This window comes from Vitis riparia, chromosome 15 (assembly GCF_004353265.1).
Source record: "Vitis riparia cultivar Riparia Gloire de Montpellier isolate 1030 chromosome 15, EGFV_Vit.rip_1.0, whole genome shotgun sequence".
In the NCBI taxonomy this organism is placed as follows: Eukaryota; Viridiplantae; Streptophyta; class Magnoliopsida; order Vitales; family Vitaceae; genus Vitis; species Vitis riparia.
In genome coordinates, this window is record NC_048445.1 from 7,556,507 (window position 1) to 7,627,207 (window position 70,701).

General features: G+C 32.3%; 6 protein-coding genes and 1 pseudogene across 14 annotated transcripts in view; 5 read left to right on the plus strand and 2 right to left on the minus strand.

The window, feature by feature from the left end:
* The first annotated feature begins 466 nt into the window (after positions 1–466).
* On the plus strand, positions 467–13,977 carry LOC117932649 (elongation factor G-1, mitochondrial-like). The gene is made up of 20 exons (XM_034853930.1): positions 467–909; positions 2,131–2,352; positions 2,918–3,039; positions 3,143–3,293; positions 3,926–4,006; positions 5,867–5,962; positions 6,070–6,158; positions 6,299–6,365; positions 6,890–6,928; positions 7,184–7,244; positions 7,734–7,843; positions 7,925–7,999; positions 8,089–8,157; positions 8,278–8,399; positions 9,618–9,743; positions 9,918–10,038; positions 10,195–10,295; positions 10,392–10,452; positions 13,485–13,538; positions 13,634–13,977. Exons 1-20 carry the CDS (start codon positions 538–540, stop codon positions 13,742–13,744), a joined length of 2,250 nt encoding a protein of 749 aa, XP_034709821.1. The 5' UTR covers positions 467–537; the 3' UTR covers positions 13,745–13,977.
* A 1,063-nt stretch (positions 13,978–15,040) lies between these two features.
* Positions 15,041–27,176, minus strand: LOC117931921 (annotated as a pseudogene).
* A 32-nt stretch (positions 27,177–27,208) lies between these two features.
* On the plus strand, positions 27,209–28,344 carry LOC117931922 (probable aquaporin TIP2-2). The gene is made up of 3 exons (XM_034852993.1): positions 27,209–27,388; positions 27,650–27,903; positions 27,970–28,344. The coding sequence occupies exons 1-3, from the start codon at positions 27,229–27,231 to the stop codon at positions 28,342–28,344; spliced, it is 789 nt and encodes a 262-aa protein (XP_034708884.1). The 5' UTR covers positions 27,209–27,228.
* A 1,158-nt stretch (positions 28,345–29,502) lies between these two features.
* LOC117931745 (malate dehydrogenase-like) lies at positions 29,503–33,373 on the plus strand. 3 transcript variants are annotated; one of them, XM_034852793.1, is made up of 8 exons: positions 29,616–29,810; positions 29,959–30,337; positions 30,502–30,660; positions 30,759–30,934; positions 31,557–31,834; positions 31,930–32,065; positions 32,180–32,291; positions 32,945–33,373. In XM_034852793.1, the coding sequence occupies exons 2-8, from the start codon at positions 30,199–30,201 to the stop codon at positions 33,037–33,039; spliced, it is 1,095 nt and encodes a 364-aa protein (XP_034708684.1). In that variant the 5' UTR covers positions 29,616–29,810; positions 29,959–30,198; the 3' UTR covers positions 33,040–33,373. The 3 variants fall into 3 exon arrangements, with proteins under 3 accessions (XP_034708686.1, XP_034708684.1, XP_034708685.1); XM_034852795.1 differs by lacking the exons at positions 29,616–29,810; positions 29,959–30,337 and adding an exon at positions 29,503–29,586; XM_034852794.1 differs by lacking the exon at positions 29,959–30,337 and having other exon boundaries at positions 29,618–29,810.
* Positions 33,374–35,761: 2,388 nt separating this feature from the next.
* LOC117932511 lies at positions 35,762–38,246 on the plus strand. 3 transcript variants are annotated; one of them, XR_004654192.1, is made up of 4 exons: positions 35,762–35,800; positions 36,060–36,254; positions 36,522–36,602; positions 36,996–38,246. XR_004654192.1 is itself a non-coding variant. In XM_034853783.1 (4 exons), the coding sequence occupies exons 1-4, from the start codon at positions 36,169–36,171 to the stop codon at positions 37,225–37,227; spliced, it is 303 nt and encodes a 100-aa protein (XP_034709674.1). In that variant the 5' UTR covers positions 35,884–36,168; the 3' UTR covers positions 37,228–38,246. The 3 variants fall into 3 exon arrangements, 2 of the variants coding, with proteins under 2 accessions (XP_034709674.1, XP_034709673.1); XM_034853783.1 differs by lacking the exon at positions 35,762–35,800 and having other exon boundaries at positions 35,884–36,254; positions 36,996–37,128; positions 37,225–38,246; XM_034853782.1 differs by lacking the exon at positions 35,762–35,800 and having other exon boundaries at positions 35,884–36,254.
* A 7,857-nt stretch (positions 38,247–46,103) lies between these two features.
* Positions 46,104–48,035, minus strand: LOC117932513. 2 transcript variants are annotated; one of them, XM_034853785.1, is made up of 5 exons: positions 47,765–48,035; positions 47,007–47,208; positions 46,605–46,661; positions 46,370–46,502; positions 46,104–46,215 (listed from the first exon to the last, which is right to left on the minus strand). In XM_034853785.1, exons 2-5 carry the CDS (start codon positions 47,072–47,074, stop codon positions 46,171–46,173), a joined length of 303 nt encoding a protein of 100 aa, XP_034709676.1. In that variant the 5' UTR covers positions 47,075–47,208; positions 47,765–48,035; the 3' UTR covers positions 46,104–46,170. The 2 variants fall into 2 exon arrangements, with proteins under 2 accessions (XP_034709676.1, XP_034709675.1); XM_034853784.1 differs by having other exon boundaries at positions 47,007–47,229.
* A 13,370-nt stretch (positions 48,036–61,405) lies between these two features.
* The window catches only part of LOC117932199, a 13,841-nt gene continuing 4,545 nt past the window's right edge, over positions 61,406–70,701 (plus strand). Inside the window, exons 1-2 of one of the 4 annotated variants that reach the window (XR_004654121.1) lie at positions 61,406–61,645; positions 70,507–70,615. Coding sequence is in view for 3 of the 4 variants with exons in the window: in XM_034853308.1 (XP_034709199.1) it covers positions 70,532–70,615 (84 nt within the window). In the remaining variant the exon portion in view is untranslated. Of the gene's footprint in view, positions 61,646–62,575; positions 62,919–70,506; positions 70,616–70,701 lie in introns of those variants that run through there. The other 3 variants (XM_034853308.1, XM_034853310.1, XM_034853309.1) reach the window with 3 other exon arrangements.

Consider the following 70,701-nt stretch of genomic DNA (forward strand, 5'->3'; position numbering starts at 1 on the left):
GTTTTAAATTAAATTTTGGTATAACTTGTCAAGTTGAGCTCCAAAACTTTAAAGTTTTTTTTTAAGATTGTATTTTAAAATTTTTATTCAATATTTTATATTCTAAAACATTTATAAATTTTATTAAAATGTTATTTTATAAAATAATATATTAAAATATTATATTTGACCTTATGAAAATAGTGGGGTTAATTCAAAATACGGTTTTTTTATTTTAAAAATAAAAAAATTGTTTGTTAAAAATTTTCGTTTAAACATTATTTTTTAAAATAAAGTGAAATAAAAAATAGGTTTTTTTTTAGAGGATTTTATTTTATTTTAAAAATAAAAAAAGTATAGAATATGTTTTTAAAAATATAAAAAATTTTAAAAAAATTTCATTTGGAAATTTCTTTTTATTTTTATTTTTAATTTTGTACCAAAATTTTCGCTATCTCGTGGGTCCAGAGGGTTTTGGGTTTAGTAGTGTAGCAGCAGTTGGAAACCCTAGGGGTTTAACCAGCACGGCGATCAACCCCGCCCAGAACCCTAACGCCCATGGCTCCCTCCGTACGGTCTCCGGCAGTTCGCATGCTATACACCCTCTCCTCCGCCCTCAAAACGACGTCGTCGCCTCTTCTGACTGGTCACCGGCGGACTTTCTCAGCCGGCAACCCAGCGCGAGTGGAGGCAACATGGTGGAAGGAGTCAATGGAGAGGCTTCGAAATATCGGAATCTCTGCCCACATCGATTCGGGGAAGACGACGCTGACGGAGAGGATTCTGTACTATACGGGAAGGATACATGAGATTCATGAGGTTAGAGGCCGCGATGGAGTGGGTGCGAAGATGGATTCCATGGATTTAGAAAGAGAGAAGGGGATCACGATTCAGTCTGCTGCTACCTACTGTACTTGGAAAGATTATCAGGTGTGAGTGGATTCAGTTGGTTCCGTTTCTATGGTTGATGACAAAATGTAGGAAAAAGGAAAGAAAAAGAAATTGTTGAATTTTGACTTAGTTTATACTAAACCGCACTTGCTATGAGTATCGGTGCGATTAATTGCGTCTCTTTGGTTGCTGCCCAAGTGTGGGAAAATGTAAGAAATTTTAAATTGTGGAATTAGAGAGAAGCCAGTCGATGTTCTCGTAGTGGTTATCCAATGGTTTCTTGTCTGTTTGTTAAATCTAGGACAAGAAGATTTTTGAATATCTATTTAAAAAACCAATCGGGTCTGGTGCTATTTTCCACACTTGGATTGATTATCGGATACATAATTGATTTTCTTTTGTTAAGGTTTCATTGTGTGCTGTTTCCTTTGTAAGAAATTGTAGGGAAAGTGAAGAAACCAAATTTTGGAATCTTAGCTTTAGTATGGAGAGGGAAAAATGGATTAGTATTCAATCTGCTGCTACTTATTGTACTTTAGAATACTTATCAGGTGACAATTTGCTATTACAATTTTCTCTTACTTTGACACCATTTAATTGTGAAAATGTAGGACAAGAAAGAATTTAAAAACCTTGAATCTTGACCCCCTGTTGTGTTGATGAGAAAGCTGTGGATAAGTGAAGAAAACAGAATACTTAATCTTCTGTTTGTGTTGTTTGGGGTTTTCCAAAAATGAAAGTTTGTCTCAAATGGGACAAATATTCTTGTATCAGGGTCAGTTCTGCAGCAGTGTTTCTTCCTTTGGTCCCATACGTTGAAAGTCATGTGATTAAAATTTACTGTTTAGAATGTTTATCAAGTATCGGGTCCATTTGGCTGTTGTAGAATGGGGGAAATAATTAAATCAAAATTGTGATACCATTCATTTGGTTTCCAGAAAAGAAAAAAATAAAAGAAATCACAATATATATTTTATTTTTGTTTTGGTTTCCAGATATTGAAAAGATCGCATCAACTAAGCCAAATGCTTTATTTGGCTGAGTTGAACAATTAAGGTTCTCTGGTCACAGCTTATCATCAATTTACTTGGTCTGGAAAATACCGTTGCCACCATTTTATGATCTATTTCTTTAGGTTTTTATCCATCCAGAAATTTGTGTACCTTGTTGCACCCTCTTTGCTAGATGTTATATATATTCTTTTGGTTGCCCATTCAAAAGAAAAAAAAAAAAATCATCCAGAAATTGTTTTTTTGGCAGGTTAACATAATTGACACTCCTGGTCATGTCGACTTCACCATTGAAGTTGAGAGGGCTTTGCGTGTCCTTGACGGTGCCATTCTTGTCCTTTGTAGTGTTGGTGGTGTGCAGAGTCAGTCAATAACTGTTGATCGGCAAATGAGAAGATATGATGTTCCAAGAGTTGCATTCATTAACAAACTTGATCGAATGGGAGCAGATCCATGGAAAGTTCTCAGTCAGGTACAATTTATATTTATGGTAGCCTGTGAAAATGTTTGAAATTTCCTCTCTTAATTTGATTAGTTTACTATTGCATAGTAAGTTTCATTAAAGATTGGAAGGAAATCTACTGTACAATTTCTTTTTTGGTGCAAATGGGGTTCCAAGTAAAACCAGGATATTGGTTGGATAATCTTAAATTTAGGGTTGAAGCTCTGCAAGAAACATGAATGAAACTAATCCCTTAATGACAGTTTTAGTTGTTTAGAGCAAGAATACTGCATGGGAATTGCAATGGTGCCAAATGTGGAAATTATACTGGACAGAGACTGAGCATATATGTCTTCTTGAGATACCTGAGGGCCTTTATGCACTGGTCTTTACTTCTCACAACACCTAATACATCTATATTTATAGAGAATTTTTTTTTTCCTTTGTTGATGATACAGGTTTTGGATAAGAATCTATGAAGTACCTGAATGTTTTTGTTGTTCTGTTGGGGGGATTTGTCAAACTAGTCGCAAGTCATTGGATTGAGCTTGGATGCTCAATGATAAGCAGCTGATTCTATTGGCTTGTTTTGTAGGCAAGGTCGAAGCTCCGGCATCACAGTGCTGCTGTGCAAGTTCCAATTGGGTTGGAAGATGATTTTCAGGGTCTTGTTGATCTTGTGCGGTTAAAAGCTTACTATTTTCATGGTTCCAATGGGTATGCTTCATAAGCTTTGATTAGCTGCTTAATTCCTTTTAGTGTGGATTATTTTATAATATTAATAAATTTTCTTTTCTTATTATCTTGTTGCCTTTTGCAGTGAAAAAGTTGTGGCCGAAGAAATACCTGCCAATATGGAGGCATTGGTTGCAGAAAAGCGGCGTGAACTCATAGAAATGGTTTCCGAGGTTGATGATAAACTAGCTGAAGCATTTCTAAACGATGAACCTATATCATCTGCTAGTCTTGAGGTATGTTAAGAGAAAAATAATCCTTAGAAAAGGGTGCGAAACATGTATTCTTCATGCATTTCCTCAGTATACAAGCGTCAATGCTCTCAAAGAAGAAATATCTGGTTGCCTCTTAGACTATAACCCTCATATCTTGGCAAAATTTATCCTTTCCCCATACTTAGTCATGAAGAAAAGACAAGGCAATCTGTCAGGCAGCTATGGTCAATAGCTGCTGCTTTAGAGGGATCCACCTATTGAATTTTGGCCATCCTCCTCTTTGTGCCCCCCTCTCTTTGCTTGCAGGGATTGCTGGAGGAAACTCATAATCCATTTTGTATCAATTCTTTTGGCGCGTCTAATATATTCTCACTTCATTTGCCCATCAAAAAAAAAAAATATATATATATATATATATTTTATATCAAATCTTTAAAAACGTGACCATGAGATTTACCACTTTCATTTAACTTGTTCCTTATGAATGTGTGTCGGTTAAATATCAGTAGCCCAATTTTAACATCATTCTGGGAGCTAATGTTGCAATCCTAAATACTGTTCATCCTTTTGTTGAATGTCAAAGAAAAATTTAATTTTTAGTTATATGTTATTCTTGTGGTTTTGAAGTTCAGAGTTTATTTTCTCTTGAGTAGGAGGCAATCCGCAGGGCTACAGTTGCACAGAAATTTATACCTGTCTTCATGGGCAGTGCATTCAAAACAAGGTATTATGAGGTTGTTAATTTCTTCCTTTGAATGATATTCAGCTCTTTATAGCAAAATCCAGGCAAATTAAAATTTTCATATGTCAATAGAAGGAACCAAATTTTTGTTGAGTATGTATTTAATCTTTTGGGCATTCTCCCATTCCTTTAAAGATGCTTTTCCCAGACCTTATATAATCAAGTCTTTGAGATTTCAAGGGGAATGATTTCTTGAAAGGATGTAGATCATCCTATGGAATTGATGCAGGATTTTTTTACTTCCTGCACATGGAAGTTCCTTAATTTATAGAATTAAATGAAATATCAAAGAAGATAAAATAAAAGAAAGAAGAAATCCTTGGAAGTCACACCAAGGTTTCAGGACACAAGATCCAGCGTTTTTTGAGAACAATGGTTTTCTAAGAATCACACATGTGACAGGCAATCTCACCTTCAAAGGGAAGCATAGTAGATGTTGAAAACTTTTATTAATTTCTGGCTCTTTCAGTTTGAAAAGCTACATAGATATATAGATTCTGATTATTCTTTTCTCTATAGAAGAACTTTCCTTAGTCCTTAGTTTTCCTTATACAAATAGGAATAGATATAGGAAAGAATATTGTTTAGAAACTAAAAGAAATAGAAACTTTCTTAACGCAACAAGAAGACTAAAAGGAATAGAAATTTGACAAATTGTAAATTACTAACTAAAACAGAAACCTGACAAAAGACTGAACTTAAATAAACTAATAATCCCAATGGGAAGTTAAATCATCATTGGTGTTCGAAATTAAGGCTTGGGCATTGGAGCTAGCCTTTCTCTTCACTTGTAAATTCTCAAAGTGTGTTTGCCACATTGTTCCCCATCAAGAATGCATGACATAACATTTTTAAGCTGAGAGCAAAGTACACTTTTGGGTGCTCTTCCTTAGGCACACTTGATATAATTGCTTTTACTTGTTAAAAAAAAAAAAATTAAGCTGAGAGCAAAATTGTATATAGTGAGTGGTCAGTACAATGAGTGTTGCGAGTGTTTGTCTATCAAAAAAAAAAAAAAAAAGAAAAAAAAGAAGAAAAAAAAATATTCACTGTTGCAAAAGGCATTTGGGTGAGTTGACCTAGAAAGCACCGTGCTTGAGGTTAGAGATGCTGAGGTAAGCTCCTAACTGATATTTAAAATTATCATATAACTTGTTTTAATAATTTAATCATCTTATAGCTTTGGTTTACTTAAGAATGGAGCATACAATTAAGAAGTTAGGCATTCTTGTCATGAATGGAGGTGTTAAAGTCCTCCAGAGGAAAAGGACCCAGACACTTCCTCCCACTTAGTTGATTTTTTCCCTAATCATCAATGGTGTTCCTTCCCCTTTCATTTCATGATCTCTCTTCTCTCAAACTGTGCACTAGTTCAATATCTATCTTCCTTTTTTTTTGTTTGGTGAGAAGGGAAAGAGAGAGCAGGGGGAAAAGACTCTGACACAAGGGTGTCTAAATCACCAACTTTTGCATCTCTCTCTCTCTCTCTCTCTCTCCCCATTCATGCACAGACACAAGTTGTGCATTGAACCCATATATAAATTTGGACTTTTCGTGTCTTCAAGATTCTTTTTGTGGTAAGTGGTTTTGGGTGTGGCTTGGTTGTGGTAGGAACTACTTCAATGACCTTATTAATGATGCTAATGTGAAGTCATAGCGAATGTGAGTTGCTTTGCTCCCTTGTTCTGCTGCTTGATATTATATATAATAGTCAGGATTCTTCTCCTCTCCTTGGACACTTTCCCTTTTGATGTTAATTATAATAGAAACATGTACTATTTGTGCTGCTTGTATGCTGGACTTGAATATTTGTTAAGCTGTATTCTTCATCTTCTGCCGTTTTGGAATACAGGGAGTGCAACCCCTTCTTGATGGTGTGCTTAGTTATTTGCCTTGTCCTACTGAAGTTAGCAACTATGCTCTTGACCAAAACAAGAATGAAGAGAAGGTGTCCTGTTGATGACTGTTCTTTCTTGAATCTTCTCTTCTAATTTTGCATAGCAATCTGATGAAGGTACTAAAATATCTTTTCTCCTTGGATTGGTTTCCTATTAGGTGACTTTATCTGGAACTCCAGTTGGACCTCTAGTCGCACTGGCTTTTAAATTGGAAGAAGGGCGCTTTGGTCAATTGACATACCTAAGGTACAATTTCAAGTTTGTTTGGTTTTATTTTTATTTTAATGTGTGTACAAGGCTCTTATTTATGCATTAATGGAGTGTTATATGTTGATCTAAACCATATATTACTGAACTCGTGCTAACTTTTATTTTTGTTAATGAAGAATCTACGAGGGTGTCATTCGGAAGGGTGATTTTATAATCAATGTAAACACAGGCAAGAAGATAAAGGTGAGTTGAAGTCCAAGTCATGTATGATTTTGGTTTTATGGTTCTTATTGAAGTTTAAAATTTCTGCTTTGTGTGAACCAGACATTGATTTTTTTTCCTTCGTTTTTTTTTTTTTTGATGTGCTATGATTTTATCCCCATTTTACTTTAGCCAATTTCATGATGTGAGAAAAAGAAGTTTCCACTTAAAATCAATTTTCCATTCCTTAATAAATGATTTCCATTGAAGTTCTGTTGTTCATTGTGGAGAAAAAAATTATGCAACACTTGAAAGGCAAAAAGTGCCTATATGGCTTGGTGTTTGTTTGTCTACGGTAACATCAAATATATCTTTCAAGGTGACTCATGTGTACTTCAGTAAGTGTATGATCAATTATTGATGTGGTTGAAAGCTTCAGATTTTGTGTTCCAATAAAAACATGTTCCATGATTTCCTTCTGCATGATGTGGACCACTGCCATTTTAAGTATGATATTTCTGATTTTGTTAAATATATTGCTGAAGCCTTGTCATTTTATTCTACAGGTTCCTCGCTTGGTTCGGATGCATTCTAATGAGATGGAGGTTAGTTTTTGCTTAACACATTCATCTCACTAGCATATGCAAATGCAATTATTAGTTTTTCTCCTTGAGAGGGTGGGCCAAACAAATCCTTCGGGAGTCAAAGATCTTATAAGATTTTTTCAGTTTGATACTAGATCATAGATCTGAAATTTAGTGTTTCTCCTAAAACTTGATTTTTTGAACTCCAGTGAGCTCATTTTCCTTTTCCCTGGGTTGTTATTTTATTTGATTTTCTTTTATTTTTAAATTCTACAGGACATTCAAGAGGCCCATGCTGGGCAAATAGTTGCTGTCTTTGGTGTTGATTGTGCTTCAGGTTTGACTTACCCACTGCATACATGCAATCAAACATGAGAATTTGTTTCTATGTTGTTTTCCATAGTCAAAAAATTTGACTGGACCAGGGCGGAATCACTGCAATGTTGTTTTCCTTGTTGATCTGTTTTTTGTAATCTTGGAAGGATTCCTCATCTTTCATCATACTTACCGATCTCAATGCAATGAAATTTCTTGTATCTAATAAGAAAAAGTTCAAGTCTAGGAGAGAGAAGGAAATGATGAGATGGACATTTGATAATGTCGATGGAAAAATATTTAAAATTCTATTCTCTACTGCATATTGTCTTCAAAATACTGGAGTTTGGAGGAGGATTCATTTTGCTAACTCAAAATAATTGCGATGAGGCTGTTACAACTTGTCTTATGATGCTTCATTCCAATTTTGCTTATGTTGCTCTCTGCTTCATTTGTTTCATATATATATATATATATATTTCATGATATCTAAACTTCTTTTTGTCATCAGGTGATACTTTTACTGATGGGTCTGTGAGATACACCATGACCTCTATGAATGTTCCAGAACCGGTCATGTCATTAGCTATTTCACCCGTTTCTAAGGATTCTGGAGGACAAGTGAGTACTGCCAATTGAGATATCAATTTACTTTGTAACTGATGGTACCAAATGATGGTAATTTTTTTTATCCTTGTACAGTTTTCAAAGGCTTTGAATCGCTTTCAGAGAGAGGATCCTACTTTCCGTGTTGGGTTGGACGCTGAGAGTGGGCAGGTTTGATTTATGACATGCATTTCACACATTCCTTAGAGGAAGAAGTTTTATCATGCCTAACCATGACATCAAAATGGTTTCTTGAGCAGACAATTATTTCTGGAATGGGAGAGCTGCATTTGGACATTTACGTTGAACGCATTCGGAGGGAGTATAAGGTGCCTGGTCTTTTTGTCTTTCTTTAATACAGTGATGGGATTCTAGTAGGATTGCTATTCAAAATCTTCACCTGTATACTTAAGTACTCCTCTTTCCCTCTTTAATTTACCTTTATGAAGGTTGATGCAACTGTTGGAAGACCTCGTGTTAACTTCAGAGAGACTGTTACTAAACGTGCTGAATTTGATTACTTACATAAGAAGCAAACTGGAGGACAAGGTCAATATGGAAGGGTCTGCGGGTAAGCATAGATCAATTATTGGCTTCTTCTTTTTGTGTATATTCTTATTATTTAATAAAAGTATCAACTGCAGATGGATTGCCAAATTTATTTTTTTTCTTTGTGCCATTTGTTTGAAACAACATTCATTTTTCTTTTTTATTGGGCAAGTTGTTTGTTTGTATATTTTATTTGGTTACTTGGAAATTCTACAACCTGCAAAAGTTTATTCTCTCCCTTTGAAACTGAGTTTCTTGGTTAAGTTACTCATAAATCAGAATATAGTCTTTTTAGAAATCTCAGCTGAAGTTTGTTAATAACGTTGTACAGCTGCTTGAAGAAGCTTCCTAGAGGGCAGGGAGCACTTCCTGGCTGTCAAAGAACTTGGACTTTGTCTTTATACATCCTAGAAGTACTTTTTGTTAAGTTTGAGGGTCAAAAGCTCTTCTCATTGAAGCATTGTCAGCTCAGACTCATGAGAATAACATGCTTGAAAGACATATGAACCCTGAGTAGTCTGTTGTGTTCCAAACACATGGCTTTGTGATATCTTTAAAAGGATAAATATGTACATTCCATATCTTACCTTCTCTGGAGCCCTTCTGAAAATGTAACACCCAAACATTATCAAAACATCTTTGAAATAACCTCTTTCTACATCTTTCTTTTGAGAAAAGCACTTCCCTTGGAATCAAAATGCATAAAACAAACCCTTAATAGGAATTCTAAATGCTTTGAGTCAATAGTAGCTGTGACTGTTTGGTGGGTTATCTGTATCTTCACTTCTGTTGTATGACCAAGCAGGAAAATATTAGGGGTGATTGTTCATGATTTCTGCTATCTTCTCCAACTTGGGCATCACATTTTCTAGGTTTTCGTATCAGTTGTAATGTCTCAAAAATATATATCTTTGTCATACAATTGGTTTTTGATAAACAATACATTATGCCTGTGACTGGCGTGGAGTTGCTCAAAATACGAAGAACCCATTTGTTTTGGGTTCAAAATACAATTTTTACATACCTACTACTAGTGACTTGTTACATGTAGCATGCTCATCAAGCCAAGACCTAGGCACCAATCTAGTGCCTAAGCAAACTGCAAAGTTGCTCCTGAGTTTTGACAACTAGTATGATACATGTATCATATGTACTATTACTGAATGTATAAGTGTTCCTATTCATGAATGAGAGTATCTATTCTTTTGGAAGTTTCACTAGCATTTCTTTTTATTGGCAGGTATGTAGAACCACTCCCAGAAGGATCCACCACTAAGTTTGAATTTGAGAACATGATTGTAGGACAAGCTGTACCATCCAATTTTATCCCAGCCATTGAGAAGGGTTTTAAAGAAGCAGCCAATTCGTGAGTGGTTTACCTTTTTTATTTTTTTTTATTTTTTTTATCTGATCTTTTTTCTTTCAATGGATTATATTTGGATTGATATATTTTCTGTTTCTACACGTGAACTTTTGCTAACTATCAAAGACGTGTGAACTATTGTTATTAGTATTGATCTGATTTCTCGTACTTGTACAGGGGTTCACTGATAGGGCATCCAGTTGAAAATATTCGTATTGTTTTAACAGATGGTGCTGCCCATGCTGTGGATTCTAGTGAACTTGCATTTAAGTTAGCTGCAATTTATGCTTTTAGACAGGTTTTTCTCTTGGCCTGATGCCTACGTGAATTTGTTGGTAAAATAGATTTCAAAAATTTCTTTTAGGCTTTTATCCCCTCTTCTTTTTTTTCTCAAAGCTGTGCTTTACCCCCTCATTTTACTGCAAGATTTTCACATTGCTGCTTTATGGAACAGTGCTATACAGCAGCCAAACCTGTGATATTGGAACCTGTAATGCTTGTGGAATTGAAAGCGCCCACAGAATTTCAGGGGACTGTTACTGGTGACATCAATAAGTGAGTGCTTCTATTTACTCTCTACCGAAATGTCATCAATGCTTTCATACTAACTCCTGGAAATGAAAAAAAAAAAAATGTCTGCATCTATAATAGGAGGAAAGGTGTGATCGTTGGAAATGACCAGGATGGAGATGATTCTGTAATTACTGCCCATGTATGTGCTCCTTTTCTCGCTCTTCTTGTATTCCTTTTTAGAGTGTGACAAGTTCTTCATGCTAGAAAAAAATTGTTGTTGCTCTTGAGATGTGGCACAATTGGCAAGGGATTGGGGCTGGAATATCCGCCGCTTAAAGTTTGATTTGCAGGAGAACAAAAATGCTAGCTCTCAAAGAACATGTTAACATAATGTTTAGTAAATGACCCCAAATCATGCTTATCATACAGCCTGCATAATTTTCAAGACCTCAGTTGTTGGGTTTGGAATTTTTCTCATGCAAAGTGTCTTTTTTTTTTTTTCCTGGTTTGTTTCTACACTCATAATTAGATATCCACACATGTGTTTCTTACTTATGCATGATGTCCATTAAGCAGAATGTTGCATTCATAATATATACTACTTCTGACAAGATTTATAACACTTGAATAGCAACTTGGTTGCATAATAATGGAAATCTTTCCAACACATTCCTCTATCTTAATATTCCCACCTTTGCAACACCCTAGTTGGCTTCTTTCAATGCATTATTGGGATTAAGGTGAGGGGAGTCCCTTTCCCCTTGTTTGTTTTAACAATGGAAGCACTCAGAAGAAGGCAAGGGAAGGAGGATATATTTTGGCTTTTAAGGTAAGTGGAGGAGGAGATGAAGGAGTGGGGGTGTCTTATCATTTATTCTTTGATGACACTCTTATCTTCTATAAAGTTAGTCAAGAGCAAGTACTTTATCTAAGTTGAAAGTTGAATCTCATGTGGTTGGAAGTCATCATTAGTTTGAAGATCAATTTGGAGAAAAGTAAGTTGATTCTAGTGGGCAAGGTTCCTAATGCGGAGGAATTGGTGGTCGAGATGGGGTGTGGGAAGGGGGAACTCCTTGTCGTGTATTTAGGTCTGCCTCTAGGAGACTACTATAGATTGAGGGAGGGTTGGCATGTACAGTAGAAGAGAATTCACAAGAGGCTAGCTACGTGGAAAAGGCAACATCTTTCTAAAGGGGGCAGGGAGAAGCCTTTTAAAGTCCATTCAAGAAGGAAAAGGAAGACGTAAATAAACTTTAAATAAGATTAATATTAGTTGGAATTAAATTAGAATTAGTATTAATCGAAATTAAATTAGGATTAGTATTTGTTAGAGTCAAATTGGGATTAGCTAATTAGATTATAAGATAATTAGAATTAGAGTCATAATAGGTTATTAGAATCCTAGTAGACTTTAGATTTCTTAGAGAAGCCTATAAATAAGACTAATCAATATAAATCAAGGTAATTAATTGATTGATGTTAATATTTTTTTTTTAATTGCAACGATTGCAATCCTCAATGGTGAGACTCCATTGATTTTCTTCTAAGTAAGACTCCTAAAAGGCCTTAGTGAGACTCTAAGGTTTCTACCTCTTCTTTGTTGTATCTTCTTTCTCTCCATTTCTTTTATTTTATTTTTCTCTACCATAAACTTTATTCATTATTCCTCTCCTTACACCCTAAAAATAAAAACCCTAGCCCACTTATTTGATTGTAGGCAACCATCCTAGGTTGTCCTACATCAGGGAGACTTACTCTCATCAAGAGCACTTTGTAAAACTTGACCATTTACTTTATGCCTCTATTGTCTTGCCCAAGAAGGTCAGTTCAAGGATTGAGAAGATCTTAAGGTACTTTTTGTGGGGGTTCATTAAAGAAAAGACCGCACTTGGTGAGATAGGAGATCACTTTGAGAGAGGAATGTAATAGAGGTCTTGGTATTAAAAAGCTACCAACAAATTAACAAGGTGTTGCTAGGCAAGTGCATCTAGAGGTTTGCCTCAGAGAATGGGTCCCTTTGGAAGTGGGTTATTGTTGAGAAGTATGGGGAGGAGGGGGGGTTTCCTAAGGTAGTAGGTGTGGTTTTGACATTGGGTTGTGGAAAGCCACAAGGAGAGGTTGGGGAATTTTAATAGCTGAACCTCATTCAGGTGGGCAATGGAAGATGGTTGAAAATCTAGAAAGCTAGATGGTGTAGTGATTCTACTCTAAGAGTGTCTCTTCCCTATTTGTATTTCATAACTTTGAGAAAGGATGCTTGGGTGGCTGATGTATGGCAGTATGGGATCAGCAGGGTGACGGAGGGTGTTGGAGCCCTTGAATAATTGTGGGGATGGATAGGTTAAGGCCTTTCTCTTAAGCATTCAAGGGAAGATTGTGAGAAGGGATGAGGAAAATAGAATGGAATGGATGAATGCAAGGAAGAATAAGTTTTCAGTTAAATCGTGCTACACTTGCTGAGGCATGAAAGAGTGGAAGGGTGCCTAGCTTGTTGGAAAAAGTTCTCTAGATCAATTGCATAGGAAAGGATGGTCTTATTGGTGACTCAATATTTTCTTTGCAAGGAAGATGAAGAGTCTATGGATCACATCTTTCTACATTGTATGGGGAGATAGGGTGTTATGGAATTTGGTGTTTTCCTTGTTTCGGGTTGTGTGGGTGATGGCAAGTTCAGTAAGAGAAACTCTTTTAGGGTGTCCTGGTTCATTTTGGACAAAAAATGAAAGGTCTAGAGGTTTGTCCCATTGTGTACATTTTGGACATTATGTAAGGGCAGGAACTGGAGATCATTTGAAAGCAAAAAAAATGCCTAATCAAGCGCTAATCACATGTCTTTATAGCCTTTTGTTGTGGGATAGATTGTAGATTGTACATAGATGATCCCTAACCATGTTAAGAGTTTATAGATTGGTTAGGGTTTTCATGAAGGGATTTTTGTTTTTCTTGCTCTTTTGTGTTTTTGCTTTTTGGCGTCACTAGTTATGACTTGTGTACCTTGGAGCACTTTTGGTAGGTGTTTTTTGTTAATACATTTATTTTATTTTCCTGTCAAAAAAATAAAATAAAATTGAAGAGTAGTTAATCAGAAAGCATTGGAGTTGTTTGGAAGAGACTCAGGGTTCTAAGAATCACCTTGTCAAGCTTGCTTCAATCGTCAGTATTAGCAGTACTAATGGTTTGCATCAGTTTTATTGTAAGTAATTATTTGTGGAATCATTTTCTGCTTCACAGGTCCCTCTAAACAATATGTTTGGGTACTCAACATCACTTCGTTCAATGACTCAGGTAAAACCAAGTATCATTTTATAAGGGCTATGCCATAGCTGGAGTTGCTCTGCAGAATATGTTAAAATATACGTTATTTGATCCTCTATGTGCAGGGGAAAGGTGAATTCACAATGGAATACAAAGAGCATTCACCGGTTTCTCAAGATGTGCAGCTGCAATTAGTGAACACCTACAAGGTCAATAAGGCAGCTGAAAATAGTTAGGGATTCTGCTGTGACTTTTTGAGGAACACGTCCCTACATTCATAGTGTAAACCATATCTTATTTTTTGATATTTATCCGGGCCAAAAGTGTTCTGGTCTCTAAATTTTGACAAGCCAAATAATTGTTACCTACATTCTTTAATACGAATAATGTATGAAATGACTGTACTTTAAACAGGTATTCATCACAGTCAAATTGTCTTAAAAAGGATAAAAGGGCTATGCAATTTTCATCTCCTTCTCTCTCAAATTGTCTCATATTGTCTTTAAACAGGTATTTATGACAGGAGGAGAATGATGGATCTTCAACTTGAATGATAATTCAAATTTTCATATGAAAAGTTACAATAGCTAGTTAAATTAAAATAGGAAAACCAATCTTTGTTTCAAATAGCTTATACTGCAGAGAAGGGTGATATAATGTTTTCAACTGTGCCCTAGAATGACCCATTAAAATAAAATCATGCTCTATTATAATGTTTTATTACAAGGGATCCATTACATTAACCCAGAAAGTTCCAAAGCAGACAACCCAAAACTTGATAGACTACACTTCATAGAAGCTTAGGGTTGTTTGGTTCTTGTTTTCAAGAACCGTTTTCTGTTCTTGAAAATAAAAAACACAAAAAACTTGTTTGGGGAAGGGGGTGTGTTTTTGTTTTTTGTGTTTTCAAAAACCACTTTTTTAAAAACAATAAAAGGATGTTTTAATTGTTTTTTCACTATTCAAAGAATAGATTGTTTTTTGTGTTTTCTCTTCTTTCTTTTTTTGTTTTCTTAATTGTTTTTTGTGTTTTCATAAAGGTGTTCCACCCAACCACCATACCTTCACTCACAAACTCTTTCTTCTTCCTTAAATTATTGAAATTAATATACTTACATACAGTGATAAAATCTTCATTTGTTTAAGAAAATTATAATTGGTATAAAAATTTCAAAATGAAATAATTTTTTTAAAATTTAAATGAATTGTGCATATGAAAATTATTTATATATTTATAATATCAAGTTAATAGAAGAAAACACTTCATTAATTAAAAAAAAAACTTTCAAACATGTTTTTTGTTTTACTTATTTTAAAAAACTTTTTTATTAACTCAACCGAACATGTTTTTGTTTTTTTTGTTTTTTGAAAACGAAAATTGTTTTCCAGAATTCAGTTCTCAAATATAATTTTTTTTTTCTTCAAACACAAAACTGTTCTCAAAAACTATTTTCCAGAACAGTTTTCAAAAACTATTTTCCAGAACAGTTTTCAAAAACAACAACCAAACAAGCCTTATTGATGCTTGTGTTTGCTTGGTTTTTCTCCTGAGGCAATTTCTATTGCTTCTCATAGGAAGAGTTTCCAGGGGACAAAAAAAAGAACATTGGTTTTAGGAATCTCTAGCTTGTCATTGCATGAACAAAGTAAACCTGTGTAATGCAACCATAATCGAGTTTCCCAAAGGGCGGGCTATCATGTCATTGCATCCACATTTCCCTGCTTCTCAAGTCACTCAAATCAGATAACAATTTTTTTTTTTTTTTTTTCGCCATCTAGGTAAATGCTTCTTCCTTTCTTGTTGACATCTCTAGTTCTGGCTCCAGCTCACTAATAGGTGAAAAAATACTGATCCACCATGTCCTTGGATACTTGTTCCAAGCTAGGGGGGTTCCACTGCATGTATAAAAATGACAAGAATCTTACAATCTAAACTGCTTGATGGCTAATTGCACATGATAAGCAGCGTAGCAATATCACCAACACGGTTTTGATAACCTAGTGGCAGAGGATTATGATCATTCAGTGATTGTGAGAACCCCAACTTATGCATTTTCTCATTAAAAACCATTTTTTGGCATTGAAAAGTGGAGCTTTTTATTGGATTGTCACAACCCCCATGGAAATATCATCACCCTCCAACGTATTGGAAAATAATGTACACTACTGATACCTTAGGTGCATAGTCCTTTTCCACCATTCGTGCTCAGACCCCCTAATAAGAAAAGGGACATAAATAGAATGAAAAGATCAAGAAAGTTTCTATATTCACTAGGAAATAAAGAAACTTAGTACCTCACCAAAGTCATTGGAAATCTGTCCATAAAATCCTTGAACAGACATTCTATACTCATGGACAAGGCATTGATCAAGAGTTTGAAATCTGCCTTCTCGTATCTGAACCAGCCATCAATGCAGTGTTAGAACCCAAAGCAGAGTGATCTGGGGCCAACACAGAAATAAAATGAGTAGAAGGGACTCACTGATCTCAGGCAAACCTTCAAGCTCAATGGTGAAGCTTCTTTAAGCGTCTTTAAAGTTGAATATCACCAAGGGTCTTGACTTCTTGCAGTCTCACTTTCCTGACAAATTTAGTTATTTTCAGACATGATCACAAGCTCCATTCATAAAAGCATTGAATGGCATAATTTCAGGAAAATTCAAATTTTCATCTATTTTGGGTGAGGTTTCTTAAAGTCTTTTTAAAGTTGAAGAACACCAAGCATCATGGGTTCTTGCAGTCTCACAAGCATGACCACAAGCTCTGTATAGATTCATTGGTATAATTTCAGGAAAATTCTACTGTCATCTACTTTGGGTTGTAGGAGAAAACTGGGATGTTGAAGCTATTAGTCAACTGTAAATTCCATGAACATCAGGATTGAACTTAACAATTGGAAAGACGTCACAAGCCCACTGATTATCAGGGGAAAAGAACAAAAATGGAAAATGAAGCTTTATTCAAAATGGGTTGGGGGTGGGGGAAACAAACGCAAAATTATTTCAAGAAAGTTGGAAATATGCTATTAACTTCTATAGAGATCTGCATTAGGTTGGTACTTAACTCAGTACTAATTCCATTTCTCTTCATCTATCTGGGCATCAGCTTGTGCAACATTTGAGGGTACTCTTTTGAGGATTATACTGCTAGATTTGGAACCTAGTGTGCAAATCTACTAGGGCATCTAAGGAAACACTACCTATTTGGATTCCTGTTGAAGAGGGTCTTGTTAAACTGGATGTTGATAGATTTCTCCAGGTAATCCAAGACAACTAGGAATGGGATGAACGCTTACAGACCATGTTGGAACATTAGTACAAGCATTCACAAAAGTCACTGAGACTTCAGTTTTGCTAGAAGATTTGAAGCTAGCCAAAGCTGAAGATCTCTCCAATATTTTAGTAGATGGAGATTCTGAAATAGTCATATCCTAGGTGAATAAGAAAGAAGTTCATAAAAGTCAGATAGGTGGGCTCCACCAAATCTGTAATATTGCCTCAGAGTGCTCTTTTCTTTGGATTCCTCATGAAGCTAACAAAGTGGTGGATCCGGTAGCAAAATGAAAGTAAAACACTTCCTTTGTGGAGGATTTTCTGCCTCTATGTGGAGTTTATACATATATATATATATATATATATATATATGCAATTTTTTTGACCCCATTGGAACTTGAACCCAGAACCCCCCTTCAAATCCTCCCCAGCCCTGTACCACCTGAGCAAGCCTCAAGGGCTGCCTCCATGAGGAATTTGATTTTATATTTTAAACTCTTTCTTGTTTTTTGATCAGGATGTTGTAATTTTATTAACGGGGGAGGATTTCTCACCCTTTCCTTGTACCTAATTATTTCTTAGCAATGAAATGTTTGCTTCCAATTAACCAAAGAAAAAAAAGGAACATTATCTTGTCATCAAATTGGAACATCTCCAATATACTTTCTGACATGAGAAGATTTGCCTTGATAAAATAAGTGTCTCTAAGAAGGAATAAGTTCCTTTGTATATTGTGGGCTTAAAGTCTCTGGTTTCCTTTATCCCATTTCTTTCCTTCTCTGAAATTTTCTTCAGTATAATCTTCCTTATTATTAAGGAAAATTAGAAAGGACTCCCATAAAAAGAATAGACTTGAATATCATATTTAATACTTTATAAACATTAAATCATTTATATTTCCAAAAAAAATATACATTTAAAAAAATATATTTACATAGGTCTTATTATTGAAATATGCAAATGAAAAACGATATGCTTACAAAAGCATCAATTATTTCTTCAACTGTACCACGGCTGAAACATTTTTCACGTGTTTCAATCCTAGACAAATGAAAGAACAAAGGATAAGATAACTAGCATCACTATCTAAAAGAAATGAGCAGAAAAGTTAGAAGCCCCAAACAGAAAGTTGAGACTTCAATTCAATTTGTAAGGATGGAATATAAATGGGATAGCAAGTTGTTCTTGAGACCCAAAAGACAGTAGTACCCTGATCAACCAAGGTAAGTTCCAAGTGAAAACTATTAAAGCAACCCCACAAATGCCCAACAATACCACAAAAATATCCAAAAATTATTCAAATCCTGAAAAGAAATTATGAACAGGCTGAACAGGCTTACAATGTGAGATGTGTTGCAGTGAACAGGACTAGACCTATGATGGAGCCTATAAATAGGCGTACCACTTTTGAAGAGACAAATTGAAAACTCTCAGAAGTTAAATTGCTCTGAGAAGATTTTTAGAATTTATAAGGGTTACGTACCTTGTGAGTTAGGAAGCTAGCTTTCTAAATTTAGTTTCTCTGATTAACTCAACATATTAGCTACCTATTTCCTATAACGCAATAATATGAGAACTCCCAATATGCTAACATTGAGGTCAGCATCAAGCCACTATCTTTTAGTATTGGTCATGGATGAACTAGCCAGGCAACTTGAGGAAGATGTCCCCTGGGATTTGTTGCCAGATGTACTTGCTGATGGTATGCTCTTAGTCAAAATGAGTCTAATTAGGGTAGAATTTTTATTTGGAATTATCCATGGATGCTTTATAATAAAAAATTAAGCAAGGAAATAGAAAATGTGGGCTGTAATTTTGGTGAATTTAGGAGCAGAAAGGGGAATAATGGAACTCAGTGGCCAATAAATACCTAGAAATACCGGCTTTCTTATCTGGAAGGGACCATTCATAAGTAAGTGAATATTGAAGAGGATATTGCCCATAAAATTGGAACAAGAAAATGGAGTGAAAATTGCCTGTGGAGTGTAAAGTAATTGTTGAAGATCTACCAGATTAAGGAAAAGCTTTTATAAGAGAACATAAGGCAAACAATGCTTTAGGGATGTTGAGATGGATGGGCAGCAAGACAACAAAAAATTGTACTTACCTCTGAAGTATGCCACTATTATCTGGATAGATCAGGGATCCATATTGTTCCAGAGAAGCTTCAATGACAGAAGGATCATTGGTAACCAATTTCCCTAGCCCTTCTTCAATTAAAGGAAGCTTCTATTTTTAAACAACATGAGTAAGGGTCACCTGACACAGAAAACACAAAAAGGAAAAAAAAAAAAAAAAAAGGTGGGGAATTGTTGTGGGTGGGGGGAGTTAGGGGAAGAAAAGAAAAGAGAGAAAAAAAGTCAGACAGAACTAACTGCACTAGGTGCATAGTGTGTAGCAAGTCCACAGGCAATCATCTCTGGTTCATTGAGTTTCTCTCCCGTTAGAGCCAAGTATTCCCCTGCAAATAGAATAAAGTTTCACATTAAGAACTAGATTTGAATAGCAAATAGTAGATATCAAGCATTTTCCCTGTTTGCAGTTCACTAGAACCAGAACCAGTAAGCATTGTCCATGTATGCATTTTGCTTTATTAATCAACAAATAATCCATCAAGGTTTGAAATCACTTTAATTCATGATAGGTTACCAATTTGATCCAAAAACCTAAGCTGTAGGTCATGGTGGGCCAACAATGTACATCAAGCAGAGATGGGCTACAACCCTAGCAGTCCAAATGGTCAAGGAGAAAGTGATATGGCCCAAAACAACCTTTGATTGATTATTTTTACATAACAAGGAGGTTCATATGCTATCCATTTTTTCCAAGGTGAACTCTAAATACCTGTAAGATGAACTGGATATAGAAACTAAGCTCTCCATGAATTTATATTATAAAATAAAACCAAAACTAGCACAGCTTATAATCCAGTTCATCATGATAGGATCATTCACATTGAGTTAGGATCAGATCAACACTTGCGTAGGAAAAAAATGTCTGGTCAAATCTGCACATTATGAAAACTAGTAATTAATTCACACATATTCTTCCTAAGGGAGTAATAAGTCATACATTTCACTACGTGTTAAGTGAGTTGGGCGTTTGTAGTATATACATGCGCCAACTTCAGAAGGAGTATTGAGATATTAACTAAGTATAAAATACAGGGTGGGTATGGACTGTAGAGAGCTGTCCAGAAATCTTTTCTCTTCTTCTCCTTTTTCTCTTTTTCTTTTCTACCAAAACAACTCACTGACCCATCAAGAAGCATATAGAAAGGGTTTCCAGTCAATATCTCCAGATAAAACAAAATATGAACCAGTTGCCATCAAAACAAATTTCATCACAAAGTAAAACATAAGCAGCAACTTACCCCAGTACCTGGGTAGATGTGAGAGGTGAAAGGAAGCCCCAGCATCGGTAAGGAAACCAATCAAAGTTTCTGGAGTAGCAAACACCTGAAATTATACAGATATAACTGGACTTCTGCACTATGAAGTAAATTCAAATTCCAAAGAAAAAGGAACTACAGAATATCGTTTCCACCATCGCATCACTGTGAAGATGGAGCAAAATATTAACATGATTGGTTTCATTATTTTAAGTCCATACTGCGATAGTGAAGATCCTATTGTTTGGCAGCTTGAGTATATAAAATTTACCATGCATAAAGACATGGAAGAACCAAAAACCTATTGACTCACATGAACAGCCATGTTGTACAAAAATGGGAGTACAATATGAAACAATGCAACCGCCATTCAAGCAAATAAGAATTTAAAGCAAAGGTGGTTCTAAAAGAGAGTTTTTGTGTTGTCAAAATAATACATGAATTGGTCTTTTTTTTTATGGCCTTCAAATAGGCAACTTGAGATCATTTCAAGACATGTTTTTTCTCATTATTCATTAGGAAAAAAAATTAGATTAAGTGTGCTATCAAATATGTTCAAGAATCCACATTAAGACATACCACATGGATTTGGAGTGCAGCTCAGGATAGGTTCACAGGGAACCAAACCAACCCAGCAAGCTACTTTGTTTGGCTTGGTTGGGTTTACTGCAGATCCTTATTTTCATTAGATAAAGAGCTTGAGAATTGATCTGATTAATGTTTAGTTCTAAGTAACAGGTCAGGTAAACCAACTGATGCATGTGTAGACAGTGGAATACCTCTTTATAGACAGAAGAGTGACAGGTTGCTATCCACATCAATTGGGTGAAGAAAGTATCCCCTCTGTCTCTATACAAAGAAGACAAGCTTTCATAATCAGCCACAAAATGGTGAGCATGATGCCTTTGCTGTCTAGGACTATTAGTGAGATGTTTGTGTTAATGTAATAGTTAGGTTGGCAATCGTGCCCAAAATCATTGATCCAGGACTACTTAACTTCCAATGAAACTAACAGGTGTTTGGAACTCTCAAAAATCTTTGAAGAAATCCTTTCAAGTAGAAAGGCAAGGGCTGGTGCATCAATCCACTAAACTCAACATGAAGTTGTGGTGATCTACTAAGGAGCACAAAGGAGTGTTGCGTTAAGAATGAGGAGTGTAGGTGATGGCCGGTATGTCTCTGAGATGTTAACAATCAGACGAAACAAAACATCTTCCCTACTTCTGTCTCTACCATCGGGAACTTAGTGAGAATGTTATATAAAATGCAAGGCATCGTTTGTCTTTCTTATCTATTAAAATTTTCTATAATATTCTTCTATGCATCTGTAAGTATTTACTTCCCCAAAATGCTTACAGTTTACACCTTAGAATATCAAGACAAAATGGGAAAACTACCTTTAAAATACCAGATGATATGAATCATATATATATAAGCTCAACTACAAGCCCCTGAGGCTGGCCAGGTGGCAAAAGATTGGGGTGGAGGTGAGGATATTCCAGGTTCAATTTCATGCAAAAGATAGAAGGAAAAGAGTTTACCTCCGTGACTAAACAACTCAAACATGCTCAAGAATGTGGTTACATATGTCAAGCTGGTTTAAGAATTGCATGGTAATTGACGACTTTCAAAAACAAAATAGTAAAAGGACACAGACACACATATATATAACAAGGTATCAGGACCAGTCATTAATGACAAGGTTAAAAGGGAATATCCATCACATTATCCCTGTTACATACAGTTCTATCAGTTGCAACTCGGAACATCCCAGGAATGGAAACCCCCGCTCTGCTGCCCATCGTAATGCCATCCAAAATTGCCACCTAAATGCAGGTTCTTAATGCATTAGTATAATGATGGTGACTAATGTAGCTAAGATAAATAGATAAAATAGAAGTTCCATCTAAATGATTTCTCTATCCGTTCTATCAAAAGAAAAAACAGAAAAATCAAAATCAGACCCCAGCTGTACTAAATAATTCATGTATCAAAAGACAAAAAAAGCAAAGATCATGAAAACCAGAAGTTAATGCTTCGTTTTTTAACAGTACAGGAGAAAGAAAAGTAAAAGAAAAAGGGAAAACATGGACAAAAGGAATCGCTCAAGTATTAGACCATGAATTATAGTTCAAAGAAAAACATAAGAGAGTTGTTTGCAACAATTTTTTTTTTCTTCATCTGTTGGTGAATCAAGAATTTGTTGTTGTAAGAAGGGCAGCCACCCATGCACATGTCAATCATACACTAAAAGGCATGAAGTAGCAATTTGAAGTCATCACTGAATTTACTAAAAGAGAGTTATAACCCTATCCCCAGGAAGCTACTCCATAAAACAAAAAAATAAAAATAAGATATCTTCCACAAATGAACTTCAGCTTCATGAAGGAGTCTCTTAATTTAAAAAATTATTCTATTTCTCACCCTCGAAATGCACCAAACACCACATGCAATAAAATTCTTTAACCCTTAACCTTTCTTTTATTACAACCCTTGACACCCCAATCCAAAATGAACTAACACTTTTCTGCATCACTACCTAATCCAAGGAGAGAAAAATGAAGGCCCATAACTCCATCACTTTGCCATGCAGAAAAGCAGACATTTGGGATAAACTAATTCCTATTTATCTAATTATAGACCGTTAAGCATTGCGCAAACAGTACCATCCATGTGCATGCTTTAATGGGATTCCATAAATCGTAAAACAACTATCTTATTTTGATTTAATCTCCTTAAGGAACATTTTCAAAAGAGTATAGTGCCAACTTGCCCCAATTCAACCTTTCCTTTGCTACACATGCACTGTAGTATTAGAACATTCTTGTCATATTTCTATTAATATGTCAAACATTTCATTGTTCTTCTTTAAGCATCTAGATGTGGATTCTTTTATAATTCTTTACTCTGAATGAATTATGAATATTTTAGGAGGGACCTGTCCTCTCTTCCTTACCATTATCCCAACTCATCCAAAGAGGAAGAAGAAGAATGAGAAAAGAAAGAAAGACAGACCTCAGTTTTTTAACCTTTAGAGATATAACACTTCCACCAACCATTACCAGCAATCTGTCACCTCACTGCTCTACAGAACCACATATCAGAACGGTGCTATTCCCTCACTTTGCTTTGATGTTTCAAGATGAAGCAATTTTTTTATGACTTAAAAGGCACGTTTAACCATGTCACTGATTCAACAGAGTCATCATCCACCTTGGGTTGCACAACCCAGTAGTAGAGCCAAAAGGTAGTCCTACTTACAAAACATTAAATCCAGCATGTAATTCTCTTGTCAATATATGATACCCACATTTCAAGGATCTCATGAAAAAATCTCTATGATCATACCAAACCAACAATTATTGAAAGCAAAATAAAGCACACCAAACAGTAGAGCCAGCTGCATGTTTCAACTTTCAAATGCTATAAAAATAATGAATACTCACATTTGGCTTTAAATATGTGCCTACAAGGTATATAAAACTATATACTGTCCTAAAACATTCCTTACAGTCCTCTATCCTCCCTGCATAGAGTGGACCAAAGGTTACAAAATTGCTTAAAAACAAGATTCAGTTTCACTAATTAAAATGAACAAAAAATTACAATAACATCATCAAACACAAGAAAATGTCTAAGCAATTAGGTCCAATGCAACCTGCATATCAATTAGATGTTGAAACATGGCATCAACCATGTAACAAGGGCACAAAGAATACAATATATTGACCTTGAAAGGAAATGACTTGTGAAGTAGAAAAATAACAAGGACAGAAACAAATGTACTTGGTAAAAGATTAAAACAAGAGAATCCCCATGTCTACACAAATATCAAGCTCTAAACTAAAAGGAAAGAAAAAATAAACAAATATCGTATTGTTGATTTTGAATGTAGATACAATCTCTAGGTTTTTCATAAAAGAAACCTCTTGTATTCTTCAAGAAGCTTAGATCTAAGAGTTTGGACAGCATGTTTTGTGCACTAACAATGAGCACTTCCATAGTGGTGACAAAAGATAACACATTTGAGCTTCAATCCTTGATCTGAGTGTACATTGAATCTTTTCTGAAAAAAGGTCATATTGTTAAAGAATGACAAAAGCTGAAGTCTGGCATGTGTCAAGTATACAAAAGCATTACCAGGGTTAAACTAAAAGACAAGAATTGAAAAAATCAGAAAAAGAAATAATAATCATAGGAAGATGGAATACAGAACAACTTCTTTGGTGTCCAGTTCTTTATTGGGCAAGGATGGGTTTGGGATGGTTAGTAGTAAATCATCCAAGTCTCCCTCTTTATTAGGCCAGGCCTGCGGTGTTTCTAGGAGCCCTGCAGTGATTTTTTAAGTGCAATATATGAGGGAGAGGGATCAATCCATCAAATATTTCTTCTTTGTTATGTTATTGTTCTTTTATCTCCTAGAGGCCATCTCTTTGGGAGTAGGGAAGCTCCTTGATAAGGGTTATCACTTAATTTATTCATTTTATTGGGTTAAACATCTACTAAGTGAGATGTGCCCTGATCTTAATCTCTCAAATGTGCATGGAAATATTCAACAGGAAGAACTACGTTTCTCCTTTTGCAAGCACCATGTGACCAGTGCTAGTATTTGATTTCATGAAATCTGTTTTCTCCTAATAGCTCTGTTTCCATCATATAGCTGGAAAGCCTTTGGTTCTCTTCTTCTATAGAACCTATGGAACATGCAAATTTTTATTCACCATTAAATGTATTCCATGGACCCATTTTATTCCATATTGCCATTTAAATGGTCTAAAATGTTCCATTCCTACACCTGATCATCCACCCAAAATTATATATTGGCATTCAGTTTCTCTCCAAATAGGAAATGAAAGGAAAATAAACATAGAGAAGAATGTCATGGTTAAAGAATCCTAAAGAAAATATGCAATGTAAATCAAATCCATTAGTGTCTCAGACTTCTATAATACTCAGTTTACTAACAATTGAAGAGCTTTCAAAATTTTAAATCATTTGTAAACCCAATTAGGAAATTTCATACGTCAGATAACCCCAAATATTCATAGAGGGTAACTTGAGAGTAAAAAGCAAAACTAACCACCAAAAAAAAAAAAAAATGCAGATAGTGAAGCTTTCTCTCTGTAGTATCATATAACTTCTTCAAAAATGGAAAAGATTGACCTTCTGAAAACCCCCATGACAGAAGGCTCCCAGTCCTACTTATTTAGGTTAGCCATTTTCCTCTAGACGCGGAAAAAACCATGGACCTACAGAATGTAATCGTAGATCATTTATTGCCACATGGCCAATGAGGAACCTTTTCCTCTTCTTGATAGAGATTAGTCTGTAAAAAATTTATTATAATCCAAATCCAATAATTCTATTTTTTTTTATCATCTGCAATATTTTCCCCATTCCATCTCTCCCTATAACGCATCTTAATAAGTTCCACACTAAAGAACAAAGCTAACTTTCTTTGAAACAAAATTTCATGAGAAAAATGAAATAATCTATACAACCATGGAATTGCTGAATAGATTGAATGTTTACCATTGTGCTATGTGACCCAAACAGCAAAGCAAATCTATCTAGTACCTTCATTTATTAACTTATAGAGACCAACAATATCTCCACCAGCACAAAATGCCCTGCCACTGCCCTTCAAAAATTCAAGATAATGCCTTAAGTCTTCTGTTAACATACAAACGGACCCAATAGCTGAAAAGATGAAACGGATGTTACCTTCATTACCACAAAACCGATATCAGGATTTTCTTCCCAAGACTTGTACAGGTTTTGCAGTCTAGCTCCCTGGGGCCACAAATAAAAACCTCAAGAAGTAAATTTCCCTTGATGGGGTCAACCAAACATCAGAACTACAAATGCCTGGACAGTAAAGTTGTCAATTTGAACTAAGCAATACATTTTTAAGTTGCTACATTGAATCCAAATTACCAAAACTCCTGCCAGCTCTGTACACCCAAATTAGAGTTTGAACGACAATCAGGTTTTCGAGAATTACACATATGAAACAAAATAAATAAATAAAATAAAATAAAATACTGAAAGGCGATTTTAAAGGGAGAGAAGGCACACCATTGAAGCATTGAGAGCATTGAGACCATGGGGTCTGTTAAGAATTGCAGTTCTGGAACAACCTTCGCCTTCAACCAGCACCTGATACAACTAGAGAAATGATCGTAAGTGCTGGATGAGTGTAAATACGTGAAAAACAAATGGGTATTTGTGGAAACTCACTTCGGAGTCAAAATCATTGACAGCAACAAGGTTGGGAATGTGGGAAATAGCTTTGTGATGGGTGAAGAAGGGAGGACAGTGAATACCACTGCGCCTACTCCGCCACAAAACCTTCAAGCCCTGCGTTTTCTCTGCTCTTTTTCCTTCTCTCTCTTTCTTTAGGCTCAACAGGGTTGATTGCAGGATCAAAAAGCTGCTAGTTGAGAGGAAACTTTGATCCTTTTAGTTAAAGAACCATGCAAAATTACCTTAAAAAATAATTTATAATTTGTATAAAATTATAGAATTAATTGACTAAAAAAGGGTAAAAAAATCTTGTATTTGTAATTCTAATTTTCTCAATTTTTTGTTTTGAAAAGTAACTTATTTTTTACATAATGGGCTCGGGTTCTACCCGTCCTCAAAAGCTTGCTCAGAGGAAAAAAGGGGGTCCAATCCACATATAAACATCCCTAATAACTTTAGGACAAATTCAACTTCTAATGGTAACAATATCAGTTTATTGTATCTAATCCCTTACTAAACTACTTACAAGCAGTTTTTGTTAGTGAGAGGGAGTATTAAAACAATAAAATGATTAAATAAAATTCATTATAATGACAAAATTTTCCAATGTCCCCATTTCATATCACAACGAAAAGACATCATTGCCATGGACCATCCAAACATGCCCTTAATCCGGAGCCTCAAGCGTGTCGATTGGCAGTTTAGAGCAGTTATAGACAGTTACCGAATCTAAACACAAAAACACACCTTTTCTCCATCTTCCCTCTCTATCCTCTCCCATACTCAGAACTTGAAATTAATTTATGAGACATGCATTGTATCAAGGTCTCTTCTTTACTAAGATTAGGCTCTGAATTACTTAATCTCACCGAGGAATTATTCAGCCCTACATCTCTCCGATCATATTTTGCCGAGTTTATCTCTACATTCATCTTCGTTTTCCTCGGAGTCGGCTCTGCAATTTCAGCCGGTGAGTGAAAATTGTTCTAAATTTTGAATTCCTACCGTTGCAAATGCCTTCCAATTGAAAATCAATATTATTTTATTGTGGCTTGGTGTAGACGGTTTTTAAAATTAATAAAATTATTATAGATATACTTAAAATAAAATTGAAAAAAAAATCAGTATATTTTTTTTTTTATGTCATGTAATTCTTGTTTCTATTTGTTCTATAATGATGTTGGGCAGTCAATATAATGGTTTTTTTTTTTAAATGTTGCCACGTTGGCAGCGAAGCTGATGACATCAGATGCCACCTCAGCTGAAACCGGTGTTCTGGCTGTTGCCGTGGCACACGCTTTTGCATTGGTTGTTGCTATGTATTTGGCCGGAGATATATCTGATGGCCATGTCAATCCAGCTGTCACATATGGATTGGTTGTTGGAGGCCATGTCAGCGGGTTGACTGGCATATGTTATTGCATGGCTCAATTATCGGGGTCCGTTACTGCATGCGTGGCGTTAATATTGGTCACGGCGGGCCAGGTAGATCAAAATAGTTTTATCTTTTGCAACGTACTTATGTATTGATTTGCAATTTGATTATTACAGGCTATTCCTACTACAAGGCCGGATCCCAAAATATCGGGTTTAGCTGACGTGGCGATCGAGGCCTTGGCCACGTTTGCAATCGTGTATGCGGTGTTTGTAGCACGAGACCTAAGGAACGGGCCACGTGGAATCATGGGACCAATAGCGGTCGGGTTTATATACGGGGCGAATATATTGGTGACAGCACCGTTAACGGGCGGGTCAATGAATCCGGCCCGATCATTTGGACCGGCATTTGTAACGGGTGATATGAAGAAGCAGTGGGTTTACTGGGTCGGACCCCTGGTTGGAGGGGGCATTGCAGGTTTGGTGTATGAGAGCTTGATGACAACATCAAATGGCCAGCCTCCTTCTTCTATTACTAGTGTGGGCTAGTGTGACATGCCCTCTAAATTAAAGTCCTTTAAGTTTGTAATAACTCTTTCTACGTATTTTCCCCTCTTTTATGTATGTCATAAATTTGTAATAAGATAGTGGTTAGGTTAAATTTGAATCGTTAGGTTAGATTCTAATTGGTTGTTTGATTCAAAATTTATGTTTTATTTAAAATTTTATATATGATAATTAAAAAATAAATAAAAAATTATTATATATAATAATTAACTTTATAAATATTATAAAAACATTAAATCAAGTTCAAAGTAAAATTGATTTTTAGTAATTATTTGAATTTTGGTTCGAACTCAATCTAAATTAAATTCAAGTTGAGAAAATTTAACTCAATTTCAACTTGAGTATCAAAATTTTTTGTTTAAACTTATCATTCAAACATCAAGTTGGTCGAGTTAGGTCAGAGCAACTCATTCAAGTTCTACACCTATTTACAATTTATATGTGATTAATGGGTATAATTTTATATGGTTTATTAGTTTGAGTTATTTTTTATCAACGTATTTTCAGAATAATTTGTATGCTGAATATGTGTTTAAGTTTTGATAATTGAATTTAATGATTTATGCATTATAATTTGAAGAGTTTTATGTAATAATTTATCAAATTAGTGAGAGACTAAATAAATAAATAAAACACTTTCAAATTTAAAAAACGATTTTAGAGAAAAATCAACTAATTTTATAAAATATTTTAAAATTTTAGAAAATAACTTATAATAATTCTTAAAAAAACATTAAAATAATTCTCCTAAAATAATTTATAAAAAAAAACACTTTGATTAAAAACATTATCAAACAAAACATTTCCGGATAAAATTTTTATTAAATGTACTCTAAATTTTAAAATAACTTATAATTTAGTTACTGATATGGTTTTGAGTGCGGTCATTCTCAAAGGTTTTTTTTGCGTTACACCTAAAATAAACACATCAAATACTAATTTCCAAAGTTACTCCATTGCAAAAATTATCCCATGCTAAACATAATCTAAAAAAAATCAACATTTATTTTGGAACTCATTTTCATTTAATTTCTTTCAACTTTCTCTTCTCCTTGGATTTTCTTTATCCAAACAGAGCACAAATCCAGTTAGATTAGACTGATTTTCAGCATACACATTACATATAGGAAAAAAAAAAAAATGGAGGACAATGTCAACCCTGAAGATTAGCAAGAAAACAACTTGGTTTCATGCATGGAGCATGGGTGACGACTCTTTCCAACTGTAAAAGCTCAATCTCTCCTCCTACCTTATCTCTTTCCTCGATTTTCGTCTCTCTTTGATTCTGCTACCCTTCTTCTTATCTCCATCTCCCACTCTCTTATATATATATATATAGTTTACAACCCATTTTTTGTTCAGTTAATTATTTTCATACTAATCTCTCCCCTTCTATTCTGCAACCATGGCGAAAGATGCAGTTAGGGTTCTTGTCACCGGGGCTGCTGGTACTCTTCCTTCTACCTTTACTTCTGTGTTTGGTTGCTGGGAATTGTGTTCACAAAAGAAATTAATAACCCAGTTGTGTTGAGGACCCAAATGTACTAGCTTTTCAAAATTTTATTTTAGTTAATCATTTACTTTCTCACTTTCTAGGCTAGATGCCAGGCAGAGGGTTTATGGGTTCTTTGCTTCGGGGTGAAGAGTTGGATTTTCTTGTGGGCTTTGTGTTGGTATCTCCACACATGCACGTTGTTGTGGTGGTGTTGCTGTGGATTCTTTCTTTGTTTAATCGTATGCGTGTGATTGAAATTAAAAGCAGTGGTTTTTTGTGTTGGGTCATGGGCATATATAGGGGGATTGCAGTGGTTATGTTTGTGTAATTGCTGTTGAGAAATGGAATATGATATAGTGCTTCAGAAAAGTGTTGTGGTGCTGGTTTGTGTTTATTTGCTTTGGAGGATCATCAGATATATATGGAGCTTCGCTAATGTAGAAAAGGAGCCCGTTATTGTTCTTGTTACTGGTGCTGCAGGCATGTTTCATTTATTCTCTTTTACTTCATGGATTATGGCACATTAATACAAGGGTGTTGTCAAACCATTCCTGTCTCCCTTAATAGTGGTTTGGTATATATATATATATATTTGACTTGGTGGATATTCCCTTGAATTGTTGGATTGTGGACTTATTTCACAGGGCAAATAGGGTATGCTCTTGTTCCAATGATTGCTAGAGGGCTCATGCTTGGCCCAGATCAGCCTGTCATTCTGCACATGCTTGATATTGAACCTGCTGCTGAGGCCCTGAATGGAGTGAAAATGGAGCTGATTGATGCTGCCTTTCCTCTTCTCAGAGGTATGCTTCTTAGTTTGAGAACTAGGTAATTAATTGACATTAAGAGTGGTTGATCTTGAGCTTTTGTTAACCTTTTCGGGTGTGTTTTTGTTCACCAGGAGTTGTTGCTACCACAGATGCCATTGAAGCTTGCAAAGATGTCAATATTGCAGTTATGGTTGGTGGATTCCCTCGGAAGGAAGGAATGGAAAGGAAGGATGTGATGAAGAAAAATGTATCAATTTATAAGGCTCAAGCTTCAGCCTTGGAGCAACATGCTGCTCCAAATTGCAAGGTAAGGCTTGCCTATTTAAAGTCCTCAGGATTGCTTGTGCATTGTTTTTCAATTCCCGATGATGAACATATGGTAGGATCCTACATAATACAAAACTAATGAATTATCCATGGTCAGCAACCTCACTCTGTCATGGTTTTTGTTTGTATTAATGTAGCATATATGAACATGTCCCTGCTCAGTCTCAGTCTCAATAATTCCCAACTGTTCTCTTTTCTTTGGTAAAAGCATTTTGGTTTCAACATTTCTCATTCTATTTTTTCCCCACTGTAACATACCATTAATCCGGGACAACAGAAGAACTGCCTTCTGTTTTTATCTCATTGTTGCTTCAAGATATCACTTCTTTCACACCTCCCTTTTTTTTGGTGAGTCCATGAGGTTAAGAGGAGTCCATACATATGTGGTATCAAAAACCTTTTCCCCTATCCGAAGTGGGATATCACAAAAGAAGGCTCATGTGTTTTTGCTTCATAATATATGATCTTACTTGCAGAAAACTGATATATAATCATGTTAAATGGCTTTGAGGAAACCTCTTGATCTTTAAGTTAGCTGCTGTAGAATTTAAAGATCACATTGTTCCTAGCAAGTGAACATGTTTTGCTCTATCTTTGCACAGGTGCTGGTGGTTGCTAACCCAGCAAACACCAATGCACTTATTTTGAAGGAATTCGCTCCTTCAATCCCAGAGAAAAATGTTACCTGCCTTACTCGACTTGACCATAACAGAGCCCTTGGTCAAATCTCGGAGAAGCTGTTTGTCCATGTTGGTGATGTGAAAAATGCTATCATCTGGGGCAATCATTCTTCAACTCAATACCCGGATGTCAATCATGCAACTGTCTCCACCTGCAATGGAGAGAAACCAGTTAGAGAACTCATTGCTGATGATAATTGGTAGCTTCTTGATTCCACTCTTATCTTGTTCTCTTCTATTATAAAAAAAAGGCTTATCACTTGTATGGAGTACTAACCATCCTGCATTCTCATAGGATAAACACCGAGTTCATCACCACTGTGCAGCAGCGTGGGGCAGCCATCATCAAAGCTCGGAAACTATCAAGTGCATTATCTGCCGCAAGTTCTGCTTGTGATCACATACGCGATTGGGTTCTTGGAACTCCCAAGGTTGAATCTCCTCCTCCAAAATAGCTTTTGTTTCTGCTGCCCTTAATAGCTTCTGCTATTCTGCATAAAATTTCTTATGCTCATGGATTGGTGTCCTCTGCACGCTTTGCTCAGGGAGCATGGGTCTCTATGGGAGTGTACTCAGATGGTTCTTATGGGATCCAACCAGGCATCATCTACTCTTTTCCTGTTACCTGTGAGAAAGGGGAGTGGTCCATTGTGCAGGGTAAGTTCTCTCTGTCATACAAAATGTTAAAAAGTTGTAAGATGCCGTGAGAATCTTAGGAATGTTCTCCACAAATAGTTATTGAAAATAGTTTTTAAAAACAGTTTTTCTCAAATAAAAATTTGTTTGTAAACATAGAATGTTTTTATTCGATTTTATATGTTTCCAAATATTTTTAAAAGTAATTTTTATCTATGGTGCTTTATTTTCTATAATTCTTCGTATTTGTATAATTATTTTTTAAAAGAGCCAATAAAATATAAGTGAAAACAACTAAAATATATTCTTAAAAAACACCTTCTGTTTCCAAACAAGTTTTTAAAAAACCGTTTTCTATCAAAATGTTACTAAACTGTTTTCAAGTCAGGAAAATAATTTCCATTTGGAAAAATAGAGAACTGTTTTTAACAAAAGCTCCCAAACAAGCTCTTACTCACTCTGAAAGCTCGAAAACTATACCTTGTGGTAATTTGAAATGACTCCCATGAACATAGAATCCAGCCATGAAAATCATGGAGATTGACATGATTATGAAAGAGACATGATTATGAAAATATCCATATCTTATGCTAGAACATCTGCAGTTCTATTTCCATGTGTAGGAAATAAAATTCAATGCCATATCAAATGAAATTTGTTTATTGCAATGGCAGGGCTGAAGATCGATGAATTTTCAAGAGGAAAGATGGATGCCACAGCCAAAGAGCTCATGGAGGAGAAAGCATTGGCCTATTCATGCCTCAACTGAAAATGCCTTAATGCTTCCAAGGCAAAAAAATAAAAAATAAAAAATAAAAGAGGAGATTCAATACAAATCAATAAACCAAAATAAATAAATAAATAAATAAGAAAAGTTTAGTATGTAATGAATAAGCATCCACCATTTTTAAGTGCTGTGATTAGGGCCTTCTTATGTTATGGGTTGGATTCTAGGCCTGCTATGCTTGATTTGGTATGAATATGATGGTTTGAATATGCATATTACTAGTTACTTGGATGGCTTGCTATTAGGGTACTCTTTTTGAAGGAAATAAGGCTTTGGATTACCTTCTAAAATGCCCCAAACTAGATTGGTTGTTTCACCGCCAAGTCATAAATGAAACTACAAAAATTTGAGAACTATTCTATTTCTACAATATAAATGTCTTAACCTTTTTTTTTATAAAAATAAAAAATAAAAAAGAAATATAAGAGAAAGAGAGAACTTTATTTCAACTTTTCTCATAGGGAGAGCGAGAGAATTTTTTTTTCATGATCATATAGTGGTAATTTCTAGGAGTTAAAATTGCACTTCAACTATTTCTTTCATTTCTCATTTTGTTGGATTGAGTCGTGTCACCGACATTATTTGATTCCAAATTCAAAGCAATGCCTATTGTACTTTCTTCTAATTCTACTAATTCATCTACCATTACTTCATCAAGCAATGTCATCGCTACTAATTCACCTACCATTACTTCATCAAGCAATGCCATCGCTTACTTGAAGTACGAAACTAGTATTTACAATCTTTACTTTACTTCTTTATTATATTGTTCATGCGCTCATGGATAATATTACTAATTTCTTATTTTTCTTATTTTTAAAGGGCTAACAAGTTATTTCTTATTTTTTTCATCGACCCAAACATGCCAATATTAGCACTGATAGTACGTAAATGTAATTCCTTGTTCAAACAACTATTGATAGTTCCTAGAGCTCCTTGTAAGGCTTGTTGCAAAACCCGTTGTCGGACTTGATTAATCGCTCTTTGTTGTTCAAAAAGAATGGTTTCATTTTTGTAATTTTCTAATTGTTCCAAAGTATTATAAGTTGAATTAATCAAATTCAATTTTTCTCATTCTATCTCATAGTATCCATTTAATAAATTTCTTTGTTGTTCCTAAGAAATGGTTTCATTCATTTTGCCAAACCCAAACCCAACTCCAACGCTTTTCAACATATATGCTTCAATTTTTGGATTGTTTTGCACCATTTTGATTTCAAATATGAGCTTTTACAAATTGTTTTGTAAAATTGATTTTAAATATATTTCAATATATATTCCTTGAGGACACAATATATTTTAAATAGTTTTGATTAACTATTTATAAGATTTTTTAGGGTAAAATTAATACTCATAGAGACTTATATTGAAAATTTTAAAACTATTTAAAAAAATTAAGGTCCTTAATTTTAAATTTTTTGAAAGTTATTTTTAAAGATATAATTAAATTTATATTTTTTTTATAAAATATAAATTGATATGAAATAAACAATGGTTAAAAAATAGTTGTTGCATTTATATGAAATAAAAAATAATATTTTTTTTATAGTTTTAATCATAATATGTCAAATTGTGTTATTAAATAACGATTTAATTGGTTCACTTAAACAATATGTTTTTATCTTTATAAAATATTGTATATAATATTTATAAATTTTAAAAAATGAATCATTTGATGACTCTAGAGAAAAACTCTCAAGGAAAACTTTTTTTTTTTTTTCCATCAATTGCCTGAGCTATAAGAAATTATGGGTGCTTATGTTTTGAGTGTTCCAATTTTAAGCATTAAATTCAAAACAAGTCAATTTAAAAGTTTGTGGGAAAGTAATTTTAAAAAGTGTTTTTAACTCAACAAAAGTGTATTATAAACAAAAATGTTTGATAAAATTTAGGAAATATTTTTAAAAATATAAAAAATTACTCTACCGTTAGAAAATCAATTAAAGTGTTTTTTAAAGAAATATTTATAGGTGATTCTTTTAAAAACACTTTTATCAAAAACACTATTTAACTTAAATTTAAAGTGTGTTTTGGAGTAATTTTAGAAAATGTTTATAATATTTTTAATATTTAAATAATAAAAATATTTAAATATTAAAAAGATTAAAATTAAAAGGATAAATATAAAAAATTTAAAAGTGAAGTAATAATAATTTTTTAGAATATAATTAATGAGATGAATCATAATACATTTAATATTAAAATTATAACTTATTTAATTCAACAGTGTGAAATAAATTATGGTACATATATGATTGTTTTTAATATTTATATTTTTTATATTTAATTATTATATAAATAATATAAAAAAGACTTATTAAAAAATTATATATTGATTTTTATATTTTTATTAATCAATTAAATATAATTTAAAATAAAATAATTAGAATTAGTTTTTTTTTTAATGATGAACCTTAACAAATTTAAATTGAACATATATTATCAAAGAGCATGATACTCCAATGGTAGTCAGGGATTGAACCCATGCAAAGGGTTTGCAATTTCGATGAAATACCACCGATATTTCAGACACTGGTTTTGATTTAATCAAAATAAAAATGGATAATTAATAATTAATAATTAATAATTAATAATTGTTTACATAGAGAGGAAAATTGTTCTCCTGATTTGTTTCCCTTTTTTTTATCTTTTAACCCACTTCTCTCACTCGAGGCATCAAGAAGCCCTTTTCTGAACTTCCCTCCAAGGCCCTATTTTCCTCTGCCACTCTCAATTCCCGCAGGTACTAATCTAATCTTTTTTTTTTTTTTTTTGGCAACCCCCGTTTGATTCCCAAGAAAATCTACCCCCCATTTGATTTCCGGGAAAATTCATCCTCGTTTGATTTCCGAGAAAATCCATGCAAAACCCCCAAGGAAAACCAAAAAAATTGCTTTGTTTTTTGGCTCCCTGTGTTTGCTGGATCTGTTCTAGGGGTCTCTTTGCTTTTATGCCATTGGATTTAAATTTCACGAACCCTAAATCCACGATTTTTGAGCCAGACTGAAGAACACAACAACCTCTTCCGTCTGAATCTAAAAATCAAAAGGGCTTCTTTATATCTACTAAATCTAAAAATCAAAAGGGCCAGCCGCTTCTCTCACTCGAAGTATGAAGAAGCCCTTTTCTGAAGTTGCCCTCCAGACGAGAGAATCCCTAGAAAGGCCCTATTTTCCTCTGCCACTCGATCCTCGCAGGTACTAATCTAATCATGCTATTATTATTATTTTTTTTTGGCAACCCCCGTTTGATTCCCAAGAAAATCTATCCCCCATTTGATTTCCGGGAAAATTCATCCTCGTTTGATTTCCGAGAAAATCCATGCAAAACCCCCAAGGAAAACAAAAAAAAATTGCTTTGTTTTTTGGCTCGCTGTGTTTGCTGGATCTGTTCTAGGGGTCTCTTTGCTTTTATGCCATTGGATTTAAATTTCACGAACCCTAAATCCACGATTTTTGAGCCAGACTGAAGAACACAACAACCTCTTCCCTATTCCACTGCAAGCTCCACTTCTCCCCGTATCTCGCCGGCGCCGATCATCTCAGGTCAGTGAATTATTAACAAAAATATTACACAATCAATTGAAATATCACTACTGAATTATTAAAATTAAATCTGATTATTAAAATAATTTCACATGTTAAAAAATATAAATAAAGTTAATTGAGTGAATCACTCAAAAAAATTATACATATTATGATAAAAAAATAGAAAAGAAAATTTTAAATTTTATACTTTGTATGGATAAACTCTTTTCAACAACATATCATTTTAATTTGACTTATTTTATTAAATGCTTAAACTGCGAGGCCTTGTAAGTGGGAAGCAGACAAAAATTTATGATAAGAGACAATTAGTTGTGAGAGAGTTGCAGACAAATTAGACAAGTAAATAATACTGATCTTCTTTTTTTGTTTTAATGGATTGACATCCGCCAGAGCAGTAGAAATTGAAATGGGTATTACACAAGATCTCCTCAAGGCTGTTGATCAGTATCTCTTGGAGTGTTTTGAGAAAGCACAACTTCATGGACAGACAACAGGATCTACACAGCTTCATGGACACACAACGGTATGCTCTTATTATTGAGAAAGCTTTTATTATTGAATTTCAGTAATTACTTGTTGATTAAACACTCAAAGTAATTTCATTTTCTTGGCATCACAGTGAGCAAGATCAAGGATCAAGTGAATCCGTTGAGATCCAAGTTTTTTTCGGCTATCTTTCAATATTGAGTGTCCTTTCAGTGAAATATCAAGGTATCAGCATTTCCTGCTTGAGGAACATAAATGGATTATATATATTTTTGTTATTGTTATTTCAATCTATGTTGCAACAATTATTGTTGGTAAAAAGCTTGGGCCCATTCGACTCCTCTCTGCCACAATTGCCCCAATCTTACTCTTCTTCATTTTAGTTCCAGAATTAGGATGGCCGGCACTTGGTTTATGGGTCATCCTTGTAGCAAAATTGGCATGGGACTACGAGTTATGAGTGTGGCAAATGAGTTGAATACATGACTTGCTTGGTGAAGAAGATAATGATATAGTTGCCGTAAGTAGTCCCATGCCAATTTTGCTACAAGGATGACCCATAAACCAAGTGTCGGCCAAAATGAAGAAGATTAAGATTGGGGCAATTGTGGCAGAGAGGAGTCGAATGGGCCCAAGCTTTTTACCAACAATAATTGTTGCAACATAGATTGAAATAACAATAACAAAAATATATATAATCCCTTTATGTTTCTCAAGTAGGGAAATGCTAATGCCTTGATATTTCACTGAGAAGAGGACACCCAATATTGAAAGGTAGCCGAAAAAAACTTGGATCTCAACGGATTCACTTGATCTTGCTCACTGTGATGCCAAGAAAATGAAATTACTTTGAGTGTTTAATCAACAAGTAATTACTGGCTGCTCTTTTCTGCTCGGGAGGTGTCGCTGGAGAGAGGAGCTCATATATGCAACTTTGGAATTTTGCGGCTTACATTGGTTTTCCACCACTTTTTCCACTCATATGCCGACATCTAAATTCACTCTTTGTGGGAACATATATCCATCATGTAGGATGCTCGATGCCTTAAATTTTCTCTAAATTCATTTATCATCTGCTAAATGCTTACATGTTGGTTGTACTTGTATTTTGTAAGGAATTAATAAATGTATATAATATTTTTAGTTTCGAAGTGATGTGGGATAAATAATTTTCATTTCTTTTGAAACTGGGATAACACAATATCAAAGACAAAAAAAAAAAAAATTATATATCGAAAAAGAAACCTAACTCAAAAAATAAAAATGAAAAACTATATATATATATATATATATATATATATATATATATATATATATATATATATATTATAGATAAAAATTCGTTATCAAATTTTATTATTATCTTTTACATTTCTTTATTATTTATATTTTTATAATTAATTAATTAAATTAGTTTTTATACTTGTCTTATAGGTTATATATTTGTTTTTTAAACATTAATTTTATCACTATTTCATTTCAATTATTTAAATTAAAATTTATTATTATGATAAATCTACATAGGTAGAATATTGATAATCTAATTTTTGAAAATTAATTTTAAGTTTCAATTTTTAATAGATTGTATCCTTCAAATTGTAAAATTAATTTTTAATACTTAGTAATATGATAAATCTAGAGGTGTAGAATATCAATAATTTTATTTTTGAAAATTAATTTTAATTTTTAATAGATAGTATGCTTCAAATTTTAAAATGAATTTTTAATACTTAGTAATGATGTGTATCATATCATACCTCTTAGAATGATTTTTTTTAATATGAATTAACTTTAAATTAATTTTAATTATTAATTTTAATAATTAATAATGATAATATCATATCTCTTTATTATTCCAATTAAATGATTTTTAATAAGAATTTTGAAATTTTATTTTATTTATTATTTTTTTATATGATTTTTCCTATTAAATGGTTATGGTAATAGTATTTTAGATTTTAGAAGAAAATTCTTTTTTTTTTTCTTCTCAATTGCTATTCGTAACACCATTTTTACTAATCCAACATTTTACATTCCTAAATTACTCTCCTTTATTCCTTCCCCTCTCTCTCTCTCCTCTCCCCTTTCTCCACTCTTCTCTCCCTTATTCCTTCTCTCCTTTCTCTCCTCTGTCTTCTCCCTTTTATCCACTCTCCTATCCCCTCTCTCCTTCCCAACCCCACGTCCAATTGCACTCATTTTTTTTTCCCCAACCCCCACCCCACATAAACTTTGTTTTTTTTTTCTTTTCTTTTATTTTTCACACTCAATTGTTTTTCATATTCTTCTTATATTTTAAAACAAAACAATTTCTTTAAATAATAAATTATAAAATGGTTTTTTCACCAAAAGTATATTATGTAAAATGATTTTATTATATTCAATGTTTTAATGTGAAATTCATATGAGATTGTACATGACAAAGTTAAAGCATTTTAAAAATTAAAACATGAAGCAATTAGTTAAAATTTGCAAAAAAAAAAAATTAAAATGTTGAAATTAGTAAAATTGGTGAAAATTGGCAAAAACAAATCTTGTTTAAATTAATAATTTATGTGGCTATTATAATGTTTTCTTACAAAAAATTAGTAATTTAGTAAATATTATAAATAAATAAAAGAATTAGAATTTTATAATTATTATAAGCCAAAATTTATGTCATGAAGACTAACTATTATAAACGAAAAGTAATTTAGTAACTATTATAAACAATAAAAAAAATTCGATTTTTATAATTATTATAAGCAAAAAATTAAGCCCAACCACCGCCGTTGGTTGTCACCGACTTTCATCCCTGCTTCAAACCCTAACCATCATCGTTGCTGTCGCCTCCAAGGACGTCGAAGCCCCACCCAGGTCGTCGGTTTTTTTTTTTTTTTGATATATATATATATATATATATATATCTTTATAAGAAAAATGAAAATTATAAATCTTACATAAAAATTGTCATCATATGATTGAATTTCGTCATTCATTGTATTTCGTATGTGATTCACAACTTTAATCAACTAGAATTTAAGTTCAATATGTTGAGAGGATGTTAGAGAGAGTTCTTTATTAAAAATGGTATATATGAAAAAAAAAATGACAAAAAATGTTACGTTTAGCAAAAGGGATGTTGCGAATAGCAACTCCCTTTTTCTTTGTGGTTTCCTTAGTGATAATTTCACAATAAAAATGGACATACTTCATTTTTTTTTTCTTTTTTTGTATTAATGGTTTTTCAAAATAATGGTATTAATATTTTTTTTTCTATATAGAAGTTTCTAATAAATAATAAAGAGAGAGAAAAAAAATAAAAGATTGGATGGATAATTATGATAAAGAGTTGTTTATGTCATTTATATTTATATATTATTTTAATTAATTTTAAAATTGGTACTATCTTAAGAACAAATTGTAAAACATTTTCACCTAAAAATCCCTCTAAAAAAATATTAATTTTCATTTATATAAAAAAAAAGTTATTGAATATGAAAAAAGTCTTTTTATCTATAAAAGTTAAACTATTTTATATTTTTTTTCCTTTCAAAAATACCCATCATTTATTTAATACCATAAAACTATTCAATTTCCACTATTTTTATTTATAATTTACCATTAAATTATTTTAAATTATCACTACATGTATCACTAAAAAAATTGTAAGATAAACATTACCACTCACTAATTCAAGGCGTGTATAATGTTGATATAAATTCAAGTTTAAAGCTTTTTAAATATATTTTATTTATTTTTATTTATTTTCAACTATATATAGTATTAAAAAATTTGCTCTACATGGAGGGAAGAACTTCAATATCATTTTTAATGTATTTTTTTCTTCAACGTCTTTTTAGTTGTAAAATATTGTATCTTACTAATGTTTTCCAACTTCAAAACTTAATAATAAAATTTGATAATAAATTTCAATCTATCAAAAAATGTTTTAAGCCGTCAAATTTTTTCTTGGATATATTTGTATTTCTTTTTGTAAATTTTATTACCAATGAATTTTTATTTTTTATTCGTAAAATTAAATGAAAAAAATTAAAATTGTTAAAAATAAAAGACAAGTATATCCCAACTTCAATTAAGAGGAGATATATTGAGCAAATGAAAGAAATAAAAATAAATAAAAAATTAGCGTATTAGTATTGTCTGTCAATTGTTTAAATTGTTAGAGTGTAGCAAATATTTTCATTTTTTTTAATACATTTCATGGTGATGTAGAGATTTCTTTGTATAAGAGTTATTAAATTTTAGTATGGATTTTTTTTTCCTTTTATATATATATATATATATATATAATTTTTTTCTATGATATTATCTCAGTAATTCAAAGAAAATAAAAATTACTTATCCCACATAGCTTTAAAACTAAGAATATTAGATATATTTAATAAGAATTTGACTTTCTTGAAGAAATGAGGTAATTCCATTACAATCGACAATCGGACGAATTATTCCATAAACAAATCACAAATAAATTGAGCCTCAATTATTTTTTATTAATTTAATATTGGATTTTTTTTTGTTGAAACTTTTTAATTCTAAATTTTTTTACTTTTGAAATTTAATTAAATTACAACTATATAAAACATGTTTGTATTAATTTATTTTTTTATTAATTTAATGTTAGATTATTATTTTTTAAAAATTAATTAAATAACAACTATTGGATTATTATAATTTTTTATTTTTAAAATTTAAATAAATAACAAGACATGTTTATACGAATTTATTTTTCATTAGTTTAACATTAGATTATTATTATTTTTTATTTTGAAATTGTTTTATTTTTTAAATATAACTAAATAACAACTATTTATATTAATTTATTTTTCATTAATCTAACATTTCATTATTATTATTTTGAAATTTTTTATTTTTATAATTTAATTAAATAATAACTATTTATTTTAGTTTATTTTTCATTATTTAACGTTCTATTATTGTTATTTTTTATTTTGAAATGTTTAATAAGGCATATTTATATTAACTTATTAATAACTTACAAGTTTAATTATAACTCACAATCATGAATTTAAAATTATGATTAATTGAATGATAAGTTATTGTTATATTTAAAGTTATTTTGATATAACTTAAATTTAGTTTATATTATCTTATTATCACAAGTTTTAAAATTTTATTTTGAAATATGATGGTAGCCACTTTGAGCTGAAAAATAAATTTGTGTCATATAATTAGAACCAAAATACATTTAGGTCATGTTTAGAACATTAAAACATATAATTGGAATGAAAAATCAAATTCATTTCTATTTATTAAATATGTTGAAATTATTATTTAGGACCAGAATAAAAAAAAAAAAATTATTTTTATGGAAACCAAAATTTGCCCAAAGTCTTTTTTTACTATTAATTTTTTTTAGCTCGATTTTGTCCTCATTTCTTTGTTCCAAATTTATGAATTTAATCATTTTTATTTTAAATTTTATGGTTTTTTTTTTTTTTCCTTTTTGTTTGACCCATTTTCATCTTTTACTTTCAAGCCCATTTCATTAGTATTTTGTAGGCCCTTTGATTTAATATTTTGAGCTTAAATCTGGGCTTATTTCATTTTCAAGGTTTCACAACCCACACATCAGCCCAGTCAACACGGCTGCCTCTCGGTCAAACTCCCTTTAAATATTTTTTTGGAAGTTGCACCGCGGGCATTCGAACCCTAGAAGGCTTGGGTTGAAGACCACCTAGGCTAATTCGCTCTTTTGCTATATGTTGGACAAGTTATGTTAAAATCCATTATTAAAAAAATATTTTAATAAATAAATTAATTCTACTTATTTTATTTAATTAATTACTAAAAATATAAAAGCCATCATTTATATGATAATTAAATACTAAAATTATAAATTTATTTAAAATTTTCTAAAATATACAAAAATAATAATGAAGTTATAATATTTTATAAATTAAAATTAATTTGATAAGATAAATTATTAATATAATTTTTAATAATTTAAATAAATTAATGTCAATAGCAAAAAATTGTCACCACAAATAATAAAATTTTAGAAATTAAATTTTAAATAAAGTATTTTATATAAATCTAAAAAAGTATTTAATTTTGTTATTTAAAATGTAATAAAAACTGGTTTTAAATAGTTTTTAATTTTTAAAATAAATAAATATTTATATTAAAGGAATTTGAGATATATTTTTTTAAAATTTAATATATATTATCCTTCGGCGTACCTATGTCAATTACACTTACAAAATAACTTTAATATGTTTAATTTTTTATTTTATCATTTTTTTTTGTAATTTTTTCATGAATTCTAAATAATTTTCATTTCATCAATATTTTTATCAAAACATCCATTAATATTTTCAATATATTCATAAAATTTAAATATCAATATATTCATATTTACTAATATTTCAAACCATACTTTCACCACAATTGTCACTTTCACTCACCTATTCTATTTTTTTTTTTTTTTTCATGTTTTTATTTATTTTTCTTCTTTCTTCTTATGATTTTTTACCACACTCATACCCATGGATCGTGACACTCATCTCACCATCTTCCCTCGTGCTCAAATCTCTTCCCACCTCTTTTCCTCCCATTTCAACACCACCACCACCATTTCCCTTCACGAATCATCACCTAGGGATGCTCGTCTTCCCCCACGAATACCATATCTTCCTCTAATCACCACCATTCAAGGGTGCAAATTTGGGTAAGTTTGTCGCACAGTAGTTTTTTTTTTACATTTTTGAGTTTTACTAGACTTGGAAAGGGTATAACCGTTAATCCCAGTCTTCTCTTTATTTTTATTCTTTTTTATTTAATTTATATATTGAATTTATTTTGTTTGCCATTTTTGTATATATTGATGTATATATCTAATTCACTTTCTATCTCTTTATTTTTATTCTTTTTTATTTAATTTATATATTGAATTTATTTTGTTTGCCATTTTTGTATATATTGATGTATATATCTAATTCACTTTCTATCGTATTCTTACAATTTCTAATTTTCAAATTGTTGTGTAAATCTAGTGATAAACAAATAATAATGTTTTTGTTTGTAGATTATTTCATTGATTTTATTTTTTAAAAATTTATCTACTTATTTATTTGTTTATTTTATAATAATAATAATAATAATAATAATAACAAAACCAAGGTTTTTTTTTTTTTTTTCAGATTTAATCATTTGTAATAATTTTTTTTTAAGTAAATCGAAATTCATAATTCTAATAAACCAAAATCCCTTTCTAATACATTTTCAATAAATTAAACTTTGTCTTAAAAATAAATAAATAAAAATCAGAGTCATCAAGATAATTTTTTTTAATAGATAAACTCAATTATATAAAAGTAACTTTTTTTAAATAAAAACCCTTTTAATAAAAACCCGTTCCAAATAAAAAAAATAAAATCCTAAAATCATGATTTTAATAAATTTAAGTTTTTTAATTATAAGATTGAAAATAACTTCTTTTTTTAGAAAAAAAAAAAGTTACAAAGCTTTTCTAAATAAACTTTTTTTTAGAAAATAAAATAAGTTGCAAAGCTTTAATAAATAAACTTCTATAAAAAAATAAAAATAAAAAGTTGCAAAGCTTTTCTAAATAAAATTGAAAGCTTTTTTAAAATGAAATGAATTAAGAGATAGATAAAATTTTGTTTTTCAAGGGAAAAATTCTTTTTTAAATAAAGTTGTAAATAAAAGTACTTATTTAGTAAAAGTGGTGGAAAATTTTCATTTTTAGATAAGGCTTTAGGTTTTTTTTTTTTACTTAAAGCAATATTCTCATTTCAAATCAAAATGGTAAGAATTCAAATCCAAAATTTTCTTTCTTAAAAAGAAAAAATAAATAAATAAATAAACATGAAATTATCTTTGCTCTTAAATAATATTGATGACCCGAAATAATATCTGAACATTCAATTGTTCAACACCCAGGAATCTCCCTTTCCTCCAATTCCTCCACTGGGAAAACTCTACCAAGATTTGAACGATCTATTCTTTCTTCAGATTTCACTTCCTTGGAAAAAGTCACCTTCCCTATTCAAGAAAATCATCAGGATTAATTTGAGCAATTATATCATAGTATACATACATCAAGCAAGCCTTGATCAAAATCAAAATCAAAATCAAAATCCATGTTTTCACCCGGTTCCTTCTCGGGGGGGCTAGACCGTAGCTTATTAGCTTCTGTCGATTTCACATGCTTCATGAGATTTAGAAACTAAGGATTTGAAGACCACCATGTTCTTCTATTTCCTCTTCCCTAAATTAAATGCCTTTTGGACTTGGGTGATCAATGGCAACAGACTCCTTAAGCTCTGGTTGATGACAGGGGTTTGGCACCTTTAATGACATTGATATCATAGCTATGCGAAGGGAGGAAAACATGAATAAGAGGGTACTCCAGAATAACTAAATTGACTAATTGTTGTCTTATTGGAGCCCTGCAGCAATATGGAAGGATAAGTTTTTTTTTTAGATAGAAATTTTTTTCTTGTTCACAAGGGGGAAAAAATGTTTCAATAGTTTTTATTTTTTCTTTCTAAATTCTATAAAGCGAAGAAAGTTATATGGAAGGAATGTTACAGATAGAATATATTTGAGTAGACATCAGGTAATGGCTGGAGTTCAGGTGGGAATGGTAGAAAATTCTTTTCATGGGTAACGTGGGTGCAGTAGAATTGAAGGCCAACAGAAACCAAAATAGAACATCAACCAATAACCCAATTTGGTCCCAACCCAGGATGCTCATTTCCCAAATCTGGGGAAAAAAAATGTAAATTCAGGTATTTTGGTATGGACCAGTTGGGTGACCAATTATCTTACCCACCATAAACCATTATTTGAACCAGAGAATCAGAGAGACAAGTATAATTTTTTGGCCGGCAATGCACTGCGTGTTGCAAGTTGAGCAAATCCTAGCCTCTCAATTTCAAAGATTTCAGCAGCAGTGCCTAGCACAAATGGACCATCTCCAAAGAGGACGGACAATAAACCACAGTAAAAAAACAATGATCCAATTAACAAATAGTGCATGGATGATATGCTATACCCTAGCTGGCATTTTGGCTCATGGCCTCACACTAGCTCAATGCAATCCAACAATAAAGCTGGGTTCAGCACAGTTGGATTCCTAAACAAGTTGCCCAGCTCCACAAGGGCCAAGACAATCCATTAAATTATATTTCAATGGAAACACAAAAAACCTTTTAAGGCTTAAAATTAGTGTCTGTGGTGCCTACAATCAACAAGTCAACAACCATGAATCAGCAGGGAAGAGGAAATACCTTCAGATATTTACGAATGAAAAATTTGAGACAGTCCAACTGCTCTGCACAGAACGGCCTGAGCTTATGATTCCATGGCCCAGGCTTTAAATGGTTCTCAATTACAGATGAGAGGGTTGAGTTTTCATTTACTCTGTAATAACATTAAATGAATCAATGAAACAATAAAATTTGATAGAGTATGAAGACTATTATAAAAGCTCTCCTGAAGATAAGAATAGGTAAGAGAGCTCACCTACGGTTGAGTAAAACAATGTCTGTTGAATGAAACCGCCATTCAATCGTCCAAGTATTGCATTTATCTGCTGTAAAAAGGATATGAAAAGGGTAATGCTAGGACTTGGAAAAAAAAATCTCAATTTATTTATTAAAAAAAACAAAAAAACAAACAAAATAAAGGCCAAAGACCATTCATTGAGTTCAAAAACTAGTTTGAGTACTAATTTTTTAAATAACAGTGATATGAAAACAAAGCTAGAAAATAGAAGCTGCATGTAAAACATAAATCATATCAAATTTTACTAACAAACAACCCATAAGTAGACATGTAGTAATCTTCCTTCAAACTAAAATACAACTACTTATCTCATGAATACATGATTACCTTTTTTTTTGGTAAGGATGAATACATGATTACCTTTGGTTGTATTGAGATTTATTTTTCTCCCTCTTCGACATTCCACTGAGGAGAAATAGGAGTTTCATCCTGTGACTCTGTGAAGCATTACTAAGGCCTCGAGGATGGGATGGAATCTTAAAATGAGAATGCCCGCCCAAATTAACTCTTGTTCTCTAAGCAGATTCTGCAACCCTCTTCACTTTCTCGAGCAAATTATAATCTACCAAAAAAGAAAATCAAACTGCAGAAAGGGTAAGTGAAATCTGAAGACAACACAACAAACTTCCTTAACAATATTATAATTTACCCATAATTAAAAACTCAAAATCAGAAAATGAGTACCAAAATCTGAAGAAAAAATGGCAACCTTCTTCACATAAATTAACGATCAACCCATGAAAAAACTTTGAAACCCTAAATTTGTATCGAAACTTTGAAATTTGAAGACAAAACACTCAACTTCCTCAAGCCAATTACAAATCACATAATGCCTACACATAAAGATCTTCAAAGCAGCAATGACTACGAAGGAATGGACAAACCAGCAAAAGAAAACACTGTAATATGAAGACCAAAGAGCAAAATTCCTCAAGCTAATTACAATACACCATTGCCGAACATCTTCAAAATGGTGAAACATATCAAAATTTCAAGAAAAAAAAAAAAACAGTAAACTTCCTCAATGGTGATCACAATCCACTAATGACAAATCTTCAGAATAGCCAAATGGGTATTGAAATTTGACAACAAAGAACAAAATTGGGAGAAAAAGTTACCAGATAAGAGGAGTTTATCGTCAAATTGAGAAAGGGGAACGAACTGGGTCCGCTGCCTCTTGCCCGTACACCCAGTGTGTTGCTTGTGAGCTTCAACACAAGGAAGACTACGGGAGGGCACAGAGCAACCTGGGCATGTGTACTTTGATAGATTCAATTTGCACTCCTTGCACAGAGGTGGGTGTTTAAGAGTTTTGGGCTGTTGCAAGTGAGTCTCCTCGTTCTTCCATGGGTGAAAGGTTGAGGGCATTAAGTAGTGTTTTCAGAAGAACTAACCGTCGAATGGGAATTGGAAAGGGCCGATCATGTTCCAAAGGGTTTTATCAGCTGGATTTTTGATAAATTTATGGTAAATTTAAAAAATAATTTGTACAAAGTGGTACTTTAAAAAAATTGATAAAATTATGGCACTTTGTGCCACAATTTCAGTATATTATTCTTGAAAATGCTGATTTTAGTAAACTGTCATAAGATCGTATGCTCAGCACACGACTCTTGTTTAATTTTTTTTATTTTATTTTTTTATTGTTACTTTCTAGACATGACTCTATTTCATTTTTTTTCTACTTTTTTTTATATATAAATTATTATTTTTTTCATGTTTTTCTAATTTTATAGTTTTTTTTTTTTAATTATTTTTAAAAAGTATTTTATATACATAAAGTGTAGTTCATTTGTAGAGGTTTATTTTCAAAGAATTTGAGCAAAGAAAAAGCAACTGAAAAATAAATAAACATTAAAAATTTTAAAATAAATAAATTTTTTGAAAATAAGTAAACTTAATTATTTACATAAATTTCTTGTCTTGATCCATTTATAATTTTATACAAATTTGAATAATTAAATAAAGATTTGAAAAAAAATGTAAAAGATTAAAAATAAAAAAATTTAATTATATTATTTCAGCTATAAAGTTAAATCAATGTTGTTGATTCATTCTTGTTATTATAATTTATTATTGGATGTTGAAACAGAGGATACACTTGGGATAAGATTAAGTAGTTTTATTTTAGTGTCTAAAAAATGTGATTGGTAAGAACATCTACGGAATTTATTACTTTTTATTGAAGTATTTTTAAAAGATAATTTTAATATAAAAAAAATACAAAAATTGTGTCTTCAAAACATTATGTCATTAATTTATATATTTTTTATATATAAATAAAAAGGTAATAGTGATGTAACCCACATCATATATTATATTATATATATATATATATATGGAAATATAAAACCATATTCATCAACTTGATTTAACAAAATACCAAATTTAACAACATACCAACTATTCGCCTCATTCTGTCGCCGTGGGAGCAGAGGGAAGCCGGGTTCGGTAAGCTCAAAAGAGTGCTCAACAGTCTACACCCTGTTCCACTACGAATCTCATCTGTCTTTCCATATCTCACCGGCGGCGATCTCTCGTAATCTCAGTTCAGTCAATCTCATTGTCAGTCTAGGGTTTTCGAAATTGGGTTAGTTTATGTTGAGGCTTTTTAAAAAAAAAAAAATTGTTTTGGTTGGTGAAGAAATTGGGGATCTTTGTTTGGTTTTCTTCATAGCATAGGAAATAAAGAGAAAATAAAATTCTCTCGAATATTACAATGGTTTATAAGGGGTTTTGAGGCTGAAAATGTGCTTTTCAATGGCTCGAAAATTTCTGCAGTTTAGTTGTCAATTTGGAGACACTTTTGTTGTTTTGTTGTGGGCATGTTGTAATCGAACTACACTCTGTTTGTGTAGTTCCCGCTAGACCTCTCTTCAAAAGGTTGTAATGCACTGTTCTCTGTCCAAGTAGTCTCTTTCAGGCCTCCTAGTGGACTATAAGCATACCTCCACCGAGCTATTTTTGCTGCGAGGACATCATCGTTGTCTCGCCAAATTGTGATTGCAGGCTTCGAGCTGTTTTACACAGAAATATAGCGTAGGAATCTTATGATTTGAGGTTAGTTTATTGTGAAGATATGTGAATGTAATTCTTTTTCCTCTTCATTTTGCCATGGAATTTCGATCAGTGATTTGTGTTGAGAAAATAAAAGAATCTTTGATGTCAAAACATGTTATGATCTATTTTAATTTACGCTTTTGGATTCAAAATGTTTTCATGTCTACAATGCTTTGATTTTATATTACAAGGTTATGTAGTTCAATTCTCTGTCATGAGTTGTATTTCAAGAAAAATAATAGTTTCATATATGTTTCCATTTGCTTGTCCAACGGCAAACTTTTGTCATCATCAAATAATTCATAAGTCGGTTTTGGATTTGTTCTGTAACTCAGGTTGCATTTGGATGTTTGGTTTGGGGCATTTTGATACATGGATTTGCAGTTAAATTTTTATTTTTGGTGGTTAATTCCCTTTCTCTTTGTTCTTCTGCTTTCTTGACTGACTAGATGATGGCTCTGGACCTGAAAATTCTACATTATAAAATGTGGGTAAAAGACACATTCTAAGTTTTTTATCCTCCTTTTTTAGCTGTCAAAAGACACATGGAAAGAAATAAATTTTGGCTTTGTTAAGATTTTTCTAAGAAGTTGCAAAAGGTTGTTTTGTTGCATAGCGTTGATACGGGCATTTCAAATTACTTGAGTTTCGGTTGTCAATGTGCTGATGAAGATAATAAACTTTGTGGTATTTTCCAATTTAAAGAAAAATAAATAGGGAGAGTATCTTCTGGCTTGATCACAGACCTCAGAATTCGGTGAAGGTTTTTTTTTCTGCCTTAATATATCTATATATTATGTCAAAAATATTAAATTTAAAATTTAAAAACTAAAAAATTTGTATAAAATTTATTATAAAATATTTTTACATATTATATAATATTTTATTCAATATATAAAATTATTTTTACATATTATATAACATAATACAACATATTTCAAAGTATATTATTTTCATTAAATATAATATTTTATTAAAAAAATATCATAAAATATACATATTTTATCCTGTCAATCAAATATAACATGTGGATTTGACAACATATGATTTATAGGCCATGGGATTATGAGTATGATGGCATTGTGAAAGGTTAAACTTTTTTAGTACTTATTTCTAAATTCTTTAAACTGGTAATGTTTCTTAAAATTTTTGTCTTTTGAAAGGATCGTAATCCCTTTTGGCTGATGCAAGGGTAAAAAATCAACTCTCCCACCAACGCGATAAGAAATTCAAATTATTGAATATGATTCATAATGCATAGGGAGATGATATTTCTATGGATTCAACTATTGATAAGCCTACTTGTTTAGAATATTGTCCCTAACTAGCTATCCCATTTTTGGATTTACTTTTGGTGCGCTTAGTTTGTAACTGATATTATGTTTTACTTATTTTCAATTTTTTAAGGTTTAGATAGATTTTTTAAAAAAAAATAAAAATAAAAATAAATCTCTTTTGAACCATAACTTGATTCTCATTCTTATTTTTAACCATTTTTTCAATGAGAAATTAAGTCTTTTGGCAGGATTGTAGGAAGTGGATTGAGTTGGGAAATTTATTTAGGTCATTTTGTTCACTAGAATCCTATGAAATGCAGCTAAGTGAACCTATAATAAAAAAGTAGGCATGTAAACTAACCATGCTAGCCATGACCATTCTTAGTTTGGCCTAGTGGGCTTTTGGAATTGCTTCAACATGAATTTCAATGTCAATTTCAAATTTTTAAGTTAATAATTATACATTTGTTTTAATTATTTATAACAAATATATCTTTGAAAAGTAAATTTCAATTAATTTTTATATTTAAATAAAAATTATTACTATTTTAATTATTTGTATCCAAATCATACCGATATATTTTGATTTATCTTACAATGTTTACAATGTTTCAACATAATAGGAAAGTGCAAAAAAAAATACCCCATTAAAAATACCTTCCAAAATTTATTTAAAATCCATAGATTTTTTTTTTTTTTAACTTTAAATATCAATAAAATTGTTGATTCATAATAATTTCACTTATAATTCATAACAATATATATATATATATACACACGAGGGAAAAAAAAATTAAAATACCTATCCTTCCCATTTAATTTTAAGAATTTTTTTTGACTTCAAACACAAATTACGTTTTTTATTCAAAATAATTTCAATTATAATTGTTGGAAACTAGGAGGTTATGATTATGAAGAATTGTTGTTCCTAATTTCCATTCATTATAAGTGTAATTAATATAAATAAACACTATTGTTGTTATTTGAAGTACAAAAAAATTTCTTAAAATTAAAGCAAATGGAAATTTTGAAGGGTACAAAAAATATGATGAATAATAGTGTTTATTCCACGTATTGTTCACACCCTCTCCAATTTCAAAGTTTTTTTACTTTAATTTTTTTTGTTCATAATTTTCATCAATCTAAATGTAATTAGTATGAATAAATACTATCTTGCTATTTGGAGTGGAGAAAAAAATTATTAAAATTAAAAAATTTGAGAACTATTCTATTTCTACAATACAAATGTCTTCACCTTTTTTTTTTTATAAAAAAAAATATATATATATAGATATATATATATATATATATATATAAGAGAAAGAAAGAAAACTTTCATTCAAGTCTCATAGGGAAAGCGAGAGAATTTTTTTTTCATGATCATATAGTGGTAATTTCTAGGAGTTAAAATTGCACTTAAACTATTTCTTTCATTTCTCATTTTATTGGATTGAGTCATGTCACCAATATTATTTGATTCCAAATTCAAAGCAATGCCTATTGTACTTTCTTCTAATTCTACTAATTCATCTACCATTACTTCATCAAGCAATGTCATCACTACTAATTCACCTACCATTACTTCATCAAGCAATGTCATCGCTTACTTGAAGTACGAAACTAGTATTTACAATCTTTACTTTACTTCTTTATTATATTGTTTAATGCGTTCATGGATAATATTACTAATTTCTTATTTTTTAAGGGCTAATCAGTTATTTCTTTCATCGACCCAAACATGCCAATATTAGCACTGATAGTACGTAAATGTAATTCCTTGTTCAAACAACTATTGATAGTTCCTAGAAATCCTTGTTGCAAAACCCGTTGTCAAACTTGATTAATCGCTCTTTGTTGTTCAAAATGAATGGTTTCATCTTTGTAATTTTCTAATTGTTCCAAAGTATTATAAGTTGAATTAATCAAATTCAATTTTTCTCATTCTATCTCATAGTAGCCATTTAATAAATTTCTTTGTTGTTGCATTTATATGAAATAAAAAATAATATTTTTTATAGTTTTAATCATAATATGTCAAATTGTGTTATTAAATAACGATTTAATTGGTTCACTTAAACAATATGTTTTTATCTTTATAAAATATTGTATATAATATTTATAAATTTTAAAAAATGAATCATTTGAAGACTCTAGAGAAAAACTCTCAAGGAAAACTTTTTTTTTTCATCAATTGCCTGAGCTATAAGAAATTATGGGTGCTTATGTTTTGAGTGTTCCAATTTTAAGCATTAAATTCAAAACAAGTCAATTTAAAAGTTTGTGGGAAAGTAATTTTAAAAAGTGTTTTTAACTCAACAAAAGTGTATTAGAAAAAAAAATGTTTGATAAAATTTAGGAAATATTTTTAAAAATATAAAAAATTACTCTACCATTAGAAAATCAGTTGAAGTGTTTCTTAAAGAAATATTTGTAGGTGATTCTTTTAAAAACACTTCTATCAAAAACACCATTTAACTTAAATTTAAAGTGTGTTTTGAAGTAATTTTAGAAAATGTTTCTAATTTTTTTAACATTTGAATGATAAAAATATTTAAATATTAGAAAAATTAAAATTAAAAAGATAAATATAAAAATTTAAAAGTGAAGTGATAATAATTTTTAGAATATAATTAATGAGATGAATCATAATATATTTAATATTAAAATTATAACTTATTTAATTCAATAATGTGAAAGAAATTATGGTACATATATGATTTTTTTTAATATTTATATTTTTTATATTTAATTATTATATAAATAATATAAAAAGACTTATTAAAAAATTATATATTAATTTTTATATTTTTATTAATTAATTAAATATAATTTAAAATAAAATAATTAGAATTAGGTTTTTTTTTTAACGATGAACCTTAACAAATTTAAATTGAACATATATTATCAAAGAGCATGATACTCCAATGGTAGTCAGGGATTGAACCCATGCAAAGGGTTTGCAATTTCGATGAAATATCACCGATATTTCAGACACTGGTTTTGATTTAATCAAAATAAAAATGGATAATTAATAATTAATAATTAATAATTGTTTATATAGAGAGGAAAATTGTTCTCTTTTCCCTTTCTTTTTTATCTTTAACCCACTTCTCTCACTCGAGGCATCAAGAAGCCCTTTTCTGAACTTCCCTCCAAGGCCCTATTTTCCTCTGCCACTCTCAATTCCCGCAGGTACTAATCTAATCTTTGTTTTTTTTTTTTGGCAACCCCCGTTTGATTCCCAAGAAAATCTACCCCCATTTGATTTCCGGGAAAATTCATCCTCGTTTGATTTCCGAGAAAATCCATGCAAAACCCCCAAGGAAAACCAAAAAAATTGCTTTGTTTTTTGGGTCCCTGTGTTTGCTGGATCTGTTCTAGGGGTCTCTTTGCTTTTATGCCATTGGATTTAAATTTCACGAACCCTAAATCCACGATTTTTGAGCCAGACTGAAGAACACAACAACCTCTTCCGTCTGAATCTAAAAATCAAAAGGGCTTCTTTATATCTACTAAATCTAAAAATCAAAAGGGCCAGCCGCTTCTCTCACTCGAAGTATGAAGAAGCCCTTTTCTGAAGTTGCCCTCCAGACGAGAGAATCCCTAGAAAGGTCCTATTTTCCTCTGCCACTCGATCCTCGCAGGTACTAATCTAATCATGCTATTATTTTTTTTTTTTGGCAACCCCCGTTTGATTCCCAAGAAAATCTATCCCCCATTTGATTTCCGGGAAAATTCATTCTCGTTTGATTTCCGAGAAAATCCATGTAAAACCCCCAAGGAAAACCAAAAAAATTGCTTTGTTTTTTGGGTCGCTGTGTTTGCTGGATCTGTTCTAGGGGTCTCTTTGCTTTTATGCCATTGGATTTAAATTTCACGAACCCTAAATCCACGATTTTTGAGCCAGACTGAAGAACACAACAACCTCTTCCCTATTCCACTGCAAGCTCCACTTCTCCCCGTATCTCGCCGGCGCCGATCATCTCAGGTCAGTGAATTATTAACAAAAATATTACACAATCAATTGAAATATCACTACTGAATTATTAAAATTAAATCTGATTATTAAAATAATTTCACATGTTAAAAAATATAAATAAAGTTAATTGAGTGAATCACTCAAAAAAATTATACATATTATGATAAAAATATATAAAAGAAAATTTTAAATTTTAAATTTTATACTTTGTATGGATAAACTCTTTTCAACAACATATCATTTTAATTTGACTTATTTTATTAAATGCTTAAACTGCGAGGCCTTGTAAGTGGGAAGCTGACAAAAATTTATGATAAGAGACAATTAGTTGTGAGAGTTGCAGACAAATTAGACAAGTAAATAATACTGATCTTCTATTTTTGTTTTAATGGATTACAGCCGTCAGAGCAGTAGAAATTGAAATGGGTATTACACAAGATCTCCTCAGGGCTGTTGATCAGTATCTCTTAGAGTGTTTTGAGAAAGCACAACTTCATGGACTGGTAGTCAAATAGGAGAAATGGAGTCTAAGTCGGAAGCTCTTGTGATTCCTCTACAGGTGTGGAATTACGAGTTATGAGTGTGGCCAATGAGTTGAATACATGACCTTCTTGTTGAAGAAGAGAATGATATAGTTGTGGTAAGTAGTCCCATGCTATTTTTGCTGCAAGGATGACCCATAAACCAAGCGCCGGCCATCCTAATTCTGGAACTAAAATAAAGAAAAGTAAGATTGGGGCAATTGTGGCAGCGAGGAGTCGAATGGGCTCAATAGCCTTCGTCCCAAGCTTTTTACCAACAATAATCGTTGCAACATAGATTGAAATAACAATAACAAAAATATATATAATCTTTTTATGTTCTTCGAACAGGGAAATGCTAACGCCGCCTTGATTCTTTACTGCAAGGAGAACACCCAAAATTGAAAGATAGCCAAAAAAAACTTGGATCTCAAGGGATTCACTTGATCCTTGATCTTGCTCTATGGAGGAATTTAATCTTTGCTCTTGCTCACTGTGATGCCAAGAAATGAAATTACTTTGAGTGTTTAATCAATAAGTAATTACTGAAATTCAATAATAAAAGCTTTCTCAGCTCAGCATACCTTTGTTGTTCTCTGGCCATGAAGAAATGCTCGCTCATTTGTTTGGGTATCCAGATATATATAGTTCCAAAGGCTGCAACTTCGTCAAAATTTTGCACACGGTTTTTGGTAGGCTAACCTTCTTAGAAGGTCTACCCTTTTTCCTTTTGTATCCCCCCTTTTGTTTTTCCTTTTGTATCCCCACGTTTCAACTCCTTTTGTATCGCCCACGTTTCAACTCCTTTTGTATCGCCCACGTTTCAACGGCGCCTTTTACACGCGCTTTGAGATAAGAAGTATATGCAAAGTTTCCTTTTACCATCTACAAGGCTCGATGCCTTAAATTTTCTCTACATCCATTTATCATCTGCTAACTGCTTGCATGTTGGTTGTACTTGTATTTTGTAAGGAATTAATAAATCTATATAATATTTTTAGTTTTGAAGCGATGTGGGATAAATAATTTTCATTTCTTTTAAAACTGCAGATAACACCATATCAAAGACAAAAAAAATATATATGTTATAATTAACTTAACTCAAAATATATATATATATATATATATAATATATATATATATATATATATATATATATATATATATATATATATATATATATATCAAAAAATAAACCTAACTCAAAAAATAAAAAGTCTATCAAATTTTATTATTATCTTTTACATTTCTTTATTATTTATATTTTTTATAAATAAGTGGTTATATATTTGTTTTTTAATCATTTAAACATTAATTTTATCACTATTTCATTTCAATTATTTAAATTAAAATTTATTATTATGATAAATCTACATAGGTAGAATATTGATAATCTAATTTTTGAAAATTAATTTTAAGTTTCAATTTTTAATAGATTGTATCCTTCGAATTCCAAAATTAATTTTTAATACTTAGTAATGATGTGTATCATATCATACCTCTTGGTATTTAGAATGATTTTTTTTTTAATATGAATTAACTTTAAATTAATTTTAATTATTAATTTTTAATAATTAATAATGATAATATCATATCTTTTTATTATTCCAATTAAATGATTTTTAATAAGAATTTTGAAATTTTATTTTATTTATTATATTTTTTCTATGATTTTTTTCTATCAAATGGTTATGGTAATAGTATTTTAGATTGTAGAAGAATTTTTTTTTTCTTTTTGTGGTTTCCTTAGTAATAATTTCATGATAAAAATGAACACACTTCATTTATTTAATACCATAAAACTATTCAATTTCCACTATTTTATTTATAATTTACCATTAAATTATTTTAAATTATCACTACATGTATCATTAAAAAAAAAATTGTAAAATAAACATTACCACTCACTAATTCAAGGCGTGTATAATGTTGATATAAATTCAAGTTTAATTTTTTTAAAATATATTTATTTCAACTACATATATTATTGAAAAATTTGCTCTACATGAACGAGATAACTTCAATATAATTTTTAATGTATTTTTTTTCTTCAACGTCTTTTTAATTGTAAAACATTATATCTTATTAATGTTTTCCAACTTCAAAACTTAATAATAAAATTTGATAACAAATTTCAATCTATCAAAAAATGTTTTAAGCCATCAAATTTTTCTTAGATATATTTGTATTTTTTATTCGTAAAATTAAATGACAAAATTAAAATTGTTAAAAATAAAAGATAAGTATATCCCAACTTCAATTAAGAGGAGATATATTGAGCAAATGAAAGAAATAAAAGAAAAAAAAATAGTGTATTAGTATTGTATGTCAATGGTTTACGTTGTTAAAGTGTAGCAAATATTTTCATTTTTTTTTAAATACATTTCATGATGGTGTGAAGATTTCTTTGTATAAGAATTTTTAAATTTTAGTATGATTTTTTTTTTCTATATATATATATATATATATAGTTTTTTTCTATAATATTATGTTATTTCAGTGATTCAAAGGAAATAAAAATTATTTATCCCACATTGCTTAAAAACTAAGAATGTTAGATTTATTTAATAAGACTTCGATTTTTTTGAAGAAACAAGGTAAAGTCAATCTATAAGAGTGACTTCTATTACAATTGACAATCGAATTACAAATTGCAAATTTATTTTTCTTAAACAAATCACAAACAAATTGAGCTTCCATGTACATTCCACACTTCCACACCCTCTACATTTATAAGATTCTCCACCATCCAAGCTCCCACACCCAAAAATGAATCTATAAACCCTTATTTGGATTTTTTTTATTTTTATTTTGTTGAAACTTTTTAATTCTAAAATTTTTTATTTTTGAAATTTAATTAAATTACAACTATATAAAACGTGTCTGTATTAATTTATTTATTTTTATTAATTTAACGTTTGATTATTATTATTTTTTTTAAATTTAATTAAATAACAACTATTCAATTATTATAAATTTTTATTTTTAAAATTGAAATAAATAACAAGACATGTTTATATTAATTTATTTTTCATTAGTTTAACATTGGATTATTATTATTTTTTATTTTGAAATTTTGAAATTGTTTTATTTTTGAAATATAACTAAATAACAACTATTTATCTTGATTTATTTTTCATTAATCTAACATTTCATTATTATTATTTTTAATTTTTAATTTTTATAATTTAATTAAATAATTACTATTTATTTTAGTTTATTTTTCATTATTTAAAGTTCTATTATTGTTATTTTTTATTTTGAAATTTTTAATAAGGCATATTTATATTAATTTATTAATAACTTACAAGTTTACATGAATTTAAAAATATGATTAATTGAATTATAAGTTATTGTTCTTTTTAAAGTTATTTTGATATAACTTAAATTTAGTTTACATTATCTTATTATCACAAGTTTTAAAATTTTATTTTGAAATATGATGGTAGCCACTTTGAGCTGAAAAATAAATTTGTGTCATATAATTAGAACCAAAATACATTTAGGTCATGTTTAGAACATTAAAACATATAATAGGAATGACAAATCAAATTCATTTCTATTTATTAAATATGTTGAAATTATTGTTTAGGACCATAATAAAAAAAAAAAATTTATTTTTATGGAAACCAAAATTTGCCCAAAGTCTTTTTTACTATTAAAGTTTTTTTAGCTCAATTTTGTCCTCATTTCTTTGTTCCAAATTTATGAATTTAATCAATTTTATTTTTAATTTTATGGTTTTTTTTATCCTTTTGTCTGACCCATTTTCATGTTTCACTTTCAAGCCCATTTGGTTAGTATTTTGTAGGCCCCTTTGGTTTAATTTTTAGGCTAATTTTTTAGCTTAAATCACGACTACTTTCATTTTCAAGTTTCACAACTTATGAAGGTTTGAAATATCTATAAATATAGATATATCGGTATTTAAATTTTACATATATATTGGAAATATAAAAGAAACATCAATTGATATTTTGACAAAAATATAGATAATTGATAAAGTAAAAATTATTAAAAATTCATGAAAATATTTGAAAAACTATAAATTATAAAATAAATAAAAATTCACATTTTTAAGTTATTTTGTAAATATAATTGACATAAATATTGTTATGAATAAAAATATATATATGTAATAATATATCAATCGTAATATATAATTTATTATTTATCTTATTAAATTAATTTTAATTTATAAAATATTATAATTTTATTATTATCATTATTATTTATATTTTAGTTTTTTTAAAATAAATTTATATTTTTAATATTTTAAAATAAGAACATTCAAATTTAAAAGGATAAATATAAAAAATTTAAAAGTGAAATGAGAGCCATTTTTTAGAATAGGATTAATGAGATAAATTATGATATATTTAACATTAAAATTATAACTTATTTAATTCAAATACATTTAATAATATGAAATAAATGATGATATATTTTTTATATTTAATTATTATATAAATAATATAAAAAAGACTTATTAAAAAATTATAATATTGATTTATATATTTTTATTAATCAATTAAATATAATTTTTAAAAAATAATTAGAATTAGGTTTTTTTTTTTTTTTAATGATGAACCTTAATGAATTTAAATTGAATGTATATGATCAAGGAGCGTCATAGTTTAACGGTAGCCCTGGATTGAACCCAGGCCAGGGTTCGAATGCCCCAAACTGCAAAGTAAATAATGATGCGGGGCTTTTTTAACTTTTACGGCAATTTTAAAAATAATTCCTAAAAAATAGTACTTTTCAAAATAATTCTTAAAATATGGTACTTTGAAAAATAATTCTAAATCTACAGCACTTTTTGCCACTTTGAAAGGTGTTTCTTGAAGAGACACCTTTTATATTTTTTATATCAACTATAAATGTTACAAAAAAAATTGAATTTACACTAAATATGTCTTTTAAAGAGACACTTTCCATAATTCCATGAAATTGAATTTATATTAAAAGTGTCTCTTCAAAAGACACTTTTTCATTTTTTTTTTATTAGTCATACAAGTTGAAAAAAAATTGAATTTATACTAAAGAAATATCATTTCCATAATACCATAAAATCAAATTAATACTAAAGGTATTTATAGAAGAAACATCATTGATAATTTTCATATCAGTCACACAGTGAAAAAAATTGAATTTACATTGAAAGAGTTTATATAATTCCACAAAATTAAATATATACTAAATGTGTCTTTTGAAGAAACACTTTCCACAATTTTTATATTAGTCACCTATTAAAAAAATTAAATTTATACTAAAAGTGTCTCTTGAAGGAAAACCTTTCAATATAAATTTAATTTTATGAAATTATGGAACGTGTCTTTTGAAAATACACTCTTAGTATAAATTCAATTATTTCAATGGATCATTGATACAATTTAATTTTGTAAAATTATAGAAAATGTGTCTTAAGAAGACATCTTTAATATAAATTGAAATTTTTTATTATGAAACTGATACAAAAACTGCAAAAAATGTCTATTTAAGACACTTTTAATATAAATTTGATTTTGTAGAATTATAAAAGGTGTCTCTTGAAGAAACACTTTTAATGTAAATTCAAATTTTTTTAACGTGTATTATTGATATAAAAATTGTGAAAGGTGTGTATTGAAAATACATCTTCAATGTAAATTCAATTTTATGGAATTATGGAAGGTGTCTCTTCAAGAGACAACTTTAGCGTAAATTCAATTTTTTTTTTAACATTTATGATTGATATGAAAATATAAAAGATGTCTCTTCAATAAACACCTTTTAAAGTAGCAATAAATGCAGTAGATTTGGAATTATTTTTCAAAGTGCCATATTTTAAAAATTATTTTGCAAAGTACCATTTTTTAAGAATTATTTTTTAAAATGACCGTAAAAGTTAAAAAAGCCCTAATGATGCGTGGGCGTGCAATTTCGATGAAATATCATCCATATTTCAAACGCTAGTTTTGATTTAATCAAAATAAAGATAGAGAGGAAAATTGTTCTCATGATTTGCTTCCCCCTTTTTATCTCTACTAAATCTAAAAATCAAAAGGGCCACTCGCTTCTCTCACCCGATGCATCAAGGAGCCCTTTTCTGAAGTTGCCCTCCAGACGAGAGAATCCTAGAAAGGCCCTATTTTCCTCTGCCACTCTCAGTCCTCGCAGGTACTAATCTAATCATGCTATTATTATCATTTTTTTTTAGCAACCCCCGTTTGATTCCCAAGAAAATCCATCCCCCATTTGATTTCCGGGAAAATTCATCCTTGTTTGATTTCCGAGAAAATCCATGCAAAACCCCCGAGGAAAACCAAAAAAAATGCTTTTTTTTTTTTTTTCGCTCCCTGTCTGTTCTGGATCTGTTCTAGGGGTCTCTTTGCTTTTATGCCATTGGATTTAAATTTCTCGAACCCTAAATCCACGATTTTTGAGCCAGACTGAAAAACATAACCTTTGCCTGCAAATCATGATCAGATTACCAAATAGCATCTTATGTTTTTTTTTTTAAAAAAATAAAAAATTGGACAGATTTTGTATCCTGTGCGTGGGCTGGACTGGTAGGAAATCTCGAGAAATTTTCCAAAAAAATCGGTAAAAATACCGATAAATACCGAAATATCGGCGATATTTATCAAACTTACAGAACATATATTTCACTTGAATATCCAACTTCACTAATCACTATGTACATTTACAAAAATATTACACAATCAATTGAAATATCACTACTAAATTATTAAAATTAAATCTGATTATTATAATAATTTCACATGTTAAAAAAATATAAATAAAGTTAATTGAGTGAATCACTCAAAAAAATTATACATATTATGATAAAAATATAGAAAATAAAATTTTAAATTTTATACTTTGTATTGATAAACTCTTTTCAACAACATATCATTTTAATTTGACTTTGCTGAGTTACTAATTTTGTTAAATGCTTAAACTGCGAGGTCTTGTAAGTGGGAAGAAGACAAAAATTTATGATAAGAGATAATTAGTTGTGAGAGAGTTGCAGACAAATTAGACAAATAAATAATGCGGGGAAGACTTTAACCCAAGAAATTTAGTAACTAGAGCTCTAATACTAGTTACCAATTTTCTAAAAACTTAAGTTTTTGGTTTTTGGGTTCTCAATATATATCATTTTCCATCAAATTTTACTGGAAAAGATTTTGTCTAGGCTCCATATAGCTTCTTATTGGTAAAACTCAAACCTTAAAACTGGAATTTAATTGATTGTCTCTCTCTCAAAGTGCGGATTAAACTCTCTCTCTAATCACCTATGTCGAGTTTCACTCTTTCTCCGTTAAGGTTTCCAAAAAAATTTTAATGAGTGTTGTATGTTTCATTTTTTTATTTTTTATTTTTTTCTGGTGGGAATATCTGGTTCTTGTGGTGCACACCAAGTGGAGCAAAGTAAGAGAAAACCAAGGTTTTTTTTTTTCTTTTCTTTATAAAAATCTCTTATTATGTGCCTGAGAAAATGGTTGAAATTTAGAGAAAATCGTTCTCTCTCTCTCTCTCTCTCTCTCTCTCTCTCTCTTGCCATTCCATTCTAACTAACAAAGGTTATCAATTTATGTTTTGATAACTCTCTCTTCTCCATCCCATTCTGACTGACCAGGATTCATGAATTCATGTTTTGATAAATTCTGAATTATGCACCACCTTTCTTCTCTACACAAAGTAGCAAAATTTTTCTTGAAATTTTGTGATTTTTTTTTAATTGAACTGTGATTTTGGTAGATATTTTATTTATTTGAAATGTTCTTTGTGCTCTTTTTCTCTCTCTGTTGCCCATGAACCATTAGAATGTGCATTCCCCATCCCATTCTGGCCAATCAAACGTTATGAATCCATGCTTTGATAAATTTTGAGTTATGCTTTTTGTGCTGTGTGTGTTTTACCTATGAATCATTTGAATGTGCAATCCCCATCCCATTCTGGCTAACCATCAGTTATGAATATTTGCTGTGATAAATTTTGAATTATGCATTGCCTTTTGTTCTACACAAAAGTAGCAAAATTGTTCTTGCATTGTTTTGATTATTTTTTTTTAAATTTAACTGTGATTTCAATAGATATTTTATTATTTGGAATGTTCTCTTTGTGACAATTCTAATTGAACTTTCATTGTCCCTAACAAGATTTTGGCCATTTTTACTAACTTAGATCACTTTGATATAATATATTTAGTTTCAAGAGGCCTTTGTCATTGTGTTTGTACTTTTTTTGAAGAGGTTCTTAATAGTGTACTCTATGGTTTATTGGACCTCTTGAATTTTTTTATCCTATGTTTAGTTGCATAGAGTTGGAATTTTAGGTGCTAGGTCTAATTGAAACACCGGTGGATTTGGAATTGAATTAAATTTGATTTGCCACAATTTGCCTATCAGAAGAAAAAGAAAAAAGGAAAAAAAAATAAAATCTCGCTATGCTACTAGTCCATAGATGCAATCCCAAAGTAAAAGTGAGGCTTTTTAGCTCCAAAGAATTGGAACTTCTGAATCGAATCCCATTCTGTGCAAACAAACATGGTCCTAAGTGATATGTTTGGTTGCATAGACTTGGGGCCTGCGAATTGGAAGTGCCAATCTCAATTCCAATGTTAGGTTGCTTTTTATCCAATGGAGATGGAATTTTGTTTACGTTATATAAACCTCTAACCCACAAATTAATTTTCGCAATTTGAGCTTTCGTAATCAATTCATTTTTTCAGTTTGGTTGTTCTAGTGAGAGTGGGAGGGAGATGAGGCACAAGGTAAGGGGTAGATGCTGGTTTGCTATGGAGTTGAAGTCTTTCGAGATTTCGGTTGAGGATGTTGGTGGGAAGCTACGTGGTATTATCTTGGAGAGATGGAGAGATTTTTCCTTGTGGATTAGGTTTGGCGAATCCAGTCTAAGGTGCTTGCTGGAAGGGTTGGAAGTGTGCTGTAAGGAGGAGAGTTTTGGGAGAGGGGCAAGGAGTTAGGAAGAGGAAGGAAGGAAATTTAGACTGGACAGGCGCGCTAACGAGGCAGGAAGGTTCATCCTCTGTTCTGTTCGTGATGTGGGAGGGAAGAGATTCTATTTGGTCTTTCCGGAGGGAAGAGGAATCCTGGGGGGTTGGGTTAAGTTGGTTGAAAAGTTGCGTTCTCTTGGTGTGGTTACCCCTGGTGAAGTTAAGGTGGGCTATGGTTATGTTGGTGATAAGGTAGGTAGGATTGGTGATGATTAGGGGGAGGTGGAGGAGGAGAAAAGGTCTTTTGCTGAGGTTACAAAGGCAAAGGTTGGAAGACTAAGAGACGTAGTGTGGCTTCAACTTGGGGGCAGAGACTTGAGGAGCAGGGATGAGCAATTGGGGCTCTGTTTGGTGGGATGGTGGGGTGGAACGACACCTCTGGTCCCTAAGTTGGCTTTGTTAAGAAGATGGGGAGTGCATCTGTGGAATTTGAAAGGGGGAGTGAGTTTTTCGAATTTGGGTGGTGGGCTTTTCCTGGCAAAATTTGAGGATGTAGTGGAAGTAGAAAGGGTGTTGAGAAAAGGGATTCGGTACTTTTAGGACAAGGTGTTTCATATTGAGAGGTAGGGGCCCGAGGTAGGTTGTTATCGGGCTGGAGTTCATGTTAATCATTGTTGGGTGAGGGCAGTGGGTCTGTTGTTACAATTTTGGAACCAGGAGGTGTTTAGGAAGTTGGGGGATAGTTGCGGAGGGTTCGTTGATGTGGACGATGACACAAAAAACTTCGTGCAATTTTAGTGGGCCAAGCTTTTGGTGAGGTCTGAGGGGAAAGACTTCCCTGAGACGTTACAGTTGGTGGTGGGCTCTTCATGTTTTGCAATTCAATTGTGATGGGAAGTGCCACCATGGGTGTCGATGGTGGTGTCGATGCAAAGGGAAGGAGAGGACAAGGGTGAGAGATGGAGGAGAGGTAGATTCACGCGTAGGGAGTAGTGTGGGGCCTTCGCAGGTGCAAGTGCAGGCTCCAATGGTTGAAGCAGCGTGTTCCAGAGGCGAAGTCAGAGCAATGAAAGTGGGTGTTGACTCTGAATTGCACAATTTAGGTATGGTTGGTGATATAGAGGCAGTTGCACGTAAAAATGGGAAGGGGAAGGTAGTTGTTGAGGAAAGGTGCTCCTCTTCTGATGTTGGAGAGAGATAAAATGGGGAAGGAAGTGGGCCTAAGGGTTACTGGGCCGAGTTCAACAAGCGTGAGTTAGTCTCTGGAGCCTAAGAGCCTAAGTTGTGAGGCTTAGTTAGGACTGGGCCTATGGGCCTTAGTAAGGGCCAAAGCTTGGTGGACAAAGAGGCTAGTGGGCCTGTGGTTAAGGGACAACCCAACTCTCTAAAGTTAAGCCAAAAAGGCCCGGTCCAGGAGTCTGTAGCTGGGGCTTTTAAAGAGCCTAGGGCTCTTGGAGTTAAGATTGTTACCTTGGAGAGGAGTCTTGATGATGCGTTTCTCGGTGCAGTGTTGATTACAGAGGCAGGAGGGAACGTCTATAGCAGATGAATCCCTACTGGAGGAAGCTTCCAGGTACTCATTTCTTGAGTCTGGTTCTTTTTCTAGCTTTGGAGGTTGGGTTTCTCCTTTTTCTTCTTTCTTTAGGGGGGATAAGGCGATGGTGGTTGCTAGTCAGGGCCTTGGGACACTTGATGAGTTGGTTGTTGAGGTTGGAGAGGCGGTTGTTGACCCATTGAGGGTGATTTGGGCAGATGGTAGGGGAGCCTCGACTGAGTTAGAAGGGGGGCCAAGGCATATGGTGGAAAAGTGTTGTTGGCAAGAGATCTGGAAAGTGGATTGGAGGGGGAAGAGAGGAGAGCCACGGTTTTGTGGATGAGTTTCGTGACTTTCTACCGATGTTTGGGAATGCCTACTGAGGGGTTTGAGGGGGAGATCATGGAGCTTATGAAAAAAATGAAAGAAAGGAAAGATCTCAAGGGCAATTTGGCTGGAAAAAAGAGGAAAGTCCAGAAGATCTCAAGATCAGATAGGGAATTGAAAAAACTTGAGTGTTCGGTGAATTATAGTGGTACAGAGAGGTGTGTGGGGGAACTACAACTTGCTTAATGAAGCTATGCCCTTTGTTTTTGAGAAGTGCATGGGGGTTATATATTTTGCTTTTTGAAATTGAGAATTATATTGTGGAACGTTAGAGGGGCCAATGATAGTGCTAAGAGAAAGGTGATTAAGGCGTTGATCAAGCCTCAGAAGGTGGATTTAGTGTGCTTACAGGAGACTAAGATGCAAGAAATGTCGAAGAAGATAGTCCGGAGCCTTGGAGTGGGAAGATATTTAGAGTGGAGGACTGTTAACTCGAGGGGTGCCTCTGGTGGTGTGTTGGTATTCTGGGACAATAAGGTGTTACAATTGTTGGATGTGGAAGTAGGGATTTTCTTAGCGTCTTGCCGGTTTAAGAATTGTGAGGATGACTTTTGTTGGATTTTTACAGGGGTTTATGGCCTCACTCTGAAGAAAGAGAGGGAAGAGTTCTGGGGTGAGCTAGGTGCTGTTAGAGGGTTATTGGGTGGCCCTTGGTGTGTGGTAGGTGATTTTAATGTGGTTAGGTTCCCTGTGGAGTGTAGTAGAGGAGGCAGACTTACCTGTTCAATGAGGAGGTTCTCTGAGATTATTGAGAATTTAGAGCTTAGGGATTTGCCTTTGCAAGGAGGTTCTTACACTTGGAGGGGTGGCTTGAATAATCAGTTTAATTCTAGGCTCGATTGGTTTTTGGTCTCGGAGGATTGGGAAGGTCGTTTTACAGGGGTTTGTACAGTGTGCCCTTCTTAAACCAGTTTATGATCATTGTCCAATTTTGCTAGACGGGGGAGGTCCGAGAAGAGGCCCTAAGCCTTTTAGATTTGAAAATATGTGGTTGAAAGAGGAGGGCTTCAAGGACAAGCTATAGGCTTGGTGGTAGGGTTTTAGTTTCAGTGGGTCTGCTAGTTTTGTTTTAGCTGCGAAGCTGAAAGTCTTGAAGCCGTTATTGAGAGACTGGAATAGGAATGTCTTTGGGAAAGTTGAAGTTAATAAGGCTTGGGCTCTCAATCAGGTGGAATTTTGGGACAGAGTAGAGTTAGATTGGCTTCTCGCTATTCATGAGTTGGAAGCTAGTGAAGGAGCAAAGGAGGATTTTAAAAAGGGGATTCTCCTAGAAGAAATTTCTAAGAGGCAGAAATCAAGGGAAGTATGGTTGAAGGAAGGGGATAGAAACGCTAGTTTTTTTCCACAAGTTGGCTAATGCTCACAAGAGGAGGAATCCAGGGGCTTGGATTAAAATTAATGGTTCGTGGTTAACTGAGGAGGATGGAATTAGAGGAGTGGTGAATGAGTTTAAGGTCTTGTTGTCTGCTGCAGGAGGGTGGAGACCCAGTATTAGTGGTCTGTCTTTTTGCAACTTTGGTGGCTGTTGAAGCGGCTAGGCTGGAGGAGCCTTTTTCTGAGTTGGAGGTTTTTGAGGCTCTAAAGGGTTTTAGTGGGAAAAAAACTCCAGGGCCTGATGGGTTTTCTATGGCTTTCTGGCAACATTCTTGGGGTTTTGTGAAGGAGGAGGTTATGGGGTTTTTCAGGGAGTTTCATTACCACAATTGTTTTGTCAGAAGTCTGAATGCAACTTTCCTTATTTTGATCCCAAAGAAAGGGGGAGTGGAAGACTTAAGGGATTTCAGGTCAATTAGTTTGGTGGGAGGGCTGTACAAGTGGCTAGCTAAAGTGCTAGCCAATAGGTTAAAGCTGGTGGTGGGTAAGGTGGTCTCTAAGGCCTAAAATGCCTTTGTGGAAGGAAGACAAATCTTGGATGCTACCCTTGTTGCTAATGAAGTCATAGATTCGATTTTGAAGAGCAATGAGGGGGTGGTGATGTGCAAACTTGACATAGAAAAGGCGGCAGATCATGTGGATTGCTCTTTCTTGCTTTCAGTTATGGGTTTGATGGGTTTCGGGGAGAAATGGCTTAGGTGGATGCGGTGGTGTATCTCCACAACCAGTTTTTCTATTATGGCTAATGGGACTTCCTCAGGTTTCTTCCAGAGTTCTAGGGGTTTTGAGGCAGGGGGATCCTCTCTCACCGTATCTTTTTGTGATTGCAATGGAGGCTCTTAGTTGCCTTCTTCAGAGAGTTGTAAATGGGGGTTTTCTACTGTCCTATAAGGTGAGGGGTCAAGAAGGTGAGGGGGCCCAAGTGTCTCATTTATTGTTCGCCGATGACACTTTGGTTTTTTGTGGGGCCTTCTCAAGATCGGATGATGTATTTAAGTTGGACTCTAATGTGGTTTGAGGTCATTTTGGGATTGAAGATTAACTTGGATAAAAGTGCGTTAATCCCAGTGGGATGTGTAGAAAACGTGGAGGCTCTAGCTGCAGAACTTGGTTGCAAAGTTGGGAGTCTCTTGTCTTCTTATTTGGGATTGTCGTTGGGTGCTCTTTATAAATTTGTAGCTGCTTGGGATGGAGTGGAGGTGAGGGTTTGAAAGAGATTGGCTCGGTGGGAATGCCAATACATTTCCAAAGAAGGGAGGATTACCTTGATTTGGAGCACTTTGGCTAGCTTGCCCATTTCTTTCATGTCTGTGCTTTTTCTACCAAGGACGGTCAAATTGAGGTTAGAGTAGATTCAGAGGGATTTTTTGTGGGGAGGCGAGGCTCTTGAGCAGAAACCTCATCTTGTTAGGTGGGAGTTGGTTTGCTTGGACAAAAACAAAAGGGGGTTAGGGGTGAAACACCTCTCTACTCTAAATAAGGCGCTTTTGTGCAAATGGAATTAGAGGTTTGCAAATGAGAAAGGGGCTTTTTGGAATCAAGTGATTAAAGGAAAGTATGGGGAGGAGTAATGGGGTTGATGTTCCAAGGAAGTGAGGAGGGGGTATGGTGTGGGGTTGTGGAAAGCAATTAGGAGGGAGTGGCATGTTGTAAGTAGTGGGCTTTCTTTTGTGGTGAGTAATGGCCATAGGGTGAAATTTTGGAAGGATAGATGGTGTGGGGCTGCACCTTTTTGTGTTTCCTTTCCTACTTTATTTGCACTAGCTGTCTCCAAGGGTGCTTGGGTGAAAGATGTGTGGAGTGCCACTGAGGGAGGGGGGAGTTGGAGCCCACTTTTCTCTAGACCTTTCAATGATTGGGAGGTGGATGAGGTGTATAGGTTTTTATTAGGTCTCAATGGGAAGTGTTCAGCAGGATGTGGAAGATAGGGTGCTTTGGATAGAGACTAAATGTGAGAAGTTTTCCATTAAGTCTCTCTACAAAGCATTAGGTTTTGACCCTTCAGTCTCTTTCCCTTCGAATGTTATTTGGAAAACTTGCGTGCAGCCTAAAGTGAGTTTTTTTGGGTGGAAGCAAGGGGGGAAAAGCTCTTACTTTGGACCAACTCCAAAAAAGAGGATGGCCTTTAGTGAATAGATGCTACCTTCGTCAAATGCATGAAGAATCGATAGATCACATCCTCCTCCATTGTGCCAAGATAAGGACTTTATAGGCTTTGTTTTTTTCTCTCTTTGGGTTGCAGTGGGTGCTGCCAGCCACTGTTAAGGAGACGCTGTTGAGCTGGAACGGGTCTTTTGTGGGAAAAATGAGAAAAGGAAGTTTGGAGAGCAGGTCCCTTATGTATTTTTTGGACGGTTTGGAAGGCAAGAAATAGTATTGCGTTTGAAGATAATGTGTTGTTCATCCAAAGACTTAAGAGTTCTTTTGTTTTCTTGCTTTGGTCGGAGACAAAATTGTTTATAAAAGATGGTCCTTTGACCTTAGTTGGTTTCATTGATTAGGCGGGTTCTCGTTGAGGGTGGGGTTTTTCTTGCTCCTCCGTGTTTGATAGGGGAGGTGTATCTTCTTTGTATACTTTGAGTCGCTGTTTTAGCGGCTCTTTTCAATACAATTTTTATCTCTTTTACTTATAAAAAAAAATTCATTTTCACAATTGCAGCAGGTTTTTTATTTCCACAGAATTGGAATTCTAGATTGAGTCTATTCTGTTTTAGCCAAATGTAGCCTTGATTTCTTATATGTTGTTGTAGTTAACAAATAATGTGAAAACGTTTCACCATTCAGGTAAGGGGTCTCATAGAGGACTAAAATGGATGAAAGTATGAAGCAACTCCAACAAGGCTTCATTGAGATTGAAATTGAAGCTGAGAATGTCCTTTTAGCTCGACATCAGGTAAAAGTGGACTGTAAATTTTCTTTTTCCAGAACTACATTTAGGGTGTTTAAGCTCTCTCTAAGACTCAATTTGTCTACTAAAAA

Excerpts from the sequence above, each read along its gene's own strand:
- LOC117931745 (XM_034852793.1), top strand. The coding sequence starts at position 30,199 with ATGGAATATGATATAGTGCTTCAGAAAAGTGTTGTGGTGCTGGTTTGT. Across the intron at positions 30,338-30,501 it reads TCTTGTTACTGGTGCTGCAG|GGCAAATAGGGTATGCTCTT; the intron begins GCATGTTTCATT and ends CTTATTTCACAG. Across the intron at positions 31,835-31,929 it reads CTCATTGCTGATGATAATTG|GATAAACACCGAGTTCATCA; the intron begins GTAGCTTCTTGA and ends GCATTCTCATAG.
- LOC117932649 (XM_034853930.1), top strand. The coding sequence starts at position 538 with ATGGCTCCCTCCGTACGGTCTCCGGCAGTTCGCATGCTATACACCCTC. Across the intron at positions 6,929-7,183 it reads TGCATTCTAATGAGATGGAG|GACATTCAAGAGGCCCATGC; the intron begins GTTAGTTTTTGC and ends TAAATTCTACAG. Across the intron at positions 7,245-7,733 it reads TGGTGTTGATTGTGCTTCAG|GTGATACTTTTACTGATGGG; the intron begins GTTTGACTTACC and ends TTTTGTCATCAG.
- LOC117931922 (XM_034852993.1), top strand. The coding sequence starts at position 27,229 with ATGCATTGTATCAAGGTCTCTTCTTTACTAAGATTAGGCTCTGAATTA. Across the intron at positions 27,389-27,649 it reads CGGCTCTGCAATTTCAGCCG|CGAAGCTGATGACATCAGAT; the intron begins GTGAGTGAAAAT and ends CCACGTTGGCAG. Across the intron at positions 27,904-27,969 it reads TATTGGTCACGGCGGGCCAG|GCTATTCCTACTACAAGGCC; the intron begins GTAGATCAAAAT and ends TGATTATTACAG.
- LOC117932513 (XM_034853785.1), bottom strand. The coding sequence starts at position 47,074 with ATGAAACTCCTATTTCTCCTCAGTGGAATGTCGAAGAGGGAGAAAAAT. Across the intron at positions 46,503-46,604 it reads ATTGTTTTACTCAACCGTAG|AGTAAATGAAAACTCAACCC; the intron begins GTGAGCTCTCTT and ends ATGTTATTACAG. Across the intron at positions 46,216-46,369 it reads TCATTCGTAAATATCTGAAG|GAATCCAACTGTGCTGAACC; the intron begins GTATTTCCTCTT and ends CAACTTGTTTAG.
- LOC117932511 (XM_034853782.1), top strand. The coding sequence starts at position 36,169 with ATGAAGAAGCCCTTTTCTGAAGTTGCCCTCCAGACGAGAGAATCCCTA. Across the intron at positions 36,255-36,521 it reads CTGCCACTCGATCCTCGCAG|ACTGAAGAACACAACAACCT; the intron begins GTACTAATCTAA and ends TTTTTGAGCCAG. Across the intron at positions 36,603-36,995 it reads GCCGGCGCCGATCATCTCAG|AGCAGTAGAAATTGAAATGG; the intron begins GTCAGTGAATTA and ends GACATCCGCCAG.